Raw genomic sequence first — 70,607 nt, 5'->3', positions numbered from 1 at the left:
GTCGGGCTCAAGGAGAGAGCGCGCAAACTTTAATCCGTCGTTTCAGATTTCTCCCATGGCAAAAGGGCTGACTACGCGGTCTTTGCGTAAAGCGTAAGGGGCAAAATACAAAGGCTGGACGGTTACCACTGACGCGGGACGAACTGAGAGCGAGTGCGCGTTTTTCTTCGGTGTGAACGGCGGCGCAGCGGCGGAGCGCTTAGGAGCTGTGCGGCAGTGGCGACTCCACCGAGGTGCGGCGGCAGCCGAAAACAGACCCCATTGCGAAGGCCGTAACGAGAAAAGCGTGCGCTCTCCTCGAGACCGGCCGTGGCTCTCCACACTGGTGGTGGTGGTGGTGGTAAAACTTTATATCCCATAGTAGGGGTCCTGAAGGACACTCGACTAGGCGCCAGGTGTAGAGGGCAGCTACCACGTCGGCACAGAGAGCCCGAAGCTCTCCGCCGCCGCGCGGGCCTCCTGGACAGCCCGAAGCTAGTCGTGAAGTGAAGCACTCTAGCACTTTGTCCCAATGTTCCTTGTTCTTGGTGTAGGCGTCACTCGATGCACAGCCACACAGCATATGGCTCAAGTCTACACGTTCACTGCACTGTTCACACACATGTCCACTCATGTACTCTCCGTTGTCCGCTGTGTGCACGGCCCGCGCGGCCGCCGATGACTCGAGGGGAGGGGAAGGAGGGCTGACCAAGTGATGACGCGGAGACGCGGGCGCCTCTTCCACGCTTCTTTGCTGCCGCTCTGAGGGGGCCGGTAGGGGAAAGCCGGGGTATGCCACAAGAGAGAAAGATGCCTCGGCGAGCGAGGGGGCAAACGTGGATCCCCACAGCCTCGAGCCAAAAATTACTTTCACAGGGACCCCGCCTTCCCTCAGAGGGAGTAGTAGGTGATTCCCGACTCTTCTTAGGATTGACTGGGGCGTCCTTCTCTCGGACACAGTGGGTGGGTCTCCGTGTTGTGCCATGAAGCCATGCTGACGGAAGCGACGCGATGAATCTTTAACGACGCCGTCAAAGGGTTGCTGAAATATTTGATTGCTGTGTTGGGTTTAGTGGCGCATAAGCATCTAGGGCTATTTTGCGCCGGATTCATGTATATAAAATTGTTTTGCGTCAAATATTTATGAGACACAGGCTTGAGTGTCGGACTTCATACTTACTGCGGCCGTCCTTTGCTGTTAGGGATCAGAGGAGAACATGGACACGTTTCACCGTACGAACAACACAGTCCCCACTTCCCTCCCCACCCCACCCCAACTAGAGAGGCTTGGGAGACATTCCTCCTCAAGTGTTCGAGTGCGACGGCGCAAGCTGCCCTCGCACGCCGAGCTCGCGAGGCGGCGGGATCTTGCGGCATCCCGGACTAGGGACGCGGACCAAGATGTCAGCATTCACCAACTGCGCCGACTCACCCTCTTTGTTTACTTATGAAAGGTTTGCTCTCTCTCTCTCTGTTTTCATTCCCTTGTGTAGCGATAGTTACATTACGCTGGCATTTGGAGCCTTGAGCGTGGCGGCGCCGTGGCCACCGTGGCTAGTCACGCGGCTGGTCACGTGAGGCAGAGCAGCTGCCGGCGGCGCGGCGCGCCGGTGAAACCAAGTAGGGAAGGGAGTGGAGAGGGGATAGTGGATCCACGTCCAGGGACGAAGATGAAGAAAATACGCCCAGCGAAACGGAACGGCGAATTGACTGATTGATTGATTGATTGATTGATTGATTGATCGATTGATTGATTGATTGATTGATTGATTGATTGAAAACATTTTATTTACTGAATATTCTTAGAACACGTAGGTGGGCCACCTATTCCGGTAGTTTACTAGTTATTGATGCTGCGCTGGCCCTCCCCACTAGCCAGTGATGACGGTCAGGATGATCCCTGAGCAGAATACCCTCCCACTGCTCCTCTGAGGAGTTTGGAATGGGGTCTACTATGGGATTAAATTGGCAAGCCCACACCATGTGGTAGAGGTTAGCTACCTCTCCACTGCGGAGAGTATAGAGTAAGCTATCACTGGAGTAACTTAGCTCGCGTTTGGTATGTATTGGCTTGTAGTCTCCTAATGGTGTTCTCTTATAACTTATTGGGGGATTTATGCCGCGTTGGGTACTCCTTCCTGGCGGTTCTGTATGGCGCAAGATTGTCAGCATACACTGCTAAATCAGTTAGGTCGCAGCACACTTCATGGTCTTAAGGGGGAGACGCCCGGTGTAGAAGAGTTCGGGCATGCTCATCAGCGGCTTCGTTTCCTCCTGGTAGTTCCAGGTGGCCCGGAAACCAGATGACTGGGGCTTGGCTGGGTGGATGCTTAATTAGCAATAACAACTCGGACGTGTGAATCAATCTGTTATTGAACTTGCGGCAGGCGTTCTGGGTATCCGTGAGCACAACGGCGTCGGGGTTAGATGCTATAGCTAACGCAATAGCTGCTTCCTCTGCGTGAGTGGGGTTGGATGTTTTAATCGAGGCGCTGTTCAACATCGATCTTGAAGGCGTTGAGACCACAATAGTCATCACTCCATTCTTTGGTCCAGCGGCGTCCAGGTAAAAGGTGTTAGGTTGCTTGTCCCATTTCTTCTGCAGGGCTTCCCCTCTTGCTTTTCTCCTTTCGATGTTATATGTGGGATGCATGTTCCGCGGAATGGGGTACACGTTGACACGTCTCCTCACATCGCATGGTACCTCTTCATTTTGGTCTATCGTATAGGGCAGATTAATATGGACCTTTTCGAGCAGATCTCTGCCTGGTTTTGTGAGTGCGAGCCTATTGAGTTGTGAAAGTCATTGTGCTTCCCACATCTCTTTCCCACATACTGCCAGAGCCATGAGCTTTGCCGTTGTCATGTAGTTTGGTAGCCCCAGTGCCGTCTTGTAGGTTTTCCTGATCAGTGTCCCCAACTTTTCAATTTCCAACCTGGAGAGGTTAAGGAATGCCGCTCCGTACATTATCCGAGAGATCACGAAAGCTTGCACTAATTAGTGCAAGCTTTCGTGATCAAAGCTTTCGTGATCACCAAGCTTTCGTGAGCACCATCCCCTTAAGCGGATGGTGCTCGCGGATGGTGCTCCTTTCCCTGATTTCATGGTGCTTATTTCTGAAACTATGTATCATACGGAGGATTTGTTCGCTGGATGTTGTAAGCTTCTTCGGGATATACTGCCCTAGGATCTTGATCTCCGTGGGTTTCTTCACTGAGTGGTTGTATATATACACCGTGATGTTCTGCGCCAGGGGTGTCCTCGGGTTCTTCAGGATGCGCAACTCGGACTTTTCCGGCGCACACTCGAGGCCTCTCTCCCTGTCGTACCGGTCCACTGTGTCCGCTGCTCCTTGAAGACGCTCCTCGATCTCGGCGTCACTCCCCGAGTTGCGCCAGACAGTGATATCATCTGCATACGATGTGTATTTGATGCTCGGGATTTCGGAGAGAAGGCCTGGTATATCTTTCATAGCCAAATTGAACAATAAGGGTGACAGTAGCACCCTTTGCGGAGTTCCTCTGGGGCCTAGAATGATGGGATCTGATTTTATTCGACCAAAGTTTATAGTGGCTTGCCTGGCTGATAAGAAGTTTTTGATATAGTTGTAGGTTCTTGCGCCGCAGTTGGCGTCGGCGAGGCTTTGCAGAATATTTTTATGCAGAACGTTATCAAATGTTCCTTTAAAACCAAGTGCCAGGATGGCCCTTGTCTGTTACTTGGGAGGTGTCTCAAGGAGGTCTTTGTACAGGTACAAGAGGGCGCACTGCGTCGATAGGTGAGGGCGAAAGCCGAATTGAGTGTTAGGTAGAAGGCTGTTCTCTTCTAAGTATATACTCAGTCGCGTGTTGATGATCCTCTCTTTGAGCTTCCCCAAACACGAGGTCAGCGATATCGGTCCCAGATTATCCAGTTTAAGGGGTCTGTTCGGCTTCGGAATGAACAGAACCTCGGCCGTCTTCCAGGATATTGGTAAAGTTCCTGTAACCCAATGCTGCTCGTTGAAGCATTCCACCAGCGAGGTGATGGTGCCATCGCTCAGGTTAACTAAGAGCTTCGCTGTTATTTGATCTGGACCTGGAGCTACACTTTTTCTCATGGCCGCGATTTCTGCTTTCATTTCTTCTTTCGTGAGCGGGATATCCAGCTTGGGATTCGGCAGCCCAGAATACTCCGGTTGCTCCACGACTTGGGCCGTGCACAGATACCTGGTTTTCATCTTTTCCATCAACTCTGTGTCCGTATCCGGGGTGATGGGTACAATCTTCGTGAGCCTCTCTTTATTGGCCGACTTGCTGCTGCTGGGGTTGATTAGGACACGCCGGAGCTTCCAAGTCTTTGACACACCTAGCTTCCCCTGACTACCATCGCAGAGCGTATTCCAGTTCTGTCTGGCCAAGGATATGGCGTAGGATTCTGCCCTTTTGTTTATCTCCTCTATTTTTTTTTCTTTAACTTGCGGTTAAGCCGTTGTCTTCGCCGTCTCTTTGTCAATGAGCGTCTTGCTTCCCATAAATATAGAAGGTGTGGATCTTCTGTCGCGCAGACCTCTTTCGTAAAGGCTTTCAAAGTTTGCACTTCAACATTCACCCATTCCTCTGGGCCTGTAATAAGGTTTGCAGTAGATGCTTGGGCCTTTCTCCACCTGTCCCAGTTTGTAATTCTTGCGATGCCTATTTCGCGCTTGCACGCGTTTGTGTTTATCTCCAGAGCGAGGATGAAGTGATCGCTTCCCAGGTGCTGTTTGGTAATCTTCCATATGGCGCTGTTTATGCCCTTGGTGAACGTATCTCTACTAACACTGTTTCCTGGCCTCGTAGGGTAAGTAGGATTGGTGAGGATTGATAACCCTTCTTGCGTCACTACTTCTTCCAGTTTTTTGCCTTTTGGCGTCGCCGCCGGGTAGCCCCATGAAGGGTGCGGTGCGTTGAAGTCGCCCCCAATCACGCAGCGGGCATGGCACGCTAAGCTCAAAAATTTCTTTGAGGGGACGCAATATGGCGTGCCTGTCTTTCAGGAGGGCTGTAGACATTCAATTCATGCGTGCTTGTCGCTCCTCTTTGGAGAGGAGAACAGTAATATAGCAGTGCGCAATATTCGGCTCGAAAGGATCGTACAGTATGGCAGTGTATAATTTGTCCACTAACGTGGCATTTAACTGGTCGTGCTGATAAGTCACATAGCCTTGGAGTTTGATAGGTATTAGGTGGGGTTCTTGAATTAAGATAGCTGCCGGTGGGTCAGATTTCTGAGATAGAAGGAGATTAAGAGCCGCCTGCTTTCTCCTGTAGCCCCGGCAGTTCCACTGCCAGATCTTTACTCTAGGTTTGGCTAGTATGTTGCATCCGTTTCGGAGGGCTCGCCCACTTGCATTGTACGAGCGAATTTGGACTTATGTCTTTTATCCGCATGTTCCTTCCGAAGTGCAGAAATTGCTGTTTCCGTGTATCGTCTGTTGTTTGCAATCTGCTCTCGAATTTCTTGGAATTGGGCGTTCACGTAAAGTGGAAAGACTCGAACCTCCTCCATGAAAGATCGGAGTTCTTGGATAATATTTTGGTAGACCTCGCCTAAGGCTGGCTGGGAGCTAGGTACCTGCTGTTTTTGGTTTTGAGAAGTAGGCTGAGTTGCCGGCGCTATTGCATTAGTGTGTTGTGTTGTGTTGGGTTTTATGACACATAGGCGGCTAAGGCCATCATGCGCCAAACGCAAGGTATAGAAAATTGTCTTGTGCTGGATTTTACATGACAGAAATGAAGCGTTGGTGTGAAGAACCTAAAATGTTATTTCACACCATCTAGTGAAGGTAAAAGGCAGAATTTTTTGTAATGGCCAATGGCAAAAGCTTTAAAAAAGGTCAGGTAACCTCAGCGGCCATCCTTTGGAGAGTAAGGATGTCGAGGCCCCCAACCAATGAAATACACACCTCAGCATTCTTCTCAGGAATGAGAAAGCGGCTGAGGTGTTTCACATAAAAGTGAGGCATTCACAGTTCATTAAGACAACCAACCTCTCGTAAAAAGTTAAAAACTGAAGAAATGTCAACAATTGCATTATCACTCAGGATTAGTGCTGGGTGAAATGGAATGCACTGAATATAAAATTAACTAAAATACTTCTTTCATCGCTTTCCTATGTTTGAACATGTAAATAAGATAAGTTTAGTGTGAGCTCGTCGCCGCATCTTTCACAAATGGGTTTGGTTTCTTGTGTAAGTAAGTAGTTGTGTGTCGTGTGTGTGTCCTATGCGAAGGTGACATAAGATAACTTCAGTAGAGAGTTTTAGCAGAGCGGGTTTACTGTCCCCTCCGCTCGCAGTTCTCAGCGGAGCCCCAGCGGAGCGTCGCGCAAGAATAGTATTTTAGCGTCGCGTGTTCCCCGTCTGCTCAAGCGAGAAGTCCTGTTGCGCCTCCTAGTGATCGTAATTGGACCTACCAGGAAATGGTCATAAGCAAGACTGCCTAATTTATGAGGGAATGAAATAATAATAGTTGATTACGTTTACTGCATGTTTTTGGCAACCGCGGTGGTTTGGTTTTAGCAGCAATGTTTTCTTATTACGATAATTAGAGAAGTTTTCCATTGCGAGAGCCAAGTGAAGACCACGCAAGCAATTCCTCGGAGCGCGTTGTCGTGAGTGTGTGTGATCGTTGGGTGCGCCTGCGAGCATCGCGTTCGAATCTTCCCCGAGTTTCGTTAGTAGGTTATCCGACACCACCGGTTCGCGATGCCGAAAAGCATTCTGCAAGGCCCGTTCCTACTCTCACAGTTGAAGTGGTCCGAAATAGAGGACTTGTTATGTCTAGAAGTGTTCAGACAAAATCGCCGTGACCCGCTTTCCGTGCACGGGCTCATCAACATCGATACGATGGACAGTGGGGTCTTTCGGACTGCGTTTAGATTTGAAAAAGGCGATATACGCAGGCTGCAGAGGGCATTGCTAATTCCCGATGCGCTGACCACTCCTCAAAGGGTTACAGTGCCCGGGGATGAGGCCCTTTGCATCACCTTACGTCGGCTTGAGTATCCGAACCGCCTCCGCGACCTCGAAGGCGTTTTCTGGCGGCACAGTTCGACTTTATCGTCTGTGACAAACACCATTCTTCAGCACCTCGAAGAGAAGCTCTCCTATCTCCTGGATGATGTCAACAACCATTCTTGGCTGAACACTGACACATTGGAGAGGTTCTCGCAGGTAAGGAGCAAAACGCAGCGAAATTGCCCAAATGATACTTGCTTACACAATCACCCTACTGTTCTCAGACCATTCACGCCAAAGGAGCCCCACTGAGAAATTGTTGGCAATTTATCGACGGTACGGCGCGGCCAATTTGCCGGGCGTCGAAAGATCAAAAGATCTATTTCAGAAGGCACAAACGCGTCCATGCTCTCAAATACCAGGCAATCATGTGCCCGAATGCGATCATCTGCTAGTTAGACGGATCGTATCCAGGCAGCAAACATGACGCCGGTGAGTGTGAAAACGTCGGCGATGCGCATACAGGCATACAGTGTGTAACAAGCTGCTCCTAAGCCCGCAGCTTGGAGATCGGTTTTTCTGAGCTAATCTTGAGGTATGGTTTTTTTTATACCATTAGAGGTAACTTCGGGAAGACCGATGTGTACACAAAGTTGACGAGCCTGGTCAAAGGTCAAAGCTATTGCATATATGGAGACCCGGCGTACCCACTCAGGCCCCTCCTGATGAAGCCTCAAGGCGGTGCCCATATAACACCACAACAGATAGCTTTCAATAAAGCCATGAGCACCGTGAGACAGGCAGTTGAGTGGGGATTGGGGAAGATTGTTGGACTCTGCCTCTTGTGACTTCAAAAAGAAACAAAAGATCTACCGCCAAAATGTGCCAAGGATCTTCAAATGTAGTGCCCTCCTCGCCAACTGCCGCACAAGTTTGTACAGTGCCCCAGGTGTCACAGTACTTCGGCGTCGACCCCCCATCACTTCAAGGGCACCTAGCCCCTCGCTAATGCCACACTTCAGCATATAAATTGGGTTGTATTTGTCTGTTATACTTTTGTTTACAAGGCTCCCGCTGCTGCACTGGGCCCCTCGAGCTATAGTCGGCTACAACTCAAGGACGAAGTGGCTTTTCCCTGACAAAGGACCGCCTTCTAGCCAATGGCGTGGGCCGATTGTCATGAACCTGCTAACATCACAATGCTAGAAGGGGACTATTCCCTTTCATCTCCCACTCTGTGTATTTCCGTGCTAGCAGACTCATGAGAATCGGCCGAAGCCATTGCTTGAAGCGTGTCTTTTAAGGGGAAAAGCCGCTTCGTTCTTAAGTCGTCTCTAACTGTAGTTGTAAAAACAGGAGTGAAGAGGTCACATTGTTTTAACCAGTGTAGTTATACGTGACTACAAGCTAGAGGCCTGTGTACTGTGCGATGTCAGTACAAGTTAAAGAACCCCAGGTGGTCGAAATTTTTCGCAGCTCTTTACCATGGCGTTCATCATAGCTTCAGTTGCTTTGAAGTGTTAAACCCCACAAACCACAACCACATCACTGCCACTTGCAAGCATTAAATGAATATTCCATCAAGATTTACTGTGAATGATGGCCTGCACATATTGCAGGTGCTCTTGATAGCTGCACGAAAAATGGGCATGACCACCCACTCATTCTTCCTATTTATTATTCAAGCCCCTGAGGTACTCTTTTCATGCAAAAGTTGCTCAAGCCGGTCCAGGCGGGCACGCAGGCGACTGTGTTCCTCTGTCCGGCGGTGTACGTCAAGACGGTGCCTCTCTTCTTCAAGAGCCACTTTCCTCTCGTCGAGGGCTAGCCGCTGTCTTGCTAGCGCAAGTTCTTCTCTCCTCAGCTCATATTCGTAGTTTTCACGGCGGGCCAGGAGCTTCAAGCCCATTGCTTGTAGCCCACAGACACCTGCCGGGATAACAAAAGGAAAATCTTAGTAATGTTGTTTGAAAACACACCAGCATGAGGTCACACACCATAATTTAGAGCTCAAAAGTCCTCTGTGACTTGTAATGTACTCACCTTCTCCAACTAAAGGATTCATGTACAACTGGTAACTGTAAACACACCAAAAACCAAAAAAGGCTGCATACATACATGTGTACACCACTCCTTGGCCGAAATACTTCTGACGGGGTGTGTACAACCTTTGTCAAAGTGCTGTGTGGATGCTTATGCATAAAGTTTGGACATCAATTTTTATGTGACAAATATTCTGACTTTTTTTCAGTGTTTATTTCAGACGACAACTTTCGTTTTTCTTCAGCGAATGTTATATATTCGAGTAATGAAGTGCTGACTTTTTTTCGGTGATTTAATGTGTCAATCTTGTGTGCTCACATCTCACTTGTAGTCTATTTCGGCGTTCACTTCACACCAATTAATGCACAAATGGTAGTACTTGTAACTGTGCCTCAACTTTTGTGTACTGCTTTTGTGTGTGTGTGTGTTGACTTCTTGTGTATTGCGCGTTCCAGACGCAACACTGGTGTCCATAAAGACAGCAGCTCTATTTTCACCACCTGTGTTGTCCTGCTTACCACTTTGTGAGGACAACAAGCTCTCTGGGGAGGGTGGTGGCCGCTGCTCAGACTCGCACAAGGTCATGAGCAGCTCTGAGGCTGCTAACCTACACTCTGCAAAAAAGCACAGTGACGAAAGTAAATGTATGCGTCAAATAACAGAGATGATTAGATAATAAACTAGGATAGTAAGGAATTAAAGTATTTCACAGTTTGTAAATGTGGTACATTATGTACACATACACCTTTAGCCAGCACATTTAGACCACATCGAAATTCGTCGCGTGTTTGTATGCACTTGATAATCATTGCAGTCCTGCAAACACCTATTGTATGCCAATCAACATCACAACATGCAGAACCTTGCACTCGAGGATTCGCGTAGAAATATGCGAGAGTAAAACTACGCTTGCCATTCGTCTGACTGTCGTCGTTCTGGTTGGGCTCCGCAACAGACAAACCAAAGTCCCTGACTCCCTGGGCCAACCGCATCTCAGAAGCGACCGATATCGTTGCTGAGAGTGCTTTGCGCTTGACAGGTACCGACGCGTTGCCCTTCCTTGGCACAATTTTCGGCGTATGCGCAAATTCGGGCGCCATATCGGACACTTCCTGGAGAAGCTGCTCCAACTCATTGTAGTCTTCTTCAGTGCCGGATCTGAGAAGGAAATACGAGAAGCGCCAGCTTGGTTATGTGTTCACGCAGGTCAGATAGTAGAAGTAGTAGTAAGTGCAGTAAGAAGAGCAATGCGCACGAACCTGTCCACTACAATCAACAGGATCACTACCACTGCCGCATGCGAATAAAAGTAAACAGAGAAGGAAAAACAGATTAAAGGAAAAGCCAAAATACACGGGCACCGTAGCCGCTTCGTGCACCGAAACGACAAAGTCGGCTGCGAGAAACCTAGACAAGTAACGCACAGAATACTCCCACGCAACAAAAAATACCTCAAAACACATCAAGATTAAAACAAAACCACTTACTTTCTCAGGTTTTCTCGGTCTTGCTGCCTGAAATATCCAATGAGCAGGTCGGCTCCGTCCTGCACGGCGCGGAGAGTCACTTTGCGTTGCACGGTGGCCGCTACGTTCTTCTGAACCCCGTGCCACATAAGCGGGTTTTGGAAAGGATTTAGTGACACCACCTCCCGCAAAAGGCCCAGATCCTCGCTGATTCTAAACCTCCTTCGAGGTTTTCGCATCGACACGGGGTCCGTGCGTTCTGCGGAAGGGGCTACACATGAGTCTGAAACACTCGCGCTGGCGGCCGCCATGTTGAATGTGTGTACGTTTGGTAGAGCTAGCGCGAGCCCAGAAGGCTTTGCGCGAGGCCCGCTCGCCGCGTCGCTCCGGTCTCCGCTTGGCTCGCGCGGGAGCGGGGCCGAGGAGCCCTTCCGCTCGTGCGCTCCCGCCGGAGCGTTTCGCGCATGCGCTGTAGCGCCCCCGCTAGCTCGCTGAGCGGAGCGGGCGCACAAACCCGCTCAGCTAAAACTCTCTAGTGAAACGTTCGTGGTGTCTGCATGACTTCCATTCCCCCAAGTTGGGCTTTATGAAGTGTAGTTTGTTGTTCAGTTCATTATCCCACTCTTTCTGCCATTTGTTCTTTAATTTGTTATGTAACAAATTCATGCAGTCTTTAAAGGGTATGTTCACATTTTTCATTTCACCATTTGGAGCTTTTACTGCTGCTGAGTCTGCTCTCTCATTACCCTCTATGACGACGTGGCTCGGAACCCAGCAGAACTTTATCATATGTCCTTATGTTGTGACTTTTTCTGTGCTCTGATGTGGCCTACTAAGGTTTCAACTGCATTTCTTGACTGCAGCGCTGTGAGTAGGCTGGGGGAATCTGTGCATATGATACTCTTTTCGATGTTCTCATGTACTATTTTGTCCACTGTCATACACACTGCGTAACATTCAGCAGTAAAGATTGATACATAACTTGACAATCTTACTATTTTTTTTCTATTTCCCTTGTACTACGGCACTTCCAACGTGCATCGCTCTTTTAGAGCCATCTGTGTAAAACTCCATGTAGCTTGAATATTTCTCTTTCAACGCCAAGTATTCTTGTAGTAGGTGCTCACGTGGTGTTTGCCTTTTACGAAACTGTGTTAGCGTGAAGTCGCAAGCAGCGGGAAGACAGTACCATGGTGGCAATGGATCGTGCTTCGGGGCAATTTTTGGTAGAGCATCTAGTATTCCGAGTTTATGACATGCATCTTCAAAGCGTAGTAACAAAGGTTTGATCGATTGTGGTTTATTATTGAACATTCTTCTAGATGTGCACTTGGTAACTATGGGGCAACAAAGGTGTTTTGGTAAGGATCTTATTTTTAGTACATATGCACAGGTAAGTATTGCTCTTCTGTTTGTAAGAGATGGTTCATTTGTTTCTACATATAGACTATTTATGGGGGATGTTCTGTATGCACCAGTTGATATACGAAGACCCAGGTTGTGTACGGCATCCAGTTTTTTGAGGTATGATGGTCTTGCAGACCCATAAACAATGCACCGATAGTCCAAAGTAGACCGTAGTACGGAGCGCTAGATCTGTAAGAGCCTAAAAGGCATAACCTGTCGGATTCCCAGTGCTTCCGTGAGAGTACCTTCAGTATATTTAGAGATCGAGAAGCTTTCTTTTTTAGGGTGTTTATGTGGGGTAAGAATGTGAGCTTTCGGTCAAAAGTTATGCCTAGGAATTTATGCTCTTGTTTTACTTGTAAAAAACTTTCATTCAAGTGCAGGGTGGGATCAATCTGTATGCCTCTTTTCAGGGAGAAAAGGAAGGCTACTGTTTTTTTGTGGAAAGAACTTAAATCCATTTTGGTCTGCCTAAGTCGCTAGTTTGTTCAGTGTAAGCTGTATCTGTCTTTCGCATGTTGATAAGCTGGAAGATGTGCATGAAATTTGAAGGTCGTCTACATATACGGAATACATGGTGGTCTTTGGAATTATTCGCGATATTGAGTTCATTTTTACAATGAAGAGCGTGGTACTTAGAATACACCCCTGCGGTACGCCGTTTTCTTGGATGATTTTTTTCGAAAGCGTCAGAAAGAAAGTCTTTTAGACAGTTCAGCATCCTGCCACGGAAACCTAGATCCGCGAGGTCACGAAGAATCCCATACCTCCAGGTGGTATCATAAGCTTCTTCCAAGTAAAAAAAAATACTGCTAGACAGTGCTGTTTGTGTATGAATGCTTCACGGATTGTGTTTTCAAGTCGGACGAGATGGTCATTTGTACAGCATGCTTTTTTAAAACCACATTGATGGATATCAAGGAGCTTTCGCGATTCAAGGATGAACATTAACCTAATATTTAGCACACTTTCAAAACATTTAGCAAGACAACTCGTAAGCGCTATTGGCCTGTAACTACCAGCCGAAGTTGGCGGTTTTCCAGATTTCAGGAATGGCCCAAACATGGCGATTTTCCACGCCTCTGGCATTTTTCCGGACTGCCATATTTTATTGAAGAATTTTAGAAGAGCTTATACAGACTCTTCGGAGAGGTGAGCAAGCATTTTATTATGGATTTCGTCGGGGCCTGGTGCTGTCTCTTTGCCGGCCGAAAGTACTGTACGGATTTCTTGTAGTGTAATTAATTTATTGTAACGTTCATTTGCACTGCCACTTGTCGGCAGTCGTTGTTTTTGAGTTGTGTTCTTGTGCTTTAAAAATGATTGGGTGTAGTGTGAGGAGCTAGAAACTGTGGCGAAGTGTTCCCCTAGTTTGTCGGCCTGCTCACTAATGCTTGTTTGTGTATCTGGAGCTGTTAGGAAAGGAATTGTGAAAGGCATAAAGCTGCCATTAAGTTTGCAGACTTGCTCCCACATTTGTTTCGATGTATCTGAACTATTTATGGACGACACATAATTTTCCATGAAGTTTTCTCAGCATTACAACGTATGTACCGTGCTTTTGCTCTCGCCTTTTTAAAATTTATGAGGTTGTCGTGTGTGGGGTACCTTCGGAAAGTTCCCCAGGCTTTGTTTTGTTTCTTTTTTGCTTGTCTGCTCTCCTGTGTGTATCAGAGCTTATTATTTTGCCGTACAACTCCTGACGATTGAGGAATGGCTAGATGTGCAGCCGCAATGATACCTGTTGTAAAATTTTCATTTAATTCGTAAACGATAAGATTATCAGGAAAAAAATTTTCCAGGCAGGCCTTTTCTTGAAATAGTGGCCAGTCCGCTAAGTGCAGCTTCCAACGGCGTGGTTTTGTTGGGAATATTGGTGGTGGTGATGCACAGTTAATTACCACTGGAAAGTGATCACTTCTGTATGGGTTATCAAGAATATCCCACTTAAAATCGGTAAAAACGGGTGGAGAGCTAAAAGAGAAGTCTATGCAACTCACCTCACCTGAGGATGAAGAGCAATATGTTGGTTTGCCTGTATTGAGCAAGCTGACGTTGTTGCACAGAATAAAATATTCTAAAATCCGACCTCTAGTGTCTCTTCACTCCCCGAAAACGAGGAGTGCGCGTTAAAATCCCCGACTACCAGATATGGCTCTGGTAGCTGCCTAAAAAGCTCTTCTAGACCTTCTAGTGTAACAGTGAGATATGGTGGAAGATATATAGAGCATACGGTAATTGTTTTAAAGCTTAGGACGATGACTGCAACGGCTTCATAATTCGTCTGGAGCTTTATTTCATGGGTTGCAACGCCGCTCTGAGCTACAACAGCAACACCTCCAGAGAGCCTATTTGCTTGCTCACGGTCACGGCGAAAGACTATACTTTTTAAAAATATTTTTATGAGAAGGTCCTAAGTTGGTCTCCTGCAGACACGGTGCTACAGGAGATAGAGAATTCAGGATATCTGTTGCGCCACTATAGTTATTTAGAATTCCCCGGATGTTCCAGTGGATAAGGAACGCCATGTTGATTTTGGTGGGATTGTATTGAGACCTTAGGTCCCTCCTTGCTGAGGGCCTGTTATTAAGGTTTTTTTTTTCTTTTTTCGATCAAGAGAGTTCCGCCTCCGCAGCGGCGGAGGTGAGCTCTGACTTGTGTCCATCGCCTCACTGGAGGCGTTGGAGTTCCGCGGGGAGCCCGCGGGCAGGGAGGTTGTGGGCTGCTCCCGAACGGGGGAAGCCTTGCGGGCTGACGACTTGGTGGCCGGCGGGCCCTTTTTCGGGGGTGGCATAGCAGCTTTCGCTGCATCTGCCAGGGGCGCGGATGGCCCTGCCTCAGCCTCACTAGGCGTGAGCTGGGCAGGTGCCGAAGGCCGCTGCGGTGTGCCGCGCCCACGCACCACATCGGCGAAGTTTGTACGTGCAGTAAAAGAGAATGTGTCCTGAGTCGTTGCGTAACGCTGTCTTGCCTCTTTAAATGTAATATTTTGTTTGGTCGTTATGGTAATTATTTCCTTTTCTTTTTTCATGCAGGGCACGACCATGAATAAGCGGCGTGGTCGCAAGCGCAGTTTGCGCAGCGCGGCGCAGCATCGCAGTCGTTTTATTGATGATCATTGGAGGCACATTTGCCGCAGGTATCGCGGCCGCGGCAGCTTTGGGAGCCGTGGCGAAACCTTTGGCATTTGAAGCAGCGCCGAGGGTTAGGTATATATAGACTGACCGGGATTTTTGCATATCCTACCTCGATTGACACAGGCAAGGTGGAGAAGGCGAAGGTCAGAACCAGGTGCTTTGTCGGAATTTCCTTGTCTTCCTTACGGATTTTGATTCTGTGTACATTAGTCACATTTTGATCTGACAATCCTTCGAGCATTTCTTCTTCGGTTAGTTCCAAGAACTCATCGTCAGAAATGACATCGCGCACTGTGTTCAGAGATCTATGTGGAGTTACGGAGACAGGGATATCACCAAAAATTTCGATGCTTGCCAGCTTTGAAATCTGAATGATATCGATCAGTTCGAGCAAAAGGTCACCACTAGCTAGTTTTGTCACTTTATACTTAGGGCCCAGAGAATCTGTGAGAACTTTGGATACTAGAAACGGGGATATAAGTCGGGCTGGCTTTTTTTTTCTCGCTATGAAAGATGTGGTACTTTGGGAAGGTATTTTTCTTTTTGCTGAAAAACTGAGAGGTGACATCGATCCGCGCTCTTTTCAGAGGGCGATCATTTGAAAGGAGAGAGGTAACCATAATAAAGTGTGCTCTTCGGCCATGGTGCCAGCCACCCACCATGGAGCCCAACAAGGGGACGGGACAGGAACTTGTAAGTCCTGCCCACATCAGCTGTACACCACTGCTATAACCAAATATGGGCAACTGAGGGTAGTTACGCCACACAAAGTTAACCCTTGCCGCCTATGAAATATGTAAGAAAAAACGGGAAGAGAGTAGACAAGAGAGTTGTGAGAAAGACGATAGGAAAGTAAAAGATGGAGAGGAGAATAGGAAAAGGCGACTGCCGATTTCCCCCGGTCGGGTCAGGCCGGAAGTGCCGTTTACAGGAAGCTGCGGCCAAAGTGGTGTGTTGCCTCCGCCGAGGGGCCTTAAAGGTCCAAACGCTCTGCGTTGGCTCAACCACCAGGATCCCCCTTTCCCCGGACACGGCGATGCCACGCACGGCGATGCGCGGGTGCTCGGGTCCGGGGTGATGCACTGTTCACCATCATCCCCTTGCGGGGATGTCTCTGCGGATGCTCGGGAACCCGTGGTGTCGCTACTCACCAACGCCTGCAAGCTGCAGACGCCCCCCTGCGGGCGGTTATTGCTTTAGTAGTGGCTCGCTAAGCTCTTGGTTTCGGCGGAGCGGCGAAATACTTAATTTATAGTTCGACTGAACGAGTTCCACTCGGCCAGCTGTAGCTATCGCCTCACGCCAGGTTTAACCAGAGTTGAACCACAGCCATTTCTAGTTCCCTTCATCCCGGCCCCTTCCTACAGTAGCCAACCTGCCTCCTTTCCATTCTTCCTTCTTTCCCTTCCAGGAAAAACAACTGCAGTGTTTTTGAATGCTGCTGCAGACTGCCTACTCTTGGGAACGCAAGTGTTTGGAATGACGCAATGCGGTTCCATGTTTCTGCCAGTGGTTTCTGCTTTTGCAGCGCCCAAAAGGAAGGGAGGAAGGAAAGCCTCAGACGTTGCTGGCACATACCACTCCCACTACGGGGGAGTGGCCAAGACATAGGCGGCTAATTACTGGATACAGGAAAGTTTTGACGGGAAAAGCAGTGGCAATAATATGTAGTCTGATAGATTGGAAGAGGGAAGGAAAGGGGTCCAGTTAACTTGGAGATTGAAGACGGGACAATTGCTTAATGTGCATAATAGTACACAATGCCTGTAATGTTGCAATGTCGTACTGACTGAGAGCGGGAAAAAGAAATTAGAATGGGAGTCGCTGCGTTTCTTGAAGAAAATTTTGCACAGCAGAGCGCACACTCCTGTCGCTTCGTCCAAGCAAAGAAGCGCCAATGGAAAGAACAACCGCGGAAGACACAGGCAAGCCCAGTTGATGAAATGAAATTTGCAAAAGACGCTTCCTCAAATGAGAAAAGCGGCGGCAGAACAGCAGGAAGTGATCTATTGTCTCAGGTTCGGCACAAAAAGGGCACAGTGGGGAAGCCGCCAGGCCAGATTGTGAAGGTAGAAATTTAGAAGGGGAACCCGGCAACGCAAGCGCGTGAAAGACACCTCTAGTTTGCGTGAGCGCCAGTCTTTGGTACTACAAGGATGCAGAAGATGCTGATATTCGGGAGATGATGTAAGAGCCGAGACAGCAAATTCCTGAAATATTGTGTAGCTGCGAAACCTCATCGCACCTGTATATGCACACGATGGTAGGACAGCAACAATTGGGCCGCAGAGAGAGGCTCTTGCTAAGGAATCTGCAACCTCATTTAAGTGAAAGCCCATGTGACCTGGTACCCAAAGCAACCTTACCGAATTTAGATGGAGCGGAATCAGGAACTTAAAGAGGCGTAATGGCCGAGAGTCAGTGGGTGAGGATAAGGAAGAGCAAATGGACAGAGAGTCTGTCATACCCACGACCTAGGAAACGGTAGATTCTAATTTTCGTAAGGCTAAGATTACTGCTAATAATTCAGCCAGAAAAATTGGAGTGAAGTCAGGAAGACGGAGAGAAAAAGACCAATCTAGTGAAGGTGAAAAAATTCCCACACCTGCCTTTTCGCGATCCTGCGAGGCATCGGTAGCAATAAGAACATGAGAGGGAAAGGACCTTAGGGGGTCCTGCAATAGACCCTGAAGAAGCGGGAAGGGCTGCAGCTTTGCATTCGATGGGAAAATGTCATCGAATTCAATCTGGACAGATGAGGAGTTGTTATATATTTGGCGGACATCTGTGAAATAAATATTTATGCGATCAAGGAGAGACTGCACGTAACATATCTGCGGGGTATAAAATTGAGACCAGGCAGCACTAAAAAAGGCGGAAGGTTGACTGAGAAATATTATATTGGAAGCGTGAAGAGGTGAGTCACACAATTTTAAAAATGTTTGAACTGTTAAAAGGCGAAACCTAGCTGATAACAAAGGCATTCGCGCCTCAAGGGGCAGAACAGCATTGGCGACATATTTTGGAAGCCCCAGACAAAGGCGCAACGCCTCATGCTCCAAAAGCACAAGAGGGCGAAGTTTATAGGCAGGAGCTCCTGAGAATAAAACACACCCGAACTCCAAAATTGGGCGGACGTACATTTTATAAATCATCAGAAGCGTATGCCTTCTCATGCCTGACCTAGCACTACAAAGCCTGCGCAGGATGCCAATGGCCCGAACTCCTTTTGCAGAAACTTGCTCAATGTGTGGCCGCCAGGAGAGAGTAGAGTCGTATATTACACCGAGATACTTCACCGTCTGAACTTGAGGTATTATGTTATTTCTATAGACCAGGCAGATATTTACAGGAACAGAAACTGGAAATACTAACAATGCGCATTTCTTCACATTAAGGGACAGATGAACTCTTCCTAGCCAGTTGTCAAGAACATTGAGGTAATTTTGCAGGGTTCGATAAAGAGTGTGAATGTCACCTGCTGATGCAAAAAATGCAATATCGTCGGCGTACACATACGTTTTCACATTTTGAATGCATGGAATTCAGTTTAGAAAAATGTTAAAAAGAACAGGTGAGAGAACTGATCCTTGCGGAACACCTCTTGTCTGTGGAAATCTCGTTGAGGAAACACCATTTTGGCAGCAGTAAAATTCTCTATTTTCCAAAAAAAAAACAGAAATCTAGGCTACAAAATAGCTTGGGAAGTTGAGTTCCTGTAATCTTAGTAATAGAGTCGAGTGCTCCACGCTGTCGTATGCTTTACTGACATCCAAGGTGACAAGCGCAGCAAACTTTTTCTATTGCGAGCTAATTTAATACGACTTTCAAGGCCAGTATGAGCACACCAAATTGAACAACCCGGCCTGAAACCAATTTTACATGGATTCAATACAGCATTTTCTGAAATGAATGACATGACACGGCTGAGAAGGACCCTTTCCACCAATTTCACTAGGTTCGATGTTAACGAAATAGGGCGTATATTGTCTAAAGTTAAGCCCTCCCCTTGCTTTTTAAGCAATGGAACTATTTCAGCAAGACGCCACTCATGCGGTATCCAAGGACCTTGAACAGAATGGTTAATTAGAGCCAACAGGTCTGCAGGAGATTCATTGAACAAAATTTTGATCATAGATGAAGTGACCTTATCGGGGCCATGAGCCGCTGGGGATAAGCGCAGAACAATTTGCGACAGCTCAGGCATAGAGACCTCAGTGAAATCACTTGAGGTGCATATGAATATAGTAGGAGAAGGTAAAGGAGATGTAAAGCGAAGCTCTAGGCCACCCGCAATATCCTCTAAGGCCTTTGCGATGTCAGCAGGGGACTGAACGAGGGATTCAATGTTGGCAGCCGGAGGAATCACCTTGTTGCGCCTCATGAAATTAAACAAAGCTCGTTTACTTCCTGATTGGGAAAGGAAATCATAATGATTTGTATTATACTCCTCCTTTGCACGGGCGACAGTGCGCTTAAATGTTGCTGCAACATACTTATAATCCAGCCAATTTTTTGGGCATTGATTGATGTGAAGTTTTTTCCAAGCTGCTTTCCGTCGTCTATATGCACGCGTGTACTCAGCATTCCACCAATTGTTCGCTATTGCACCCTTGGTTCTCTTAACCAAAAATTCAGACTTTTGCCTTGCATGTTCAAGTATTGAACATAGATGTGCAGCCTTGCTTTCGGCACTTGTCGGAACGCAAGAGTCTGAAGTTATTTGGAGGGCTGATTTTAGCGTGTCTTTAAAGGAACTGTAATTAATTAACGTGCGCTGATGTCGCTCAGGAAGTGTTAATTTACACGCAAACTTGAAACTAATCGGTAGATGATCACTGTTTGTTGCACAGTCAACAGGCGCCCAAGACATAACAGAGACTCCTGGGGAGGAAAAAGTTAAATCCAAGGCAGAGCGGCATTGACTGCGAACAAACGTAGGCAATCCGGAATTGTTGCAGATCAAGCCCAATCAAATAGTCTAGAACCAAAGCTGTCCGTTTTAAACCCCCAAGTCACATGGTGCGAATTGAAGGCGCCAAGTAATAGAACCTGAGATCGGCTACTAGACTTGAGTGAGTCAAGGGGCCGAGTGTCACGCACATCAGACGGGAAATATGCATTAGCTACCGTAAAGGGCTGTTGACCTGGGACACTGAGGTCAACCGCAAGGATTTCACATTCATTGTCCGCATATTGAAAAGAAATGCATGCCCTGTGGCAAAACTTTGTAGATATGAGCACTAACAACCCTCCCCCTCGTGATGACCGGTCAAGCCGGAACGGATGGTAATCCTTGAGATGATAATTGAAATTTGAAGTTAGCCATGTTTCCTGTAAAGCAACTAAATCTGGTAGAAGCTGATTGCATAGGCAATTTAAATCTATTGAAGCTGAGAATATAGATCGACAATTCCACTGGAGTACACTTAAGAACCCTATCTTGGCGGAAGTGCCGCAGCCGCGACTGCCTTTTCTAGAATCCTGGTCTTAGCGTTTTGACTTGCGTTACTTTTCTTTGTCTTTGACTGGGGCAAGATGGACCAGCAATATTCCTAGGAGCCCCACTTCGTTTCTGGGCGCGGAGATCAGACTTCATATCCATGCAGCCCATAGAGGATGCGTCCATAACGCTGTTCGAAGGAGAGGCCTGAGAGGTCTTTTGTTGCTCACATTGTTTTTGGCCCTGTGGAGCGGAATCGATTACTACAGAAGGAGGGGTAGCTTCCGAAGCCAAAGAAGACAAGAGTGGAGCGGTGGACGTCTGCAGAAGATTGGTCATCTGAGCAGCTATGACCTGCGAAATGCACGTGGACACGGTTTCCATAATGCGATCCATTGCATTTGCGACAGCTTTCTCAACTGCCGCTTTAATAGCCTGTGACCAACTAGATTCCATTATGGGTGGGTATTTGGCGGCCACATTAGAGTAGGCTGAGGCTCTCTCCTTGACTGCGGCAAAAGCCTCTCTCCGCGTGCATCTGCGCTTGTCTATAAGATCGAGCACCTGAACTTCTTGTGCTCGTGCAGGACAGTCAGGCGAATCAGCAGGGTGAGCACCGCTACACAAACAAAATTGCTCTTGCTGTTCAGGGCATTCCTCTCTGCAATGACGTTCCCCACAGGCACAGCAGCGTAAGGCCGATTTGCAGGCTTTGCCGCAGTGGCCAAATCGCAAGCAGTTTTGACACTGAAGGGGCCGAGAGTTAAAGGCATCTACTCGAAAAACCAATGGACACACCTTAATCTCTGACGGACAAAATATTCCTGCAAATGTGGCAATGACGGACTCCGTAGGAATTTTTACTCCGTCAACCATCCTGCTGCATCGATGGACAGCAATAACTCCCGCAGGCGAGAGGTTCTCAAGCGTTTCCGCAGGGCTCAATCGAGAGTCGACCACTCGGACCAAGCCCTTGGAACATGCTAGATGAGGCGGAATGAATGCGCTCACCGAATGGCTGGCGAAGGTCGTACACTTTAGAAGATCTTCAATACAGTCTTTATCCGGCGACCGGCACAAAATACCACCCCTGCCGAACTGCCGGACATCGGTAATGGGCATAAAGTGCTTCGATGTGGACTGAAGGGCCGCCTGCACTGCCTCCGGGTTGTTCAGTCGGATAGCGCCTCCATCGGAAGGCACTAATGCGACTGGAATGCTTGAAACACCGCTGCGGAAAAAGAGATTAATTGGGAGCTGGTCTTTAGGAAGAGATGCCGACCAAGGGGAAAACCCCTGGCCAGGAGAAGAAGTAGACATTAAGCTCTCGTTCCGCACCCAACCACCCCTGAACAGGAGCAAACAGGCACAGACAAAAAGAAGGAGAAATTTAGCAAGCTAACGCAACACCGCCAGGTACTTAGCCACTGCCCCGCAGCCTGGGTAGCTGAGCCACGTCAACCCAACACCAGCGCCCAAAAGCTCGTGAACGTGTTTGGAAGAGCAGAGCACAGGGGTGTTCTTCCACTCCTGCTTTACGTGCGAGCAAAATTTTCTTGAACTTCGAGTGCGGCCAAATTCGAGAAATATTATTCTGGCGCAAAACAAATTACCTGGAGTAGGGGTTGAAGTAACCTCCTAACGTTTCGCATATATGCATCATTCACTAAAACGGCAAGGCACCCCTGCAGAGCGACACCCGCCAATCGTGAAAGCACGCAGCTTGATAATCTGCAAGGGGAAAGGAGCGCGATAATGGAGCACTACAATACAGCACAGACAACACATGCACCTCGAACACTCAACTCCAAATGGATACCATACCCATGCTGACACAGCCAGTAATGGAGGGTGCCCCATAACTAATAGTGGTGAACAGAAGTATACGTAAAATTTTCGCAGGAAATTTCGACGCTACATCCGTGATTTGTGGCTGGCACAGTACAGGAGTCTTAACTGCCCAGCGACAACACCAGGTCCCAAGGATATCCAAATCCGAGCCAAATATCCTATTAGCACTTTTCAGCAACCGTGGCACCCTACCCGGTTTTTTTTTCCGAAGTGGTCGACCGGTTATCATGAAGCGTTCGCAGTGCAAGCGCCATCGTGCATGGATGTGCCGATGCGAAAAGTGGAAATCAATCGTATGTGTAGTGTCCCCAGGGCATAAATTGTGCAGTGTGAGCGGAAATAAAACTGCATAGCTCCCTTAAGTGCAAAAATACGGAAAGTACTTTGGAGACTGGAGCTATGGATCGGGAAAAAAATGACATTCGTATAGAGTGAGCACTTCTGGGAAGAAGGTCTCATTTGGCGTTATCTCGGTGAGTTAGTCGCCATAGAGTGACTTCTTACTGCATTCCTCGGTCCGAAGTGTTGTCACAAGGTTTAGTATTTGTTCAATTAAGGATCTTAACTTTGTGCGACCACGACTGAAGGCCGGCACCATGTCATCGCTACAGATTACCGTGCGTACTCACGACATACTGTCAAAAATGCAAAAAACATCAAAGCACAAGTCGGCTAGTAAGGTTGATATGTGTTCTAAAAGTGGGGTTTGGATGTGAAGAGTTGAAGATGTTTCGAACGTGGTGCTCATGAAACATCTAAATGTAGCGGACCCCTGTGCACAGTAATGTTTTACGAAACGTTCTGTATTTTAACCTCGTTATCCGGTTCGCAAGTTTTGTAGATAGGTCAAGGAGAAACAGTAGATTAGTGCCGAACGTGGCTAATTACTGTAGTTTACGATGTTCTGTGCGCATCCGATGTAGAGTCAACAAGGCTCAACTTTTTTTCTGAATAATTTTTGTTCAGTAGATCGTCCGCGCCCGATACATATAGTCCGCGGGAGCAACGTGTGCGACCAGAGCATAAAAATATCTGTGCACGCGCAGAGGAAGTATCAACCTCGTTAATAGAACGCCATATTGGCGATATTGAAATATACTGTACTGTCTGCACTTATAGATAATGCGCAAAGCGAAATTTTTTTTTAAATTTAAACGTCCGGTATGCAGTACACAGACTGTGTACCGGACGTTACGGTACATGGAAGCCAAATTACTTAGCCGTACATGTTAAAAACTTGCAGCGCAAATTAATGCAACTGTAGAACCGCCAAGAGACGCATCGAAATTTTTACTGCGACCTCTGCTTTCCTTTGCGTCGTATGGTTTCAAGCGGTTAGTGGGTCACGTGGCCAGCATTAAAGGTGCCTCATCCCCTATACGACACACCTATGAGTTTCTTAAGCGAGCGACAGAATCGCTTCGATAGGCACAACAGGGCCGCGAGATGCCCGCTCATTCACATGCACGCGTTTGCGTGACACCTCCATCACCGCTCCTTTCTCCGCGACGACGATGCCGTCGCGCCACGTATAGGCGCTGAAAAGTGCGAATGGTAGGATCCAACTTCAGAAAATAGGAGTTAGTATCAGTGAGCCACGGTAGGTGGTTTCTTCTATTACTGACCCAGCCAATGACAGCAGTAAACGAGATCATGTTTTTATTGTTTGACTTTATTAAAGAAGCCACGTATTACAACTCTACAGCTTATTTTTTTCTTGTGAATAGCTTCTTGATTAGTTACGAATAAGTTTTAACAACGGGCTGCTTTTTTTGCCGCGGAGGAATTCTGTGCTGCGGTCCTGAATTTGGGCGGAGATTCAGTGCAGACTTAGGTTGTATCCGATTAAAACACTACGAGTACTTGCGAGAGATGTACGTGCCAAGTCCTTGCTTTAGACGTCCCGACATGTTATTCAATGGATATCCCGTTCGGGTTATATTACGGACACTAACTTTTTATATGCATTCCTTGTTTAGAGATTTCCTGACACGTTATCCGGTGAAGATCCGGTTCTGGTGATATTGCAGACATTTACCTTAATCATATCTCATTATGTTTGCATAATGTTCGCAACAAAGATGGTAAAGTGGACTCGTGTTCTTTCTAATAGAATATATCTGCAACGTGGTGCGTTCATTTTATCTTCTTGCTTGTGTCATCAAAGATGCATAAATGAATGAATAAGATCACTTAACATGCAAGAGCCACTGGCTTCAGAAGGAGGGTCTTAGATATCGAGCATATATAAGTTCATCGAAGTTATTCTTACTGTGCATGTATGCCCAATATGTTAGTGATGCATATTACTTCTGGTTTTTAGCATTTCTGTAGCCTGATCCGTTTCGCATATGCTTGTTGTTAGACATGTGCGCCGTGAGAGATGTTGCCCTTAAAATCTCAGCACCGGGCCAAGCAGCTACATTAAGTTGTAGTCATTTCTTTCTTCACTTCTAAATCACGTGAATATAAATTAGGCTTTGCCAATTCTCTTGGGCCTATAAAAAAACAAAGAAATTTACCGTCATTTGACCAGTAAACAATATGTCCTTCTTAAGACTTATGAAAATACTCGGGGTTCCATATTCTCATTTGGCCCCATACTGCCATGCGCGCCTACATCCCACCATTTAAGCACAGATCGCGCTGAACAAGCACAAAGATCAGCGAGACACGAAGCTGATGAAGCTATGCACATGGCCAAGTTGGGTGCATTTGTCAGCCACACTTCATCCTGCATGAAAAGGAACTCGAACAAGGTGTCACTTCAAATGTGTTTTCCTCTCTGCTTTCGGCAACGGATTTTCAGCGCTTTGTTTTTATTTTCCTTTCCGTGCTAAACATTCAGCTGCGAACCAGCGCTTGGGGTGAAAGTATCCTCCTTTGTTCCGTGCTGCTTGTCTCGCTCCGACCAAGTATGCTGTCAAGTTCCCAGATTGCCGTCCTCAATACCCTGGCTGGCAACGCAGGCTGGCTCAAAGGGCCGACATTGCAGCACACGTCGCTAGGTTTCCGGACTAGGCGGTCCACTGAAGTTTCCTAGCATCTTTCATGGGGGAATAAAGATTTTTCAATCAATCGATCAATCAATCAACATGCAATCAGCGAAAAACTTTTGCGAGCCTATTTCATTAATTTTAGCTCTACAAATAGGGGCTGCGATATAGCACGGTACACACTAAGAAAATCGCACACAACGATGGTTTTAATATTATTGTGTCCGCGCCGGTCCTTTAGCCTTTCAAGCGCTGTGCCTCGTATGTTGAACCACTGTCGCTGTAGGGAAGCAAGAGCCCCGGGGTGAAACTGTCCCAATGAGTGAGCAGAGTAGAGAGCGGTAGCCACGAGCGCGAGGCTGCGGGTTCCACAAGTGTGATGTTGTCACGTGTTAGCGGACAAGCCTCAGAGGTCTCGAAATCATCGCCTCGTGCTCGTAATAATAATAATTGGTTTTGGGGGGAAAGGAAATGGCGCAGTATCTGTCTCATATATCGTTGGACACCTGAACCGCGCCGTAAGGGAAGGGTAAAGGAGGGAGTGAAAGGAGAAAGGAAGAGAGAGGTGCCGTAGTTTCCACTTTTTGTGCGGTCAAGCTGTTCTAGCTTCCAGTAAAGCTCTTACATAAGCCTGTCTGGAACACGTTAATTGTTAACCCGTTTATGAGACAGGCCTACGGGATTCGCGCGGACGCGTTTGCTGCATTTCTATGGAGGCGAAATGCAAAAACAGCTGTGTGCTGTGCGATATGAGTGCACATTGAAGAGACCCTGGCGGCCCAAATTAATCCGGAGTCCTCCACAGCGGCGCCTCTTCCTTCTTTCACTGCCTCCTCCACTCCCTCCGTCACGGGGCGGTTCAGGCGTCGAGTGAGATAATTGCTGCTCCTTTCCTTTGGGCATAACTAATTGCTGTTGTTATTATTACGGCCTTCGCGGATAAAAAGTGAAGCGAATATAATTCAGTCTGTCCAGGCTGAACGCAAACAAGAATGGCGGCGGCAGTTATCGTGAAGTCGGCGAGGTAGCCGCTCGCTCCTTTCTGGCCGGACATTGCAGTGCAGTTCCCTCGTTGGCTACCAACTGGCACCGCAGGTCGCGTTGCCCTGTCCGCCAGAGGGAGCGCGCGGCCGCTGGTCTGGAAGCCGCTGGCGGCCGTGCGTCGTAGTGTCGGTGCTGTTGTCGACGCCGCCAGGGCTGGCGGCGGTTGGCGGCTGGCCCGTTGGCTCCGATGAACCCAGTGTGTCAGTGGTCTCGGCTGCATAGGTCATTTTGCGCCCCCCGGAGCCCCGCAGCGCGGACGTCCGCTCGCTGGCCCTGCGCGCGCAGTGTTACAGCGTGAGCTCTTACTAGTACGTCCCCCGCTACAGCGTCGCTTCGGTTGGTCCGCGATCACGCGAGCAGCCTCTGCGTGCAGCAGTACAAGATAACCAAACCAACCGTCGTTCTAACTTCGAACCTCGGGAGCCGTAGTCGGGCACGTTATCCGTTGGGCCATAAGTCCAGCCTCACAGAAGACTGTTAGATTGTACCAGTAACTGATACGCCTCCCGCAACAGTGCGGAACTCGGAGGTAACAGTACTGTAGTTTACGTGAGTTTCAGTCCGAAATGTGATCTGCATGTTTCGGCTTCAGCACACATCCACCGCAAAAGAGCTGCGCACCAGCGCCGAGGCTACGGTCTCGTCTGCAAACATACCCATGCAACCTCTACATGTATCCTATAAACGAACGTACCAGACGTGCATGTATGGTGCGCACCGCCTGTTAGGGCTGCTAACATATTCACACGGGGCCCGAGCGTTCTCGCTCTCATCCCCAGAAATTCGGGACGGCGCCCAGTCAGTACCGTTAAACTTAGCGGCCTATCACGTCTTGTTCCACAGCCACTTGGTCATTCTTTCTTTCTTACGTCACGGATGATATGATGACAACGCGCTCTTTATTAGTGTTCAAAGCCATGCGCCACGTGGTGGAAGCGAATGGAGCTCGAAGCGTTTGTCTTGAATTTATGGTAATGGCTGAACCAAAAAGTGCCCGTCTGCGTTGAAGTTATGAGGAAGGGCGCGCTGTCAGACTTTAGGTGGGTATACAGCTCGGCAGCATAGCGAGAAGAATGAGATTAAGAAAGGTTTGAAAGGGGCAGATATTTAAAAGAACTGACAAAGTTTGCACTAGCTCTCCCTGGATTTATGGATTTACAGATCAATTGTAGACATTCTAACTTTATTCACGATTGGTGCGTCATCATTATACCCGGTGTTTCTAGAAAGCTTTTTTTTATTAGGGTTGTTGAGCTAAAGAGAAGTTTTTGCGGAATAGTAATACCTGTGCTGGTGGACATCAAAAACAGGCGAATCATGTTCGCAAGTAAAGTGATTTACTAAATTCTAGAGTTAGCTTTTAACTATTACCGATAGGCTCCTGATGGCAATTAGAGGTGTGCAGCCGGCGGTTAATAATAGCCATAACACTTGTTAGAATTTCGAAAACGCGATTACCCTCGCCGGCGTGGCTCAACAAATTTGGTCGACTTTTTGCGCCGTTCAAAAATCACCCGCCTGTAAGGAGCGCAAAACGACGTCCATCAAATTGCGAAACTTCTCCAGCGCGGTGGCTCAGTGGTTAGGGCGCTCGACTACTGATCCGGAGTTCCCGGGTTAGAACCCGACCGCGGCGGCTGCGTTTTTATGGAGGAAAAACGCTAAGGCGCCCGTGTGCTGTGTGATGTCAGTGCACGTTAAAGATCCCCAGGTGGTCGAAATTATTCCGGAGCCCTCCACTACGGCACCTCTCTCTTCCTTTCTTCTTTCACTCCCTCCTTTACCCTTGCCTTACGGCGCGGTTCAGGTGTCCAACGATATATGAGACAGATACTGCGCCATTTCCTTTCCCCCAAAAAAACCAGTTATAATTATTATATCTCCAGCGCGGACGGGGCAGCGATTGTCACGTGGTACCAAGCGGCACAAAGCAGAACTGCTTCTTTTTCCGGATGTGTCATCGAGAGACTATACCCCCCCCCCCCCCCCCCCCCGCGGAAAAACCACCGTCATGAGACTAGAAGGAAATTGGAAATTGGTTTTTGGGGAAATGAAATGGCGCAGTTTCTGTCTCACATATCGCGCTGTAAGGGAAGGGATAAAGGAGGGAGTGAAAGAAGAAAGAAAGGGGTACCGTAGTGGAGGGCTCCGGAATAATTTCGACCATCTGGGGATCTTTAACGTGCACTGACATCGTACAGCATACAGGTGCCTTAGCGTTTCGCCTCCATCGAAACGCGGCACCGTGGTCTGGTTCGAACCCGGGTACTCCATGGGGCAAAGAATAAAGCAGATCTGCTGCGCGGTAAGGCTTCAGTTGAATAGTTCAACATGAACGTGCACAACGTCGGAGAACCGAGTGGGGTAGTTTCATTGTCCATGTCGGCCACCCTACAGAACCCGTGATGGTGGCCAATGTAGGGAGGGGAGGGGGGGCTGGGGCTACGGAAGGTTTTTAGAGTCCGAGCGGCGAGATTTACACCACAGCAGGAAAAGCGAGCACAGAGAGAAGTTGTTCGACTGGTGTTAGTGGTCGTAAACCAACTCCTGATAGTTTTGTGTCACGAAGAGGCGGACGCGGGCTACTTGGCGGTGCAGGCCAGCTTGCCCGATGGTACCTCATGTGTTCTGTGTGCTCGGGCCAGTGGTGTCGAGGCGGGAAGAACTGTTAAGGAACGCAACACATGTTAGTCCCTCAACGCCGGTCCGCTTAAGGAACACATGCTGCGTCAGTGTTGGGATGCGACGTTTAGTAAGGTTTTAGAATGCGGTCAGCTTGCGGTGGAACACCATCGGAGGATACCATAAACTTCTGACGCAAATTTTTAGTGGCCTCCTTCGAAGAGTAATCGTCGTGTAGCACAATGACGAATAAAAATATCTTGAAGAAAATCTGCAAATTTGGTGGCGCAACTTGTGGCTAACAGACGCGTTATTGAGCACCAGATAATTGGCAATGACAATCCATTTATCGCATGGACAGAATGCCAGGAAACTACCTACCATGTCGAGACTAACGCAATAAAAATAGGGGTGGATGTTAATAGCTTGAATGCTATTGAGTCACTGAATGAAAAAATTCAAGGAGACACTTAAGCTCCGTATTAAGGGTATGACACGATAGCCAATTGGGTTAATTCCAACATATGCAGAAAGTCATTCTCTACTTTGCAGTCATAAACCCCCGGGAGTCCTCATACTCCTCCTGGCACAGTGGTCAGCGGTGAAGCGATGCGCCACGTACTGCCCTGTGATGGCAGGTGCTCCGAGCGGGTGCCCAGGGTGCTCTTCCCGCGAGACTATAGTGCTTTTCAACGAGACCCGTTCACCTGTCTCCTAGTCTATAACGCCTACACAGAGCAGGAGGTTAAACTCGACCAAAATCTAGAATAATCGTACGTAATGGTCTCTGTTCTCCCGCTACGGCAAACAGATAGCCCCGCACACATCCTTAATATCTACTGCCCCTCGAAACTCAAAAACATCAGTTTTTCTAACATCTTGTGGGATACACTGGTATCCCCTCCTCGTCCCCCGCGCCAGCGGCGACCGTGACTTACACGGGCGCGCTGGCCACCAGGAATGTGGAGAGAAGGCACCCCCGCGACTCTGCTCATTTCCGCCCCAGCACTGACGTGACGTCACGGCAGCGCGCCGCCTTCTGCGGAGAGGGTAGCACGCCTAAGCTTGACGGTAACGATTTGCTGCGAGGGAGGCAATGACCGAGGGGATAAAAGGGGTGATCGCGCGGCGGGAAGGTCTCTCGCCGCCGGACCTGACCTAACTGCCCCACGGACCCCTTCCGCTGCCCGCCGGCCCCCGAACACCAACGCCGGTCGACGTCAACGACTTGGTGAGCTACTGAACATCTATTTTACGGATAGAACATTCTTCCGCAGTGTGCTTTACCTCGCGTTAGGATAATAAACTATTTCCTAGCGTGCCCTGCCGTTGCCTATTTCGTCCGGACCTGCCGTGGCTGCGACTCTGCGCCACGGGTTGGGGAAACGTGTTGCGTGCTTAAATAACGCCTGCGTGTAGCTTGCACGGAAGCTCGCCTTCCCGGCCGGCTGGACGCAGAGTGACCCCATATCTTGGCGCCCGAACGTGGGGCGAACTAGGCAATCGAGCAGTGACCTTTGTTGGAGCGAACGACTACCGTCGCCCTAACAAAGGATGGCAGCCGACAGGAGTGACTTGCAGTCTTTGTTTATGCTGTCAGAGCCAGCGGCACATAACCAGGGCTCCCTACTTGACGCGCCGTTGGAAGGGTTTGAATTTGTGAATCTTGGGCGTTCCACGCGGAATAGCCGAGTAACATCCCCTGACGCGTTGGTAGGACTTAGGCCTGGCATGGGGGGCTCCACATCGGGCGCCTCGCCGCTCCGCGGCGCGAACAATGAGGCACCTAGGCCTCATCATTCGACGCCATCAGCGGCTGCGCCCAACTCCGGGGGTGTTAGTACGCAATCATCCGAGGTGCTCTTGCAGAACGCAATGCAGGTTATGCAGAGTCTAGCGGGTATTTTGCAAAACAATTTGCAAGCCCCGGCCCAGTCACCACGTGTTAGGATAGACTTGCCTACCTACACGGGGTACCACGACATTGCGGGAGCAAATGAGTACCTCGACCGTCTGCTGCATTATCAGCAAGTGACAGGAATCGCAGACGCCGAAATGCTCGCGCGTGTTGTGCCTGTTTCTTTGACGGAGCAAGCGGCCCGCTGGTACCGACTAGCCGGCAACCGAGCGAGGACAATGGAGGAGTTTTGCGCAAGCTTCCGCGACGAATTCCTTCCCGCAAACTATGAGTGGCGTTTGAGGAGAGAGCTGGAGCTCCGAACCCAGCACCCCGACGAGTCTCTGTTAGAGTACGTCCGAGCGATGGACGAACTTTATCGCCTCGCTGACCCTCGCGCCACGAACACGGAGAAAGTTGAGCGTGTCACGAGACAAGCGCACCCGACTTTCACGGCTTACCTGAGAGGAGTCAGGTTCAGAGATTTGGATGAGCTGGCAGCTGAGGCGAAGCGCATTCAGGGAGACATCCTCTCTGCGCGAGCGTATCGGCCGCCCCCACCCGCATCGCTGTCACTTGAGCCGCGCTGCGCGTGGAATGGCAGCTCAGCGCGCAGTCCATCTAGAACTGAAGCGGCAGCACAGTTTGCTGACGAGCGTGTCCCAAGGGGTTGGGAGTTGACCGACCGCGCTTTGGACCCATTCAGCTACGCGTTGCGAACAGCACACGCTGCCGCAGAGCGGAATGAACCGAGGCGAGATCGCGAGGCCGACACGCGGCCCCCACCATCCGCGCCGCGAGTTCGAGATGACCGACCGGAACGGGGCGACCAGCGCCTAGCCCGTCGGGGCCCGGGCAACCGTTGCTACCGGTGCGACCAGCCGGGACACTTCGCCCGCGAGTGTGGCCGCCCTCCCGCCCGTGACCAAACACGGTCGGGAAACGGCCAAAGCCGCCGGTGATCGACCTTCGATTCCGCGCGGCGTGCACAGAAAACCCCGGTTTGCTAGCGCCTTTGGCATGTCGCGTAGGAAATTCTGTTGACCTGTCAGCGCCGTTCATTGAGCTAACAATAGCTCGAAAGAAATTCACCGCGTTACTAGATACAGGAGCAAGCGCTTCTTTGTTCGGTGACGAGGTGTTAAACCATCTCCGCGAGAACAAAATCCGGCTGAGAGAGTGCGATACCACTTTTCGCCTCGCGAGCGGCACAGCGCAATCAAGCGGTGCAGCTAGGATAGTGGTTCGCTGGGAAAGACGCGTGCGGCGACAACGCCTCGTTCATCTTCCCTGTTTATCAGTTCGTGTAATTCTTGGACGAGACTTCCTAGCCAAGACAAGTATTGTGATAGACATCAGCAACGGAGGCTACAGGGAGCGCACGTCCGGCGCCTTGAAGCCTTTCGCGAAAGCGCCCGCGGCGTCGCACACCATTCAGACTCCGAACGCGGCGCGAGCGGGGGGAGACCGTGACAAATCCACCGCGCCAGCCCGAGATCCAGGAGGCGAGCGGACCATCGCCGCTGAGGGAGAGGGCAGAGAGAAGGTTGCCGCGGTAGAAAGCTGCTCTGCCGCGCAGGGAAGGTCAGCGCACCCCTTGTTGTCGGAAGTGAACAGCGTGACGGAGAGGGAGAAGGCACGTTTGTCATCGCTCCTCTACGAGTACAACGCGACATTCACTGACCGCCCGGGCCTCACTACCCTAGTCAGGCACCGAATAGACACGGGTGACGCACTGCCTTGGAAGTGCAATCCTAGACCAATTAGCTTGGCCAAGAGAAAAGCACTGGACAGCGCCTTAGACGAACTTATCGACACTGGCGTTGTTGAGAGGTCTAACAGCCCTTGGGGCTTCCCGGTAGTCTTGGTTCCAAAGAAAGACGATACATATCGACTTTGCGTGGACTACCGCAAGCTGAATGAGGTTACGAGGAAAGACGCCTACCCTCTACCCACCATTTCTTCCCTAGTGTCCAACCTAGGTGGGGCGAAGTACTTCACAACGCTCGATGCTAGCCGCGGATACTTTCAGGTTGAAATGAATGAGCGGGACAAGGAGAAAACTGCTTTCACTTGTCACAGAGGCCTTTTCCAGTTCAAGAGAATGTCTTTTGGTTTGGTAGGAGCACCCGCTACTTATCAGCGCCTAATGGACCGTGTTCTGGGAGATGCGAAGTGGCAACATGCGCTCGCGTACCTAGACGACATCGTGGTGTACTCGAAAACGTTCGAGGAACACCTGCGCCACTTGAGGGACGTCCTAGAGAGGCTGAGGTCCGCGGGAATCACTTTGAACCCGAAGAAGGCACAGATCGCCGCGACCCGAATAACACTGTTGGGGTTCACGATCGACAGAGGCCGCATTCTGCCGTGCGACGATAAGCTTGAGGCTTTGCTTAAGTTTCCGTCGCCCACAGATATAGCCGGACTCAGGCGCTTCCTGGGAATGGCGAACTTTTATCGCCAGTTCATCCCAGAGTGCGCAGCGCTACAGGCGCCTTTGACAAAGCTTTTGAAGAAAGGCGAGCGCTGGAGTTGGGGTCACGAGCAAGAGGATGCACTGCGCAACCTCACCAAAGTGCTCGCTGACACGGCTGAGTTGCAGCTACCCGACCTAAACAGGGAGTTTGTGATTCAAACCGACGCAAGCGACCTGGGCTTAGGAGCAGTGTTGCTTCAGGAGCATGAAGGCTTTCTCCGTCCGGTAGCTTTCGCGAGCCGTTCGTTGACGCCGGCAGAGAGAAACTACTCGGTGACAGAGAAGGAATGTCTCGAGATAGTTTTTGCTCTGCGTAAGTTCGACTACTACGTCGATGGGGTGACATTTGTGATCGAGACGGATCACATGGCGCTCACCTGGCTGAGACGACTCAGCGAGCCGAGCGGCCGCCTAGCGCGTTGGTCCCTGTTGCTGCAGCGGTACGACTTCACCGTGCGCTACCGCAAAGGGAAAAACAACGCTGTGGCTGACGCACTCTCGCGAGCGCCTGTCCAGTGCGAGGAAGGTCACGCGACCGACCGCCCGACAGCCGGGGAGAGCGAGGGACTGACCCGAGCCGTAGCCCATGTAAGGAACGCGGACCAACCGTTGATCCAGGGCGAGGGCGTGAACCACGTGGACTACGCGAGTTCCGTGGGGGTCGTGTTCAGCAGAAAGGAGCTGCTCGAAGCTCAGCAGAAGGATCCGTTTTGTCGAAAGGTGTTCGACGGGCTCCGGGAGCCGGGCGGCAGGGCCGCCGCGCACAAGGAGACAGCTGGTTTTGCTGTCGGTGCGGAGCGCTGGGAAACAGCTGGTAGTGCTGTGAGCGCGATGGATTCGTATCTGCTGCATTCCGACGGCGTCCTGCTGAGGTATATCACCTCCGAGAACGACACAAACGAGGCGTTCAAGGTGGTGATACCGCGAGTATTGAGAGCAGCACTGTTACGCTACTTTCACGACTCGTGCATCGCTGGGCATGCAAGCGGCCCCAAGACTTACACTAAGTTGTGTCGCTTTGCTACCTGGCTTGGCATGAAAAGGGACGTAATACGCTACGCCCGCTCGTGCCACGTGTGCCAAAGTGTGAAGCCCCGAGGCGGACGACCACCCGGCCTCATGCACCCGATTAACAGCCAGACTCCCTGGCAAATCGCGGCGTGCGACATCATGGGACCGTATCCTACGACACCGAGTAGGAACAAGTTCTTGCTGGTGGCCACGGATCACTTCAGCAAGTGGGTTGAACTTTTCCCCCTTAGAAAGCTGACGGCACGAGTGATCATGGAGAAGCTGATGGACGTATTCACCAGGTTCGGTTTCCCAGAGCAGCTGATAACGGACAACGCGTCCTACTTCACTGCGAAGGTGTTCGTTGATTCGTGCGCTGCACTCGGCATTAAGCACAAGAAAACGACCACCTATCATGCTCAGTCGAACCCCACGGAACGAGTCAATCGCAACGTTAAGCACTTGCTTGTCGCGTACTCTGAGAGGCACAAAGATTGGGACTCCTATCTGCCGGAGATCGCGTTTGCTTTGCGTTCGACCGTTAACCGCTCGACTGGGTATGCGCCGTGTTCTCTCAATCTGGGTAGAGAGCTGCTAAATCCGATGGACCGGATTCTATCGGACAGCAGGAAGACGCCCGTCGCTTCGTCAGCACGAGCTGAGTACGCGACGCAGCTGCGCGCTAAGATGACGGAGGCCTTACGCAAGGCTCGCCGCAACCTGAGCACCGCTAGGGCGCAGCAGAAAGCACAGTACGACCGCTCGCACCGGGATGTTCACTACGAAGTGGGCGATCTGGTGCTTCGACGCCAGCACGTTCTCAGCGACGCTAGCAAACAGTTTGCGGCCTCGTTGGCGCCGAAATGGATCGGGCCGTTCCGCGTGCGAGAGAAACTTTCCTCGCTCGTTTACAGGCTCGAGGACTTGCGGTCGAAACCGACAGGCGGACCGGTGCACGTATGCGACCTGAAACGTTACGTGCAGCGAGATGAGTGGGTAGAGGACACAGCCCGACCCGCGCCGCAGTCGGATAACGAGATCTGCGATCAGCCGGCGAACCCCGCGTCCCGCTATAACTTGCGCCCTAGGCAGAAACAGAATCTGCCTGCGCAGCCTAGAGCGAGGGCGCGAGCCGGCAGGCAGTCTCGTTAGATGCATGAACGTACGGGCCGCTCATGCCGATCAGTTGCACGCAAGACTGACTTGCGCTAACCCTCATGACTCTCGTGAGGGTCGAACAGCTACGTAGCACGCGCTTTGGTAGTTGGTTACGTCTGGGTCGACCTTTTCCCCGACGCAGATGGAGAAGCAGGCACAACCCAAGCGCCGGCGGTCACCCCCGACGTCCGGACGAAGCCCAAAGCACCCCTCGCCGCATCGCCGTCACCCGGCGGCCACCCCACCGGGCCCCGGGCGTGCTGGCCCGAGGCACTTGGGCCCCCTCTTCGGGCAGTCGCCGTGCCGCCGCCAGGCTTCCCCCCGCCACCTTGGGTCACTCGCCGGCTCGCTCGCCACTCTGCCAGCGCCTGCTGTCCACCCCGCCAGCCCGAGGCCCGGAGCCGCCAGCAGCGCAGGCCCCGCGCCAGCCGCCCAGGGACGTGGCCACGTGGACGTACCAGGCCGGAACGGACGCGCCGGTCGGCTACGTCTCGTGGCGGCCGTGGAAGCGGCAGGAGAGGGCGAAGAGGCTCACGCCCCCGGCCAGGCTGTTTAACCTATTCCGGGGGCGCACCGTCGCCGACGCGGACCAGCGGGCCGAGGGCGTGCCCCTACCCCTGTCCCCAGGAACCCTGCTGTGCCCGTGTGGGGCCGTGATGCTGCACGAGAAAGCCCACAAGGCGGGGGACCTGCACGACCAGAGGACGCGCGGGGCCACGACCCGAGACGATCGACATCCAGCGGCGGCCACTCCCAGCGCCGCGGCCCGTCAGATGCTGGCGCGAGCGGGCCGCGAGGCCGAGTTCGCTGAGTGGCTTCTGCAGGTAGCCGCCCGCCACGCTGGCGGCCCGCCGGAGCCGAGCCTTGGCTCGGGGCCCTCGGCCGCGGTGGCTCCTCCGTCTTCGGCAGCGGCGCCTCCTGCCCCGAGTGACGAGGCCCGGGACCCGGACCCCAAGCGGCCGGCCCCTGCGCTGGCGGTTGCGGAACTGCCGGCGCCCGACATGGAAGCAGGGGCCACGCCAGCGGGGGGGCTAGAGATGGACCTGGACCTATGGTCCACTGAAATTTAGTAAAGCTTTTTGTGCCTGTTTCTGTGTTCGGGAGGCTTCTTAAGGAGGGGAGGATGTGGGATACACTGGTATCCCCTCCTCGTCCCCCGCGCCAGCGGCGACCGTGACTTACACGGGCGCGCTGGCCACCAGGAATGTGGAGAGAAGGCACCCCCGCGACTCTGCTCATTTCCGCCCCAGCACTGACGTGACGTCACGGCAGCGCGCCGCCTTCTGCGGAGAGGGTAGCACGCCTAAGCTTGACGGTAACGATTTGCTGCGAGGGAGGCAATGACCGAGGGGATAAAAGGGGTGATCGCGCGGCGGGAAGGTCTCTCGCCGCCGGACCTGACCTAACTGCCCCACGGACCTCTTCCGCTGCCCGCCGGCCCCCGAACACCAACGCCGGTCGACGTCAACGACTTGGTGAGCTACTGAACATCTATTTTACGGATAGAACATTCTTCCGCAGTGTGCTTTACCTCGCGTTAGGATAATAAACTATTTCCTAGCGTGCCCTGCCGTTGCCTATTTCGTCCGGACCTGCCGTGGCTGCGACTCTGCGCCACGGGTTGGGGAAACGTGTTGCGTGCTTAAATAACGCCTGCGTGTAGCTTGCACGGAAGCTCGCCTTCCCGGCCGGCTGGACGCAGAGTGACCCCATAATCTTTAGCGCGGCGCTAGGGATCGCGGGTCGCGACCCCCTCATGATAGTGAGCGATTTTAACGCCCCCTGTCTCACGTGGCGCTTTCGCAAGTATAAGCCGCGTGGTCGTAAGTTGGCGGAACTTATATCTACGCTGGGCATCACTCTTTTAACCGGCCCTGAACACCCGACACGTGTAGGGAATTCCGTCACTCGGGACACCTGCCCCGACCTTACCCTCACGAAACACATCCGACACGCAGAGTGGATCAACACTGAGGACACCCTCGGTGGCGACCACTGCATACTGAACACTGTCATTCACACTCGACATTTACATCGCCCCCTTGCACAAGCCAAACGTCGACATTGGAGGCCCCTACCACCCAGGGGGGAATGGTGCACGTCTGCAGTCATACACGAGGGAAAACAGGCGGCCGGTCTCTCGTTCCGAGCACCCAGCTCAACTCATGCGGAGGAGGTAGTGGTAGCTCTCGCAGCCTCCCATCCCGACTCTAATTTCCTCCACACAGATTCTCGCGGAGCCTGTCGTAACTTTGAGTTCGGTTGGATCACTCCACTTGCTCATCAAATTCTTCACCAGAGTACTCGCGACTGCGATCCAACTCATCGCTCGATCATATGGGTCTTCTGCCACCAAGGCATGCCAGGTAAAGAAGCCGCCCATGAGGCAGCCCGCACACTCACTAGCCGGGAACCAGGCGTTCCTAGGAAGGACCTTAACCCAGATCACAGCCCTCTTCTTTCTTTTAAAGATATTACTGAGCACTATCGTGTCGAACACCGGCGCTACCCGGTTCCTATGAAGGGACTGGGTAAAGCTGGCGAACGAACTCTCCTTAGGCTCTTTACAAACACCCTGCTGTGCCCGGCGGTTCTCAAGCACTTTGACTCTTCTTTTGACGGCCGCTGCTCATTCTGTGGGGAGGTGGCAGACACCTTTCACCTGATTTGAGCATGCAGGCAAATCCTTCTCTGCCCCCCATCACCCCTTCCTCTACCCGAGAGGACTGGGAGGGGGCTCTGCTCGGCTGCAAGGAACTATCGGCCCAACAGGCCCTGGTTCGGCGGACTAGCGCAGCGGTCAGGACCAACGGGGTCCCGGAATGAGGAACTCCGCCTTTGTATTGTAAGGGGCGAGACCCACTGGAGGCCTCCCCCCGAGCACCTCTCTGTATATATAGGTAAATAAATGCTTTTCACCGCCACTACCGCGAGACCAATCATTAATTTAACTGCCACTTGCCACGGTTGGCAGTTTGTTCACTATCCGGTGGGTAGGTTGTGATGATGACGCTGCAAGCTCACGTGACCTACGTGGCCCACCCGCCTCCTAGGCTGCTCTCTGGGGACCACCTGCCAGAGTGGTGCTCGTGATCTGTCGTTCACAGCGCCGATGCCGACAACACCGACATCGGATTTTTTGGACAATGGGGCCTTTAACGCTATCGCGTTAATACGGTGCGGCACAAACCGGGAAACAAAAGAGAAAGAGACGGCGGAAACAAATGTACGGGCGTACATGCGCTAAGCTTCAATGTGACCTGCAGCCCATAGAATCACTGAAGTACACGCGAACAGAGCTGTTTTGGAACAGCGAGTTGGAACTCAAGCCTTTCATATTGGACACTGCGGCGATGCAAAGCGCCATCGCGGAGAACAAGCAGTCGTAGGAATTGCAGAGCCGAGGCCTTCAGTCAGCGGCCGTAATTGGAAGTCACGGCTATGTACGTCGCCAATGTTGAGAGACTCGGAAAATACCAAGAGGCTAAGTTCAGCGTCGGCGTCATTTGATTCAGGCGTCTGCTCAGTGTAAGAAGAATAGTCCGCGTCGTGGTGCAGACACCTGGACTCGCACGTGTACACTGAACGAATATTCTTGCAGGCCCGTCGGCCCATAACGTCTTTTGGTTAAGAAAGTAAACAAAAGGCATTGCGATATGCCACTGCTGTGAAATGCCGGCCACGTAGGTAAGGGCAACCTTACCAAAATGGCCTATATACTTGCTTATAGTTCAAATGTAACTTGGTGGCAGGGAAGTGGTGGCCGGCATGAGGAACGGCGTGTTCATGTGTTCATGGGCCTTCTGTCCTTGGCCAAGAACTGCATCGGTCCCGTTTACGTTGGCATTGTCTCATCTTTCCTGAGGAGTGCTTTTAGTGGACGGTCTAGGACAGCAATGTTTAACGAAACAGCGAAGGTAGGAGCAAATACCCACAAAGCTCTGCATATCGTTCGTTTCCTGGGGAATAGGAAAGTCTTCTACGCACGGATTCCGCAAAGTTTTCATTAGTTTAGTGAGTGCTGCACGTCACTCCAAATATGCCAATGGGACACCAGCGAAACTTGCAGTGAAAGTTCTTGGCTGCATCATTGTGGACGAGTACACCATTGACAGCAGCACATGAGCATATGCACAAGAAAATCAAAACAATCTGTATAAGAACAAGATTGATAAAAATGCGTTAACACAAGAGACGGCTTTTAATGCGTTGGTATTGAAGGGTCTGTGCAAGCGGAATTGGCGATCGCCGTCACTCGCTACGCGTGAAGAGGTGCGTCCCTTGTGACATGATCACAATCAGCCCACAGGACTGTGAGCCAACTGCCCACCGTGGCAGGTGGCACTTAAATCAATGACTGGTTGCGATAGGCTACTCGGGAAGAGCAACCTGGGTCTAACAAGCGTCACCGGTGGCAGCACCTGCCATTACGCCAGGATCACGGAGGAAGACTATTTAGGAGTCTCCGCTGTCTGCGGTGACCAGAAAAGGTCACAAGCCCGCGAAGCCACTATCACACTGGCGGCACCTGGGGGCATGGAAGGAAATTACCGCTTTTTCGGTTGCCAAGGCAACCGGTCGAGCGTGTTGCTCTCGTTAGGCCGCGCGCGCCTGACTTCTATTGAGGGCACTCAGGCGCGCTTCTTTACCGCTGGTAGCCCGAAGAGCAACTGGGGCTACGCCTCAACCCTTTGAGCACCGTAAAAAATAAAACGGGTTCTTTTCCATGACCGCTATAAGATGATCTGTAGCTTCTTATTGTACGCAGGGCTTTTGTTTCACACCCGCGCGATGACCTTGATTGGATGGATATCAGCGCTGCTGGCATTCGTTGAAGGCAAAGATGCCTTCACGTTCGTTGAGTATGTGACCACGCTAAGTTCCATCTGCTGGAGGGGAACGCGGGCGTCGTACGGCGTAACGTTTATGACTACACGTGAGCAGAGAAGGAAAAAAGCGGCAACAACTCCTCACCTTGCTCACTTTCTCCCTGCAACACTTGTAACCGCTTTTGCAATTTCGAACAAAACACCTGCGTCCCATCTTAGTCTAGTAAATTCCGATGGAGGCCGCACTGCGCGTAGCAGCGCTGTTAGTATTACGGCCCTCGAACAGACACCGACAAGAACTGTTGCTGTTTGACTTAAGGGCGCAGAAATACGTCACGGTATGCCCGCTGAAGCGAACATCCGTGTCGTCTGCTTGTCGTCTGCTTTGAGCGCGCGCCGCCGGAGCCGCCTGCCAGGGCGATGCATTTTTTTTTTTCGCTGCGGCTTCTACGAGGCGCCGCATGGCGCCGCCACTGCATACCGCCCCGTACAATTGTGACTTTATCTGATCGCCTGCGCTCGCTCGCGCTGACGGGAGTTTCACCTCCTAAATAGTCTTGCTCCGTGGCTAGGAGTGGTATAGGGACTCCCAGGAATCTATGAATTTAAAGTAGAGGAAGACCAAATCCGCATAAAAGAGTATTAATCCATTATCGCTATCGCATCATACCCTTAAAGCGGAGCTTAAATGCCCCCTTCAGTGATACCGAAACAGCGAAACGGAAATGAAAATCGAAGTGCTAGCGTACCTGATTGTCACTGACCTAATCACGCTAAATCGTCCGGCATTTTTTCCCCATTGCAGCGCCAGCCCGCACGCCTCAGCAGCACGCTGTCGTCCTGCACTAGTGTGCTCAGTTCTGTGCGCTGTGTTCATGCTTTTCGTGCTCCTGCTGATGTTCTGTAGGAGGAACGTTAGGTCATATCAGCCCGCGTCCCAATCAACAATAAAGTTCTTGAGCAATACTCGGTGGATCGCTTGAATGAGTTAACTTTTTTGTTTCTGCTCATTACTTTGTTGCTAATGCCCATATATGCAGAATTGTTGATTGCCGACTTGATAGTTATAACCGCGGCGAGTCCTCATTTATACCATCGTTGTACTTGACAGAAGGAACGTTACTGCGCTAAAAGGGCACAGGATATGCGCGGCTGCTTTGTTTCTTCAGCGCAGTAATTTTTTCCCGTCACGAGCCAACATCAACTCCAAGCTGCAGCTTTACCAGGTTGCCGTGCCCAAGCAACCTCGCGACCAATCATTAACTTAACTGCCACCTGATACAGTGGGTAGTTTGCTCACAATCCGGAGGACAGGTTGCGATGATGTCGAAAGGTAACGTGACCTTTGTGGCCCACACCACGTGCAAGGGCAGGCTGCCCTCAACTCGGTGGGCACACAGACGGACCTCACAGTCAACGACAAAGTGGCCAAGCCAAAGATCTAGTGCTAACGCATTAAAGATCGTAGGAACTACTAGGCCTGTGCACATACATTTAGCACCATTCGGAGCTGGCAGGCTTGTCCGCATAGCGCCTAAATGCAGACTGCGTGCCAGTAGTAGCGCGAACATCGCGACCTCTGATATTCACCGAGATCCTAGCCGCTGGGAAGCGAGCGCGCAACGACTGCACAGAGGCGGCGCACCTGGATAGGTAGTAGATGAGCAGGAAGCCGAAAATCAGCACGAGCAGGCCGCATGCGTACACGAATGGCGCCCACTGAGAGCCCCGGTCGGTAGCGTCGCTCTGTAGTGAGAGCGAGTAGAGCGTAGACGCGTCGATGCCCAGGTACTGCTCGGGCTTCGGCGGCGGGGGCCCGGGACGCTGCTGAGCGGCGAGGAGCTCCCGCGGCTCGGTCCACTGCGAGGGGCTCTTCTTCTCCATCCTCTTTGCGCGGCGCTGCGGTGGGCTGCTTCTGTCGCACTCTCGACGAGCCGCATCGACTACGCGCAGAGGAAGAAAATGCCATTATTCGTGTGTTTCGAGGGACCCGCATTTAAACATCTTTCGGTAATTTTAATGTATATTCAATTCCCTGCTCTCGTCTCCCATTTTTTTTTCGTTCTTTATTTAATTTCTGACTTATTACCGAAAGCACAACCATTTGCTTAGCACCAGTTTACCCTCTTCCCTTGGCTCTCCTCACTGAACCCTGGTCAATCCTCGGCCACCGTGGGTATGTGCCATGTCACTGAGGCAACAACAACAACCAGCTACATCTGCAGTTTTCCTCCCGTTTTTTTTTTTGGTCTTGGTATATCTGGCAAGCGTAGCAGGGGCGGCAGGAAGTTAGGTGGGCGGATGAGATTAAGAAGTATGCAGGCACACGGTGCGCGGAGCTGGCAAATGGCAGGGTTAATTGGAGAGACATGGCAGAAGCCTTTGCCCCGCAGGCTGATGACGATGATGGTAGCTGCAATGCTAGTTTTTTGCTTGTTTAACCAAAGTCAGCTGGCCTTACAAAGTTGTCCCTGAAGCCGGCCGCGCCGATCCGAACATAAGCAGCTATATTTAACGCGATAGCATTAAAAGCCCTATCGGAGGAAAAATGAGGCCCGCTTTATCCTGAAATTCGCTCATTGGCTGGTGGGCAGTGACGTCAACAGTGATGTCATCAGACTGAAGAAATGCTAGAGAGAAGTGACGTCACCAAACCAGTCCGCCTGTCTGAAGCCTCCGTGACCGGTGACGCTGAGGAAGGACTCATTAGACCGTTTGGTTTCGTTTATTCAAGTTTACGTCCCAAAGCGACTCAGGCTATGAGGGACGCCTTAGTGAAAGGCTCCGGAAATTTCGACCACCTGGGGTTCTTTAACGTGCACTCACATCGCACGGGCCTATAGAATTTCCTCCATCGAAATCCGACCGCCGCGGCTGGTATCGAACCAGCGTCTTTCGGGCCAGCAGCCGAGCGCCATATCCACTGAGCCACCACGGCGGCAAATTACTCGGAAGAAAATGGCGCGGACAAGAGCAGGCCTGCGTGAGAAATAGACAGCCTCTTAACTATAAATGCCGAAAGGAGGCTTGCTGGAGCTGTTCCTTCTCCGCATTGCTCGGGAAGATCAACCTGGGTCACACACGCCTCACTTGTCACTTCCGGTGAAGGCATGAACAGATTCGAATTCTACTGCGTTGCCAACACACAACGTAATTCCGTACCCATATTATTTTTCATTCCTGATTTTGGTAAATTGATGCTGGGAAATCGCATGAAATATTGAAATAGGGTGATAGATCGACGCAAATTAACACGTTTAGGGTTGATTCTGCGGAGAGCAGTTCAGTGAGGTGCCAAAGTGATGTTTGTAAATTTCTCGTGCTTGTCGTAGCAGAGCTCTCTTGATTTCTCGTGTATGATTTAAGCGGGAAGACGAACGTGCAGTCCGTATATTCCAGCGCTTCGTGAGCGCCGTATCTTCTCACGTTGCCTCGGATATTGCATTCTCAGGGAGCATCCAAATAGTTTCGCACTGCGAGCCTTTATGCTCCTCGAAGAGGCTGCTATAACCAATGAGTTATTATCAATTAGATTTCTGCGGCTTCTTGTCGCTTCGGGAATACCAGCGCGTGGTAGCGACGGCACTGGGGAAGCAAGAAGACAGGTTTCCAAAGGAAAATTTATTACAAATATCTTAGCCCTCAAAATAACTGAAGTCGGCGGTGGAAATAGCGGCAAATGCGCTAAGCAATTTTTGAGTCTTGCTCCTCACGTGGCTCAAAGAATAGTAGCTGTGATTGTTTTCAATACAAGCACCACACAAGCTGGAGGTGATATGCACGCAATAAATCTCGAACTGCAATTCGTCAGTGAACTTTGTTTTCGACATTGCTCAAAAATTATGCGCAGACGCGACCCAAGGAGACAGCCGGAGCGCAGAGTGGCTAGGCTTTATTTTTGCTGTCACGTTCCTTTATGCCACCCGTAGCGGGAATGCTTGTACACTCATCAGAGAGTACTTTTCCGTTCTTTTCAGCAACCAACATTCCATTATTAGTCCCATTACGAGAATAGCCGGAGCCGTGTGTGTTCGTGTGGGCACTGACAGATGGTACAGAAAATCCCAGCGACGGCAAGAAGAGTAGGATGACGTCATGACGCGGCCGTATGACGCACACAGCAAGGCAACCACCACCACTTCAGACAATCCGACAACATTCCTACCAAAATTTTGACTCAACTGTGTGTCGTGCAGCATCCCAGGTGGCGTCATACTATTTCTCGTCGCATATAGCTTACACGATCCAGTAAGGTTCGAGGCTAGCTTGCAACATGGATTCGAACAGACGACAAATGTACGGAGCCCTCCACTACGGCACCTCTTTCTTCATTTCTTATTTCACTTCTTGCTTTAGACCTATCCTTACGGCACGGTTCAGGTGCTAGACGATATATGAGACAGATACTGTGCCATTTATTTTCCCCAAAAAGCCAATTATTATTATTATTATTATTATTATTATTAATATTATTATTAATATTATTATTATTATTATATTATTATTATTATTATTATTATTATTATTATTATTATTATTATTATTATTATTATTATTATTATTATTATTATTATTATTATTATTATTATTATTATTATTATTATTATTATTATTATTATTATTATTATTATAGAGCGTTAGCTCATACTTGTTTGTAAGGACACGTCTGTCTGCAATGAAAATCAAATTGACCAAAACGCCCCGTCTGTTCTCCGTCAGGTAGTTACACGCAGTGACCGAACGCTCCGCGAGTTCTACCTTGAACGATTAATTACTGGACGCCCCACTCCAGTTGTAGCCAACACACTGCTGTGCGCATGTGTGATTTAATTCCTCTAAAATGAACTAATCACGCGCACAACCTGAAGACATTTCTTATTGTGTAAATAGTTTGTACATATTACTTCTCCCCCTATCCTCTCTTGCTGTCCCCTCACCTCTTTCATTTCATTTCTCCACTCTGCCTGCTATCTTTTATTTCCGCTGTCTCAGCTCAGGTGCCTCAGTATCGATGGCAGATTCCGGGGCTAGCAAAAATCTTTTCCTTCCTTTTTACTATTATTTTAATAAAAAAAACCACTACCACCACCACCAAAACAGTTAAACCAGCCGCGGTGGCTCAGTGGTTAGTGAGCTCAGCTACTGATCCGCACGAGCCGCCCGTGTGCTGTGCGATGTCAGTGCACGTTAAAGATCCCCAGGTGGTCGAAAATATTCCGGAGCCGGCCACTACAGCACCTCTTTCTTCCTTTCTTCTTTCGCTCTCTCCTCTTTCCCTTTCCTTACGGCGCGGTTCAGGTGTCCAACGATATATGAGACCGATACTGCGCCATTTCCTTTCCCCAAGAACCTATTATTATTATTATTATTATTATTATTATTATTATTATTATTATTATTATTATTATTATTGTTATTATTATTATTAAAACATTTACCACGCGACCACACTATATCGCACACAACAGTGGGCGCGTAGCGCCTTAATTGGTACCTGTACTTTAGATCCGTTATAGTATATGTGCCAGAACAGTGGCTGTCGAAGTGCGAATCCCACCAGGACCAGCATTTGGAAAAAGTTTTGGAGCCATCCGTTTGACGCAGAAGGTTCGAGGTGGTGTCAAAGGAATTCACATGTTCCTGGAGATAAAACTATTACTAATTCAGATGAATCCCAAAATGTATGTGGGATTCGCACCGACGACCTTTCCGCCCTCAAATCGTGCATGCTGAGGACCTTCAGACGACCATTACGTCCGAACCGTTTGTCGCACGGTGTTCCAGATGGTGTCAAACGATTCGTCGTGTTGTGATGCGCACGTTTATGAAATTTATTAACTGATATAACGAGGAACTACACGGGATATAGTGAAGGTGGCTGTAAATCGCAATAGTATTGCAAAATCTCCGAGGTAGATTGCGTTGCTTTTGTCTTAGAAATAGGGTGCCATGGAGGATGCCCGCTCGCCTCCTCTTTCAAGGTGGGGACACCCTTAGTACTACCCCGCGCCGCCCTTTCCCCCTCGCAGAAGTTACTAGCACTCGCCATTCGCATTACATTCGAAGAGCTGGAAGAGGCACAGCTAGAGACGCAAAAGGAAAGGCTGGTGCAAACAAGAAGCGGCAGAAGAATCCTAGCAAAGTTGGGATACAACTTAGAAAGAATGCTAGAAAAGGAAGCAGACATCTCCAACAACATGAGAGCCACTATCAGTCTGCTCGCTCCCCGAAAACATGGACCCAAACCTACACCAGGCTAGCAAAAAGGCGAGAGCAAAATGCATAAAAGAGAAACTGGCGGTCAAAGAAAATACAGTATATGCGGACGCGTCCAGATATAAAGGAAGAGACGGGAGAATAGCAGCGGTAGCGCTCAACTGCGAGGGCACAGAATTTGCTAGCGCATCTCTTAAAAACGGTACGTTGATGAGGGCGAGGAACTCGCAGTTGCTCTAGCGATCGCCGAAGGAAACCGTATCGGAAAATCTTTAACCATCCTACGGACTCGAAAGAGGCGTGCAGGAACTATATGAAAGGAAGGATAGGTGAATGTGCAAGACAGGTCCTAGCACTAGTGGCTCCAAAAAAAGCCCAGGCGAGACGTGTTATTTTCTGGGTACCCGGACATGTATAAGGCAACCTCAGGGCCGATGAGACCGCCCCAGCTTACAAGAACCGAGCCTCTCATCCACTCAGCCCGGAGGGGTCCTCAGAAAACGTAATGCCCTCCTTCTCAGAAATCACCAACTACTACAGGGGGGTACGGAAAAGATATCCGGAACCGCACTCTAGCCTGAATCAGGAACAAGCGGTCATATAGAGGAGGCTCCAAACAGAAACTCTAGCTAATCTTTTCATATTAAATAAGATGTATTCAGAGCAGTACAGGGACACATGCCCCAAATGCAGAGGCATACCCACAGAGTATCACAGAACGTGGGAGTGGAGGGACAATTATAGTTTCCATAATCAGAAAGAACCATGTCGGGAGCCGTGGGAGGTAGCGCTTTCCAGCCTCTATCCAGCCTTCCAACGAAGGCTGGTACAACATTCTTTAAAAGCCGCCAGATCCAATGGGGCCCTGGAACAGGGGCTGCACCCGCTGAAGTGGGCGAGAAAGATATCGCAAGATGAAGCGACCTCTTAACTCTGAAGTGCATAGAAACTAGAGCAATAAAGTTTATCCTATCCTATCCTATATCCCTCGCAGCAGCATGTTGGGTCCCACGTGTCAGTTGCGTGCAGTGCGCTATAATAATAATAATAATAATAATAATAATAATAATAATAATAATAATAATAATAATAATAATAATAATAATAATAATAATAATAATAATAATAATGCGTCTGGTACGGTTTCAGTGCGATCGCGTGGCGACTGTAATAACTCTACTGATCTGGAAATAGACAATACATGCTTGTTTCACTCGTGGCAGTAGTGTTTTTTCAGTTTTGAGCGTATTTTATGCACCGACTACGTGATAATCGAAAAGTTATGACTGACTGCTTTGTTTCCCAGTCAACGGCTGCACTTGAAAAGAACAGCAGTTATTTGTATTCCTTGATAGTGATAATATGGAGTATGTTAGGGTCACCGGATTCCGTAGAATTATGCTGTTTTTGTTGTTTTGAACGCAAAGACTGTTCACAAGGCACCACGTTTCTCTTGTATACAAGCAGCGCGGATCATGCATGACCTGCCAAATATAATAATTTGGCGTCGTCAACATCCACTTTTTTAACGTTCTCTGAAGTGCCTTTGTCTTGTTGCTGCACTGTATGTGGAAAATTCTGCGTAATAATGTCATATTTCTCGTCCAAATATTCTGTCGCCTCACTGCTCTGAAGTGAAAAGCTGAGGACACGTTTGAAACAAAATGGCCATATTTTCTGAACTCCTTCCCTTAGTCGCTTGTGCCGTAAAAAATAATTCAGTTTGCGTTTCCTTTTGAATGGTGTTGACTACATGTAGACTGACTATGCGATGCGACGACGTCTTCCTAATTCGTAGTGACTAAGTTGCTTTATTCGAGGACAAATTTAACTTAACCGCCTATTTTTCATTTCAAAACACGAAGAAAAAAATTGGAAGTGGCTTAGCTCCGCTATGCCAGGATATACTTAGCGGGAAGTACGTTTCCCTGGCTGAGCTTGTTGTGGTCACTGTATGTTTAGTAATGAGAGACATTGGGTATACACACCTTTTGATTCATTTTGCTTGACAGAGACGAAGACTGCCCGATGATATGTGAAGTACCGTGCAGCGGTCTCAATTTTGTATATACAGTATTTAGATTTGGTAGAGTCTCTTGGTATACAAGGTCTATAGTAGTTCCCCATTGTGTAGTTCGGAAGTGTGGATCCGAAGCTGCATGAAAGTCAAACTTTTCTTTCATACACTGACTAAGAGTGTCCTGTTTCCTGTTCAAATCACCCAAAGTCACACACAACTGTGAAACCGTGCCGTAGGTTGGTATACACGTGGCAACCCAACGACATCAATCGTCTGCTTGACAAATGTTCCCGGTGCCACGATGACTCCTTAGATGCTAATGCCGCTTTCCAGAACCCGAACATAGCAGGCTTCACCACCGCGATCTAAGGGAGACGTTTGACAGCGGTGATACCTTCTTTCACGTACACACAGACTCCAGCATTCTTATTTGGTTCAAGCAAACTTCCAGGCGACAACTTCAGGATCGGAAGAGTTATCTTGTCTATACCGCCGTTTAGCATCGGCTGGAATCTTCTCTGCATGCATGTCAAACGTTGTGATACAGACGCCCACTACATCTCCGCCTTTTATACGCAAAGCAGCGCATGCGACGCGGGGATCGGATGATAGAGCGGCGTGCGGCGAGGCGGCGGGGACGAAAGCGGCGCAGCTGTGGGGTCTCTCTGGTTACAATAGTATCAGCGCATGCGCAAAACTGCTCATCCGCGTGACGTCACATTCAGCTTCAACGGTGGAGCGGGCGCGAGGCCGCGGCGACGAAGCGCGCGGTGCACCTCCTCTCCGGTCGCCATGGTAACGGCGCATGCGCACAACTGGCCTCTCCCATGTACCGCGAAATGCTCGACTGGTAGCCTAGCGTAGCTCCCGCTACAAAATCATCAAATGCGACTGATCCATAAAGAGACCTCACAAAATCAGCCCCTCATAACTACTTATTTTCAATCCCATTGTCCCTGCCAAGGTAAACTAATAGCATCCTGGATCACGCGTACCGGTGCGCACCGCGGCGTCTAGGTGCGCACCTTGCCTCGATCAACTTCACCGGTGCGCGCCTTGCCGGGTCAGTTTTTCGTTTCCCCGACTCGCACCTTCTTCCTGTCCCCTCACCGCTTTCATTTCATTTCTCCATTCTGCCTGCTATACTTTATTTCCGCTGCCCCAGCTCAGGTGCTTCAATATCGATTGCAGATGCCGGGGCTAGCAAAAATCTTTTCCTTCCTTTTTACTATTATTTTTAATAAAACCACTACCACCACCACCGCTCGCACCTGGAAATTCGACGGTTCGCAAGGGTGCAATCCCAGCAAGCATTGCGTGACGCGTGCTGCGGAGAAGCCGCTTTGCCCTTTCTCTGCTGCTCGTGTCTGCGCGCAGTCTCATGCGATGGAGCAGAGAATATGGATGATTGCCGCAATTGATGAACTAGTCGAGGGTTCGAGACGGCATACCGGCTGGTCAGGAATCATGGTGATGAGGAGTACTGGTCACTGGCCAAATTTATAAAGATGGAAAGACGTTTCGGGAGCACTACGGCTCCCTTGTTCACTATGAAGCCATCGGCGCACGGATCCGTTCATTTGTAGCACCAAGAAGCGTTTTTAATTATTTAGTAAAGATATTGACTAGAAAAAAGAACACATCAGCACGGCAGAATCTTGAGTCTCTTATCATACAGACATCGTCTAAGACACTAAACAGGAACGACGAACCTCTACATGCTATCTACGCTAAATAATTAATAATAATTGGTTTTTGGGGGAAAGGAAATGGCGCAGTATCTGTCTCATATATCGTTGGACACCTGAACCGCGCCGTAAGGGAAGGGTAAAGGAGGGAGTGAAAGAAGAAAGGAAGAGAGAGGTGCCGTAGTGGAGGGCTCCGGAATAATTTCGACCACCTGGGGATCTTTAACGTGCACTGACATCGCACAGCACACGGGCGCCTTAGCGTTTTTCCCAGTTAATCTCGTGGCCGGTTTCTTGCACATGCTTGGCGATGGCGCTAGTTGTTACTTTTTGGTTTCCGACGTCGTTCTGGTGCTTTCTAAGGCGTCTCCTCAAGTCCTTTGCATCCCCAATATATAACCATGAGCAATCGGCACACTCAATTGACTGTGCCGATTGCTGATCAATATATCCTCCGATTGCTCGGAGCGGCGCTCGGAACGGCGGAGGGGTACGCGCGCATCGAGGCACCCTGAAGGCGGCGCTGCATGCACGCCACCGCGGGGTGCGTCTTGCCCTCGATGTTGACCATCGCCGGGGCGCCACCGCTGCGGTGAGCAGACAACCGCGCTGGTTTCGGGGCGCACACGGTGCGAGGCGATCGAGGATGCAATAAGAACGAGAAGCCGGAGCAACGCAAGAAAAAATTTATTGGTTTTTGAGGAAAGGGAATGGCGAGTAATTGTCTCGCAAGCCTCGATGGACACCCGAGCAGCACGGAAAGTGAAGGGAGGAAGGTTGGAGTAAAAGAGGAAAGAGAGAAAGAGGTCCCGTAGTGGAGGACTCCGGAATCATTTCGACCACCTGGGGATCCTTAACGTGCACCGATATCGCACAGCACACGGACGCCTTTGCGTTTCGCCTCCATCGAATCCCGACCGTGGTGGCTGCGTTTAATAATAATAATAATAATAATAATAATAATAATAATAATAATAATAATAATAATAATAATAATAATAATAGTAATAATAATAATTGGATTTGGGGGAAAGGAAATGGCGCAGTATCTGTCTCATATATCGTTGGACACCTGAACCGCGCCGTAAGGGAAGGGATAAAGGAGGGAGTGAAAGAAGAAAGGAAGAAGAGGTGCCGTAGTGGAGGGCTCCGGAATAATTTCGACCACCTGGGGATCTTTAACGTGCACTGACATCGCACAGCACAAGGGCGCCTTAGAACGGGCGCCTTAGCGTTTTAAGGCGCCCGTGTGCTGTGCGATGTCAGTGCACGTTAAAGATCCCCAGGTGGTCGAAATTATTCCGGAGCCCTCCACTACGGCACCTCTTCTTCCTTCCTTCTTTCACTCCCTCTTTTATCCCTTCCCTTACGGCGCGGTTCAGGTGTCCAACGATATATGAGACAGATACTGCGCCATTTCCTTTCCCCTAAAACCAATTATTATTATTATTATTATTATTATTATTATTATTATTATTATTATTATTATTATTATTATTATTATTATTATTATTAAACGCAGCCACCACGGTCGGGATCGAATCCCTTACTCACTTCTGCAGAACACTCTGCTCCAGTTACTAAGAGACGCTTTGCTGCTGCTGCTGCTGCTGCTGCTGCTGCTGCTGCTGCTGCTGCTGCTGCTGCTGCTGCTGCTGCTGCTGCTGCTGCTGCTGCTGCTGCTGCTGCTGCTGCTGCTGCTGCTGCTGCTGCTGCTGCTGCTGCTGCTGCTGCTGCTGCTGCTGCTGCTGCTGCTGCTGCTGCTGCTGCTGCTGCTGCTGCTGCTGCTGCTGCTGCTGCTGCTGCTGCTGCTGCTGCTGCTGCTGCTGCTGCTGCTGCTGCTGCTGCTGCTGCTGCTGCTGCTGCTGCTGCTGCTGCTGCTGCTGCTGCTGCTGCTGCTGCTGCTGCTGCTGCTGCTGCTGCTGCTGCTGCTGCTGCTGCTGCTGCTGCTGCTGCTGCTGCTGCTGCTGCTGCTGCTGCTGCTGCTGCTGCTGCTGCTGCTGCTGCTGCTGCTGCTGCTGCTGCTGCTGCTGCTGCTGCTGCTGCTGCTGCTGCTGCTGCTGCTGCTGCTGCTGCTGCTGCTGCTGCTGCTGCTGCTGCTGCTGCTGCTGCTGCTGCTGCTGCTGCTGCTGCTGCTGCTGCTGCTGCTGCTGCTGCTGCTGCTGCTGCTGCTGCTGCTGCTGCTGCTGCTGCTGCTGCTGCTGCTGCTGCTGCTGCTGCTGCTGCTGCTGCTGCTGCTGCTGCTGCTGCTGCTGCTGCTGCTGCTGCTGCTGCTGCTGCTGCTGCTGCTGCTGCTGCTGCTGCTGCTGCTGCTGCTGCTGCTGCTGCTGCTGCTGCTGCTGCTGCTGCTGCTGCTGCTGCTGCTGCTGCTGCTGCTGCTGCTGCTGCTGCTGCTGCTGCTGCTGCTGCTGCTGCTGCTGCTGCTGCTGCTGCTGCTGCTGCTGCTGCTGCTGCTGCTGCTGCTGCTGCTGCTGCTGCTGCTGCTGCTGCTGCTGCTGCTGCTGCTGCTGCTGCTGCTGCTGCTGCTGCTGCTGCTGCTGCTGCTGCTGCTGCTGCTGCTGCTGCTGCTGCTGCTGCTGCTGCTGCTGCTGCTGCTGCTGCTGCTGCTGCTGCTGCTGCTGCTGCTGCTGCTGCTGCTGCTGCTGCTGCTGCTGCTGCTGCTGCTGCTGCTGCTGCTGCTGCTGCTGCTGCTGCTGCTGCTGCTGCTGCTGCTGCTGCTGCTGCTGCTGCTGCTGCTGCTGCTGCTGCTGCTGCTGCTGCTGCTGCTGCTGCTGCTGCTGCTGCTGCTGCTGCTGCTGCTGCTGCTGCTGCTGCTGCTGCTGCTGCTGCTGCTGCTGCTGCTGCTGCTGCTGCTGCTGCTGCTGCTGCTGCTGCTGCTGCTGCTGCTGCTGCTGCTGCTGCTGCTGCTGCTGCTGCTGCTGCTGCTGCTGCTGCTGCTGCTGCTGCTGCTGCTGCTGCTGCTGCTGCTGCTGCTGCTGCTGCTGCTGCTGCTGCTGCTGCTGCTGCTGCTGCTGCTGCTGCTGCTGCTGCTGCTGCTGCTGCTGCTGCTGCTGCTGCTGCTGCTGCTGCTGCTGCTGCTGCTGCTGCTGCTGCTGCTGCTGCTGCTGCTGCTGCTGCTGCTGCTGCTGCTGCTGCTGCTGCTGCTGCTGCTGCTGCTGCTGCTGCTGCTGCTGCTGCTGCTGCTGCTGCTGCTGCTGCTGCTGCTGCTGCTGCTGCTGCTGCTGCTGCTGCTGCTGCTGCTGCTGCTGCTGCTGCTGCTGCTGCTGCTGCTGCTGCTGCTGCTGCTGCTGCTGCTGCTGCTGCTGCTGCTGCTGCTGCTGCTGCTGCTGCTGCTGCTGCTGCTGCTGCTGCTGCTGCTGCTGCTGCTGCTGCTGCTGCTGCTGCTGCTGCTGCTGCTGCTGCTGCTGCTGCTGCTGCTGCTGCTGCTGCTGCTGCTGCTGCTGCTGCTGCTGCTGCTGCTGCTGCTGCTGCTGCTGCTGCTGCTGCTGCTGCTGCTGCTGCTGCTGCTGCTGCTGCTGCTGCTGCTGCTGCTGCTGCTGCTGCTGCTGCTGCTGCTGCTGCTGCTGCTGCTGCTGCTGCTGCTGCTGCTGCTGCTGCTGCTGCTGCTGCTGCTGCTGCTGCTGCTGCTGCTGCTGCTGCTGCTGCTGCTGCTGCTGCTGCTGCTGCTGCTGCTGCTGCTGCTGCTGCTGCTGCTGCTGCTGCTGCTGCTGCTGCTGCTGCTGCTGCTGCTGCTGCTGCTGCTGCTGCTGCTGCTGCTGCTGCTGCTGCTGCTGCTGCTGCTGCTGCTGCTGCTGCTGCTGCTGCTGCTGCTGCTGCTGCTGCTGCTGCTGCTGCTGCTGCTGCTGCTGCTGCTGCTGCTGCTGCTGCTGCTGCTGCTGCTGCTGCTGCTGCTGCTGCTGCTGCTGCTGCTGCTGCTGCTGCTGCTGCTGCTGCTGCTGCTGCTGCTGCTGCTGCTGCTGCTGCTGCTGCTGCTGCTGCTGCTGCTGCTGCTGCTGCTGCTGCTGCTGCTGCTGCTGCTGCTGCTGCTGCTGCTGCTGCTGCTGCTGCTGCTGCTGCTGCTGCTGCTGCTGCTGCTGCTGCTGCTGCTGCTGCTGCTGCTGCTGCTGCTGCTGCTGCTGCTGCTGCTGCTGCTGCTGCTGCTGCTGCTGCTGCTGCTGCTGCTGCTGCTGCTGCTGCTGCTGCTGCTGCTGCTGCTGCTGCTGCTGCTGCTGCTGCTGCTGCTGCTGCTGCTGCTGCTGCTGCTGCTGCTGCTGCTGCTGCTGCTGCTGCTGCTGCTGCTGCTGCTGCTGCTGCTGCTGCTGCTGCTGCTGCTGCTGCTGCTGCTGCTGCTGCTGCTGCTGCTGCTGCTGCTGCTGCTGCTGCTGCTGCTGCTGCTGCTGCTGCTGCTGCTGCTGCTGCTGCTGCTGCTGCTGCTGCTGCTGCTGCTGCTGCTGCTGCTGCTGCTGCTGCTGCTGCTGCTGCTGCTGCTGCTGCTGCTGCTGCTGCTGCTGCTGCTGCTGCTGCTGCTGCTGCTGCTGCTGCTGCTGCTGCTGCTGCTGCTGCTGCTGCTGCTGCTGCTGCTGCTGCTGCTGCTGCTGCTGCTGCTGCTGCTGCTGCTGCTGCTGCTGCTGCTGCTGCTGCTGCTGCTGCTGCTGCTGCTGCTGCTGCTGCTGCTGCTGCTGCTGCTGCTGCTGCTGCTGCTGCTGCTGCTGCTGCTGCTGCTGCTGCTGCTGCTGCTGCTGCTGCTGCTGCTGCTGCTGCTGCTGCTGCTGCTGCTGCTGCTGCTGCTGCTGCTGCTGCTGCTGCTGCTGCTGCTGCTGCTGCTGCTGCTGCTGCTGCTGCTGCTGCTGCTGCTGCTGCTGCTGCTGCTGCTGCTGCTGCTGCTGCTGCTGCTGCTGCTGCTGCTGCTGCTGCTGCTGCTGCTGCTGCTGCTGCTGCTGCTGCTGCTGCTGCTGCTGCTGCTGCTGCTGCTGCTGCTGCTGCTGCTGCTGCTGCTGCTGCTGCTGCTGCTGCTGCTGCTGCTGCTGCTGCTGCTGCTGCTGCTGCTGCTGCTGCTGCTGCTGCTGCTGCTGCTGCTGCTGCTGCTGCTGCTGCTGCTGCTGCTGCTGCTGCTGCTGCTGCTGCTGCTGCTGCTGCTGCTGCTGCTGCTGCTGCTGCTGCTGCTGCTGCTGCTGCTGCTGCTGCTGCTGCTGCTGCTGCTGCTGCTGCTGCTGCTGCTGCTGCTGCTGCTGCTGCTGCTGCTGCTGCTGCTGCTGCTGCTGCTGCTGCTGCTGCTGCTGCTGCTGCTGCTGCTGCTGCTGCTGCTGCTGCTGCTGCTGCTGCTGCTGCTGCTGCTGCTGCTGCTGCTGCTGCTGCTGCTGCTGCTGCTGCTGCTGCTGCTGCTGCTGCTGCTGCTGCTGCTGCTGCTGCTGCTGCTGCTGCTGCTGCTGCTGCTGCTGCTGCTGCTGCTGCTGCTGCTGCTGCTGCTGCTGCTGCTGCTGCTGCTGCTGCTGCTGCTGCTGCTGCTGCTGCTGCTGCTGCTGCTGCTGCTGCTGCTGCTGCTGCTGCTGCTGCTGCTGCTGCTGCTGCTGCTGCTGCTGCTGCTGCTGCTGCTGCTGCTGCTGCTGCTGCTGCTGCTGCTGCTGCTGCTGCTGCTGCTGCTGCTGCTGCTGCTGCTGCTGCTGCTGCTGCTGCTGCTGCTGCTGCTGCTGCTGCTGCTGCTGCTGCTGCTGCTGCTGCTGCTGCTGCTGCTGCTGCTGCTGCTGCTGCTGCTGCTGCTGCTGCTGCTGCTGCTGCTGCTGCTGCTGCTGCTGCTGCTGCTGCTGCTGCTGCTGCTGCTGCTGCTGCTGCTGCTGCTGCTGCTGCTGCTGCTGCTGCTGCTGCTGCTGCTGCTGCTGCTGCTGCTGCTGCTGCTGCTGCTGCTGCTGCTGCTGCTGCTGCTGCTGCTGCTGCTGCTGCTGCTGCTGCTGCTGCTGCTGCTGCTGCTGCTGCTGCTGCTGCTGCTGCTGCTGCTGCTGCTGCTGCTGCTGCTGCTGCTGCTGCTGCTGCTGCTGCTGCTGCTGCTGCTGCTGCTGCTGCTGCTGCTGCTGCTGCTGCTGCTGCTGCTGCTGCTGCTGCTGCTGCTGCTGCTGCTGCTGCTGCTGCTGCTGCTGCTGCTGCTGCTGCTGCTGCTGCTGCTGCTGCTGCTGCTGCTGCTGCTGCTGCTGCTGCTGCTGCTGCTGCTGCTGCTGCTGCTGCTGCTGCTGCTGCTGCTGCTGCTGCTGCTGCTGCTGCTGCTGCTGCTGCTGCTGCTGCTGCTGCTGCTGCTGCTGCTGCTGCTGCTGCTGCTGCTGCTGCTGCTGCTGCTGCTGCTGCTGCTGCTGCTGCTGCTGCTGCTGCTGCTGCTGCTGCTGCTGCTGCTGCTGCTGCTGCTGCTGCTGCTGCTGCTGCTGCTGCTGCTGCTGCTGCTGCTGCTGCTGCTGCTGCTGCTGCTGCTGCTGCTGCTGCTGCTGCTGCTGCTGCTGCTGCTGCTGCTGCTGCTGCTGCTGCTGCTGCTGCTGCTGCTGCTGCTGCTGCTGCTGCTGCTGCTGCTGCTGCTGCTGCTGCTGCTGCTGCTGCTGCTGCTGCTGCTGCTGCTGCTGCTGCTGCTGCTGCTGCTGCTGCTGCTGCTGCTGCTGCTGCTGCTGCTGCTGCTGCTGCTGCTGCTGCTGCTGCTGCTGCTGCTGCTGCTGCTGCTGCTGCTGCTGCTGCTGCTGCTGCTGCTGCTGCTGCTGCTGCTGCTGCTGCTGCTGCTGCTGCTGCTGCTGCTGCTGCTGCTGCTGCTGCTGCTGCTGCTGCTGCTGCTGCTGCTGCTGCTGCTGCTGCTGCTGCTGCTGCTGCTGCTGCTGCTGCTGCTGCTGCTGCTGCTGCTGCTGCTGCTGCTGCTGCTGCTGCTGCTGCTGCTGCTGCTGCTGCTGCTGCTGCTGCTGCTGCTGCTGCTGCTGCTGCTGCTGCTGCTGCTGCTGCTGCTGCTGCTGCTGCTGCTGCTGCTGCTGCTGCTGCTGCTGCTGCTGCTGCTGCTGCTGCTGCTGCTGCTGCTGCTGCTGCTGCTGCTGCTGCTGCTGCTGCTGCTGCTGCTGCTGCTGCTGCTGCTGCTGCTGCTGCTGCTGCTGCTGCTGCTGCTGCTGCTGCTGCTGCTGCTGCTGCTGCTGCTGCTGCTGCTGCTGCTGCTGCTGCTGCTGCTGCTGCTGCTGCTGCTGCTGCTGCTGCTGCTGCTGCTGCTGCTGCTGCTGCTGCTGCTGCTGCTGCTGCTGCTGCTGCTGCTGCTGCTGCTGCTGCTGCTGCTGCTGCTGCTGCTGCTGCTGCTGCTGCTGCTGCTGCTGCTGCTGCTGCTGCTGCTGCTGCTGCTGCTGCTGCTGCTGCTGCTGCTGCTGCTGCTGCTGCTGCTGCTGCTGCTGCTGCTGCTGCTGCTGCTGCTGCTGCTGCTGCTGCTGCTGCTGCTGCTGCTGCTGCTGCTGCTGCTGCTGCTGCTGCTGCTGCTGCTGCTGCTGCTGCTGCTGCTGCTGCTGCTGCTGCTGCTGCTGCTGCTGCTGCTGCTGCTGCTGCTGCTGCTGCTGCTGCTGCTGCTGCTGCTGCTGCTGCTGCTGCTGCTGCTGCTGCTGCTGCTGCTGCTGCTGCTGCTGCTGCTGCTGCTGCTGCTGCTGCTGCTGCTGCTGCTGCTGCTGCTGCTGCTGCTGCTGCTGCTGCTGCTGCTGCTGCTGCTGCTGCTGCTGCTGCTGCTGCTGCTGCTGCTGCTGCTGCTGCTGCTGCTGCTGCTGCTGCTGCTGCTGCTGCTGCTGCTGCTGCTGCTGCTGCTGCTGCTGCTGCTGCTGCTGCTGCTGCTGCTGCTGCTGCTGCTGCTGCTGCTGCTGCTGCTGCTGCTGCTGCTGCTGCTGCTGCTGCTGCTGCTGCTGCTGCTGCTGCTGCTGCTGCTGCTGCTGCTGCTGCTGCTGCTGCTGCTGCTGCTGCTGCTGCTGCTGCTGCTGCTGCTGCTGCTGCTGCTGCTGCTGCTGCTGCTGCTGCTGCTGCTGCTGCTGCTGCTGCTGCTGCTGCTGCTGCTGCTGCTGCTGCTGCTGCTGCTGCTGCTGCTGCTGCTGCTGCTGCTGCTGCTGCTGCTGCTGCTGCTGCTGCTGCTGCTGCTGCTGCTGCTGCTGCTGCTGCTGCTGCTGCTGCTGCTGCTGCTGCTGCTGCTGCTGCTGCTGCTGCTGCTGCTGCTGCTGCTGCTGCTGCTGCTGCTGCTGCTGCTGCTGCTGCTGCTGCTGCTGCTGCTGCTGCTGCTGCTGCTGCTGCTGCTGCTGCTGCTGCTGCTGCTGCTGCTGCTGCTGCTGCTGCTGCTGCTGCTGCTGCTGCTGCTGCTGCTGCTGCTGCTGCTGCTGCTGCTGCTGCTGCTGTCATCGAAAGAGGAAAAAAATGTATCATACAGGATACAGTAGCCCAAAAACATGGGTGATGATTTTTACTGACGTGGCTGCGTGACTGAAATTAAACGAGCCTTTTTCCCCAGTTGTGGTTTCTTTAAAAGCGATATGAAAGGGGACTATTACTGGGGAAAAAAAGCCGTCTTTCGTTCGCGTCACGCAGCCGCGGCTTCTTTGCTCACTGACGCACAGAAGATAGGTCTGGCGCCATGATATTAGTAGTGAGCGGGCGCAAAAAAAGTAGCGGGAGGGGAGGGGTAACAATGGCTTCTTGGCATTAGGATAAAACAAATAAAAAATTGGCTGTGGTATACCTCTGGTTAACCGTAGTCGAATTGCGAAAGCTTCGTTTCCTCGGCACGTCATCTACGCAGCGTCTCATGCCGACGCTCTCAGAACTCAGACCGGTCTCTTCTGCACTTTTCTCTTGAGCGCGTTGTCTCTTCCTCGCTTCGTTCTGTCATTGTGTCGTCTCTTTCGCACTCTCCATAACGACTACAAAAATGCTCCTGCTGCTGCTGCCGCCGCCGCTGCCGGCTGCGGCGATAGGCAGAGAGGGAAGTGCACGGGCCTGCCTACTGGCTCAAGCCAGTAGGCAGTATATATATATATATATATATATAGTCACGTAGTGGTGACGGCAGTCGAAGCAGCGATGAAGACGGCCGAAAGAGTCTTCTAAAAGAACTGTTTCTTGGGCTGACTTACACCCAAAATGGACTGAATCACTCGGCGGCGGCGAAGCGACAAGCGTGCTCCGCTGTCGTCGAACAGAATGCCGGCCGCTGTCGGCCGTGCTCAATTTAAAGCTGATAGCGAACTTTCGAGATAAAGAGCGCGAAGTTACTAGAACATTCCGGAAAACGTAGAATCAGCTCTGCCTGGCAGCGATCAATCGAGATAAATCTAGTCGCGTCTTGCGTAGCAAACAAAGCGATAAAGTGATGTGGCGGCAGATTTGAAAAACGAACACTGCAAATATTCGCGGCATTACTCCCCTCTCCAAGAAGCATCGACCCGATGCATTAAAGCAAATAATGCGACTAGTAAGGAAAAAAAACGGATCTTGCGAAAATAGAGCATGGAAATGCAGCTGCCTTTAGCGCGCATAATACGGCTTCAGACGAACTACATGGACAACTTCTGGTCGTACGCGGCGTCGCTGGGATGCAGTCATTGCGTCAGGGATGACTTCACAATCCAGTTCACCCAGCCGACGAAGAACATTGTACGGGACGAAATAGCGGCGCAAAAGCTTTTCACTCAATCCACGGCGGCGAATGGGCGTCCACACCCAGACTTGGTCTCCTGGCTTGTATTCCGCATTGCGTCTTCTTAGGTTGTAGCGTCTGGCGTCGGACCGCGGCTGATCTTTGATCCGTAATCGGGCGAGCCTTCGGGCTTCTTCTGTGCGTTGAAGGTAGGCGACAACGTCGACGTCATCTTCTGTAACGTTGGGCAGCATGGCGTCTAGCGTGGTGTGGCCTCCCTGCCATGGACGAGCCTAAAAGGCGTCATCTGGGTGGTGTCCTGAACTGCGGTGTTGTAGGCGAAGACGACGTAAGGCAGGATGACATCCCAGGTTTCGTGTTCGGCATCGGCATACATAGCGAGCATATCGGCGATGGTTTTGTTCAGGCGCTCGGTCAGTCCGTTGGTCTGGGGATGGTATGCAGTAGTCCTCAGGTGACTGGTTTAGCTGTAGCGCAGGATGCCTTGCGTTAGTTCCGCCGTGAATGCTGTTCCTCTGTCCATGGTGAGCACATCGGGGGCGCCGTGTCGAAGAACGCACTCCACGAAAAGTTTGGCGACTTCTACTGCTGTTCCGTTCGGTAGGGCTTTCGCCTCGGTGTAGCGGGTCAGGTAGTAGTCGGTCGCTATGATGATCCACTTATTTCCAGATGTTGACGTTGGAAAAGGGCCAAGCAAGTCCATGTCAATCTGCTGAAAGGGCCTTGAGGGGGGTTCATTGGTGTTCAGAAATCCTGCTGGTCGTGTGGGAGGGGTCTTTCGTCGCTGACAATCTCGGCAGGTTTTCACATAATCTGCGACATCGGCAGACAGCCGGGCTTGCGTCCGGACTTGTAAACGATGGTGACGTCAAACTCCTGGAGACGCAGACTCCATCGAGCGAGTCGGCCAGAGGGGTCCTTCAAATTGTCAAGCCAGCAGAGCGCGTGGTGGTCGCTGACCACCTTGAACGGCCGTCCGTAGAGGTAGGGGCGGAATTTTGTCATAGCCCAGATGATGGCAAGGCACTCCTTCTCAGTTGTCGAATAGTTAGCCTCGGCCTTGGAAAGGGAACGGCTAGCGTATGCGATGACTTTCTCCAGCCTGTCGCTTTTTTGACCGAGGACGGCGCCTAGTCCCACGCTGCTTGCGTCGGTATGAACTTCAGTATCGGCGTTTTCATCAAAATGCGCAAGGATCGGTGGGGACTGTAATCGACGCTGAAGTTCCTTGAAGGCTTCTGCTTGCGGCGCTTCCCATTTAAACGGCACGTCTGCCTTCGTCAGTTGGGTCAGGGGCTCGGCGATGCGCGAAAAGTTTTTCACAAATCGTCGGTAGTATGCGCACAGTCCGAGAAATCTGCGCACTGCTTTCTTATCGGCCGGCAGTGGAAACTGTTCAATAGCAGCTGTTTTCTGCGGGTCTGGGCGTACTCCCTCCTTGCTAACGATGTGGCCTAGAAACAGCAGCTCTTCGTAAGCAAAGTGGCATTTCTCTGCTTTCAATGTTAGGCCAGATGACTTGATTGCGTCTAGTACTGTTCGAAGTATTTTGAGGTGCTCTTCAATGTTCGAGGCGAAGACAACGACGTCATCTAAATATACCAGACAAATTTGCCACTTCAGGCCTGCCAGCACTGTATCCATTACTCGCTGAAACGTCGCTGGTGCGGAACAGAGACCAAATGGCATCACCTTGAACTCAAACAGCCCATCCGGAGTTATGAATGCTGTCTTCTCGCGATCTCTTTCGTCGACCTCAATTTGCCAGTAGCCGCTCTTGAGGTCCATCGATGAGAAATATTTGGCGTTGCAGAGGCGGTCCAGTGTGTCGTCGATGCGGGGGGGGGGGTAGACGTCCTTCTTTGTTATGTTGTTCAAGCGGCGGTAATCCACGTAGAATCGAAGTTAGCCGTCCTTCTTTCTCACTAGAATGAGCGGTGCCGCCCATGGGCTGTTTGAAGGCTGGATGACGTCGTCGCGAAGCATTTCTTCGACTTGGTCCCAGATGGCCTGTCGTTCTTGCGGTGACACACGGTAGGGGCTTTGACGGAGAGGTCGGACGTGTTGATCCGTTATAATGCGATGCTTGGCAATTGGCGTTTGTCGCACCTTCGGCGATGTCGAAAAGCACTCACTGTAGCTTTGAAGCAGATTGCGGATCTGGTCTTGCCTGTTCCGGTGCAGGGCTGGGTTGATGTCGAAAGTGGGCGAGTTCTCTTGGTCAGGCGAATCCTCTGCGGAGGAGTCGGAGAGGGCGAAGGAGTCTCGTACGTCAGATATCTCGTCGAAGAAAGCAATCGGCGTTCCTCTGTTAATGTGCCGGTATTCTTCGCTGAAGTTAGTCAGCAGTACTTCGGCCTGGCCATTGCGCAAACGTGCGATGCCTCTTGCGATGCTGATTCCTCGGTCTAGGACCAACTGCATGTTGCCCTCGATGATGGCTTCAGCGTTAATGGCTTTCGTGGCGCCTACGGTCAGGATAACGCGTGATCGGGGTGGGACGCTCACTTCTTCCTCCAGGACACTCGGGGCAACGTGATTTTCCCGAGTTTTCATCGAAGCGATGGCCTCGTCCGTCGAAAGCGTGATCAGCTTGGATCGCAGGTCGATGATCGCCTGATGCTCATTAAGGAAATCCATACCCAAGATCACTTCGCGGGAGCATTGCGGTAGCACAACAAAGGTCGCAGGATAGGTATGTCCTTTGACAGTCACTCGCGCTGTGCATCGTCCTGATGGCGTAATGAGGTGGCCCCCTGCGGTGCGAATTTGTGGGCCGTCCCAAGCCGTTGTGAATTTTCTCAGCTGCGCAGCGAATGTTCCATTCATCACCGAGTAATCGGCTGCTGTGTCGACTAGATCTGTAAATTTCCGGCCGTCGATAGTCACTTCTAAACCAGAGGTGCTGGCTCTTGCATTTCACGTCGCTCTTGGCGTCGGGTCACGGCTTCGTCGCGTATGCGAGTCGCGGGTGGGGCGTGTGGTCGAAGCTCTTCTGGTTGGCGGCGTCGTTTTCAAGGCAGCCTGCGTCGTGGTCGGGGTTCTCATTGTGTGCGGCGTCGGTGCAGCGAGTGCCGGTTCTTCATGCGGCGTCGCGGGTGCAGCGTCTTCATGGGGCGTGGTCGGTGGAGGATCTTCGGCGTTTCGCTCTTGAGCAACCTCACCTCCAGAGGTTGCTGCCTTCAGTTTCCCCTACGGGGGCTGAGACCTTCCTCGTACCGCGGCTGCGTAGCTGCGGCGTGGCGACGCAAAGCGCGAGGTTGACGGCGATGGTAAGCGCGAAACGCGGTTCGGCGTGTACTCTTCTCGACGCAGGTACTCGTCGATTTCCTGCGGACGTTGCCCGAAGCGTGGTCGTGGGGCGTTAACGGCAAATCGTCGAAGACCGATACGTCGGTACGGGCAGTGACGAAGAATATGGCCGGCCTCACCGCAATGTAAGCACAACGGCCGGTCTTCGGAAGTCCTCCAGGCGTCGCATTTCCTGGGGCTTGAGCGTCGGTCATAGGCTGGGTGGGCGGGGGCTGGGAGGCGGCCTTGTGGAACAAGTGGCTCATCAAGTGGCTCATCTCGGGGAGGACGTGGGGGTTGTCGTTGGGGCTGGGCAGTCCTTACTGCAGCGGCGTAGGTCATGGCCAGGGGTTCTGTGGCCGTCGGGGTGCCAAGTGCCTATTGCACTTCTTCCCGTACTACGTCCATGAGGGTCGCTGCTTGTGGCTGTGGGGAGGATGGCAGTAATCGGCGTAGCTCCTCTTGGACGATTTCGCGGATAACTTCCCTCAAGCTGTCGCTGGTAGTGGCCGACGTGTCCGAACGGATTGCACAGGCAGAGGAAGGACGATTGTACTGCCGAGCTCGGACGTCGAGGGTCTTCTCAATCGTGCAGGCTTCTTGCATGAATTCCTCGACTGTTTTTGGCGGCTGGCGGAGGAGGCTTGCAAAGAGTTGTTCTCTTACGCCGCGCATTAAAAACTGATCTTTCTTTTCCTTGGTCATCCCGAGGTCGGTGCGGCGAAATAGGCGCTTCATCTCCTCGACGTAACCGCGGACGGGCTCATTCGGAAGCTGGATCCTGGACTCGAGGAGTCGTTCGGCTCTTTCTTTCCTCACGACACTGGTGAATACCTTAAATAGTTCTCTCTTCAATAGCTCCCATGTAGTAAGGGACGACTCGTAGTTTTCGTACCACGTGCGTGCGGAGCCATCCAATGATAAGAGCACGTTTCCAATTTTTGCCGCATCATCCCACTTGTTGAATGACGCCACGCGCTCAAATTGATCCAACCATTCTTCAGGGTCTTCGCCTAGGGATTCATTGAAAGTTGGCGGCACCCGCGGCTGCTGCAGTATGATCGGTGTCGACATCTTCGGCGAGGTTGCGGTGCTCGTAGCCGCGTCTTTTCGCTGTCTTGTGCGGTCCGGCAGTTTCGCGAACTCAGGCTCCTCTCCCTGGAGACGTCGGCTGGCTCGCTGAGCTGCTGGCTCGTCCTCGTGTGCGAAGCGCTCAGGGCTGGCTTCACGACTTGAAGGGGGCGTCCGGAACATGGAAGGCTACCCCGCACCTCCACCGGATGTCACGTTGTGGTGACGGCAGTTAAAGCAGCGATGAAGACGGACGAAAGGGTCTTCTGAAAGAACTGTTTATTGGGCTGACTTGCACCCAAAATGGACTGAATCACTCGGCGGCGGCGAAGCGACAAGCGTGCTCGGCGGTCGTCGAACAGAATGCCCGCCGCTGTCGGCCGTTCTCAATTTAAAGCTGATAGCGAACTTTCGAGATAAAGAACGCAAAGTTACTAGAACATTCCGGAACAACGTAGAATCAGCTCTGCCTGGCTGCGATCAATCGAGATAAATCTAGTCGCGTCTTGCGTAGCAAACAAAGCGATAAAGTGATGTGGCGGCAGATTTGAAAAACGAACACACTGCAAATATTCGCGGCAATATATATATATATATATATATATATATATATATATATATATATATATATATATATATATATATATATATATATATATATATATATATATGCAACGCTTCGGTCGAGGCGAAACACAATGACGCCCGTGTGCTGTGCGATGTCCGTGCACGTTAAAAATCCCCAGGTGGTCGAAATTATTCCCTAACCCTCTCTATACTACGCACCCCTTTCTTCCTTTCTTCTTTCACTCCGTCCTTTATCACTTCCCTTATAGCGCGGTTCTGGTGTCGGCCGATATGCGAGACGGGTACGGCGCCATTTCCTTTCCCCAAAATAATAATAATAATAATTGGTTTTTGGGGAAAGGAAAATGGTGCAGTATCTGTCTCATATATCGTTGGACACCTGAACTGCGCCGTAAGGGAAGGGATAAAGGAGGGAGTGAAAGAGGAAAGGAAGAAGAGGTGCCGTAGTGGAGGGCTCAGGAATAATTTCGACCACCTGGGGATCTTTAACGTGCACTGACATCGCACAGCACACGGGCGCCTTAGCGTTTTTCCTCCATAAAAACGCAGCCGCCGCGGTCGGGTTCGAACCCGGGAACTCCGGATCAGTAGTCGAGCGCCCTAACCACTGAGCCACCGCGCTGGAGCGGCTCTCCTCAAAAGCCAAACGTCGCGATTCGATCATATGGTCTTTTTCTTTCACCAGCATATCATGCCTCATCCTCTTTTCAAGAAACTCGTAATTTGTATTGTTATTGTCTTGCTTCCTTTTCCTCGCAGAGGACAATTCACAACACCAGTTAAGCATGCAAATTGCATCACAGGAACTTCATGCACATGACCTAACATTTACAAAGGCAGGTGAAACCACTGGGATTATGCAGCCAGTACACGAGTAACCCGTCGCATGTGAGGCTGATGTGAAACGGAATGCCTCACGAGTCAGCACCACTCTCGCGGAAAGGTCTGAAGAATGTGAACCAAATGCAGCAAAGAGTACAGCTCATTTGCTGATATCACTGTTACTTTAAAACGATCCAAAGGCTATTCAGGTCATAGTGGTCATGCCTGCTTTCCCCAGTGCCCTTCACCTTCACGTCCCAAGTGTACTGGTGTTATCGCTTCTGAACAAAGAAGCATTCACGTTGTTACCCTTCAATGTAATGTATGTGATTAAACAAACTGCGCTTTCTCTTCCTGCCCCGCCGCGGTGGCTCAGTGGTTAGGGCGCTCGACTACTGATCCGGAGCTCCCGGGTTGGAACCCGACCGCGGCGGCTGCGTTTTTATGGAGGAAAAACGCTAAGGCGCCCGTGTGCTGTGCGATGTCAGTGCACGTTAAAGATCCCCAGGTGGTCGAAATTATTCCGGAGCCCTCCACTACGGCACCTCTCTCTTCCTTCTTTCACTCCCTCCTTTACCCTTCTCTTACGGCGCGGTTCAGGTGTCCAACGATATATGAGACAGATACTGCGCCATTTCCTTTCCCCCCAAAACCAATTATTATATTATCAGTAGTCGAGCGCCCTAATCACTCAGCCACCGCGGCGGGTTTCCCCAAAAACCAAATTTCATTTTCACTCACATTACGCAGTACATGAGCACCTTTTGCGTTCGCCTCCACTGAAATGCGGCCGCAGTGGAAATCTTCGAACACGCAGGCATTGCTACTGCTACTGCTACTGCTGATAGGAAGAAAATTAAAGTGCACGGGCCTGCCTACTGGCTCAAACCGAGGCACGCTCGCTGCCGCGTGCTGAAAGTTGGAGAGTTAAATGATAGGAGAGCACGATAGAAAAGGCGCGCACCAATATGGCCCGGGCCGATCCCGGAGGCAAGTGCAATACCGGGCCGACCCGTGCCGGAGTGCTTCAAGCCAAGCACACCGCCATATTCCAAAAATAATTTTGATATCTTGGGTCCAAGGACCCGCAGCAGATATTAAATCAGGTAGGTACCAGATATCATGAGCGGGTAATCCGGCTCAATAGCCGTACGCTCTATCCACTGAGCTGTCGCGGTGGGTTGATAGTGCAGGGGCTTCAAGGCTTGGGGTCAGAAGCCGCGTTTCGCCAAGACATCGCACTAACAGCTACCGCTCTAAAGGACTGAGGCTTCAACATCCACAGGTGCCAACATTTTTATTACGATCGCGCCTTTCGCTCCGAACCATCACTTTGAGGCGAATTTTGGCGTGGTACAGAAACTATGGGTGCGCACGCGTAGTCTCCATGGGAGAGCGAAGGCGCCTTAATTGTCGTTGTCGGGAGTGCTCCAGGCGCAGGTGTTCGTCCCGGTCGCTCTTGTGCGCGAACAGCTTCAGCGTATGCCGCTCATGAAGTGACCGGCGTTCCCGTGGAACTGCTCGATCGCGGTGGCAGAGCCTAGGCTGGCGACCTCTGGATCGCACTCCGTTTACAGCCGCTCCCCGATGTGAGTGCCAAGGTGTAAGGCCATGATGGTCTGGCTCTTGCACGGTTGCTGGCACATGCGACATAGCGGGGCGTAGCGGCGATGGGCGTCGTTGCGAGTACGCTTCGTGGGTTGCGAGCCTGGTGAGAAGTTGGAAGTTGACTCTGCAAACCCCAGCACTCGTGGATGGTCCACTCCCCAGGCGGCAGCACGCACTGGAACCGCCTGCTCTGCTTGGTCATGTTCAGTTGCTGCACGGGGAAGGAACGGGGTTGGTGGGTCAGTACGCCATATATGTTCGAACTCTTATCGTGGCCACTCAAACCGCTCACCGGCGATGTTTGGTTATGCCGACATCTATATGCGTACCATTTCTTTTTCTCATGTCACATGGTCCCACGATCAAGTGCTGCATATTCCGACTACTAGGCTGACAGCCGTCACTGTAACAGCCCTTTGGAACCGAGCCAAGTGCGAAGAGCGGTCGCCCTTGATGAATCACGGATTACATCTATATTAACTGGTAAAAGCCGAAGAATTACGATGCGTAAATTAAGAAATGAGTCAGCTGCATATGTAACAGCAACGGCTTATACGCCACCGTTAGCAGCGGCATGACGACCAATCAACGCCGGTAGTGGACGCTGCTCGAGCACAGCGAAGCGTGGTCGGCTAGGACGTCCTGTTGTGAGGGGATGTGCGCTTATTCTCAACCACCACTTTTCAGTTTTGTGGATAAAGGCCGCTTGGCCGTGTGGCTTCGCATCTGAGTTCAAACTACGACAGCGGGAAGCGCGTATGGACCCTGAGAAAAACGTCGTGGACGACCAGCCGAGGCTGCGAGCTGTGCCGGCGCACGGCTTCATCGTTTCTGCAGTGCACATGAGTGAAAAAGAGTTTTCCTCCTTCTCTGTTAATGCGATGCACGCATGATATGCTAATCAGGCTGAAAATGCATGAAAATGTAGCGTTCACGCCAATGTGTCTGCGCTTTGTTCAGCTGCTATGTCTGAACAATGAAAGCTGTTCTACTCGTTGTTCAGACAACTAGCACCTGTTCCTCGTGCGGAGCGACTACACACTATCGGCGTTTCAAGTGGAAATGGCACGACTGCTTTCGAACATCGTCGCCCGGAGCTGATACACGCAGGGAGACCAGGAGGCGCCTACGCGTCGAGTATAACTGCCTGCGGCTGTGAGAAGATAGTAGGAGCTTACCTCTACAAGGGACCAGTCAGAGTCGAAGTTGTCAGCAGCCTGCCTGTGCCTGGCCTCAGTCTCTGCGAGGGAAGCATGCCTGACAGGCAGGAGCGAGGCGATGAAGTGCGGGTCAGTGTCACCGGTCTTCTTGCAACGTTCGAGACCCGGCACTGGTGCGACGCCGATGAAGGTAGAACAGGCAACGTGGCAGCGGTCAGCGAGAATGGTAGGACGGACAAGCGGCATCGAGTAACCCTACGAGTGGAGGCACGAGCACGACACGAGAGCACGGCGGCGAAGGTGATGAACACGTGAACGGTCGGACGTAATTCGCGAGCGGTAGAGAGCGAGACGAAATGCCACATAGGCGAGGAGAAGACAGAGCTAAAAAAGGAGACAATTATAAAACGCCCTTAACAGTCGATTTTGAGGTCAACAAGAGCTATGCGTTCGTTATGCTGCCAGCAAGGGGAAGAAACATTCGTGCCGTGCGATTATGGAACAGTGGAGAAGTATCAAATTTCGCCTGTCATGAAAATTTGTTTCGAGGAAAGGCAATGGCGCAGTGACTGTCTCACATACCTCGGTGGCCACCCGAACCGCGCCGAAGGGAAGAGATAAAAGAGAAAGTGAAATAAGAAAGGAAGAAAGAGGTGCTGTAGTGGAGGGCTCCTGAATAATTTCGACATCGTTCTTTCTTCCTTCTTTCACTCCCTCCTCTACCCATTCCCTTATGTTGCAGCCCGGGTGTCCACCGAGATATGTGAGACAGTTACTGCGCCTTTTCCTTCCTCAGAAGCCAATTGTCATGAATTTTGACACCCGCCGTGGTGGCTCAGTGGTTAGAGCGCTCGGCTACTGGTTCGAAGTTCCTGGTTCGAACCCGATCGCGGCGGCTGCGTTTTTATGGAGGCAATACGCTAAGGCGCCCGTGTGCTGTGCGATGTCAGTGCACGTTAAAGATCCCCGGGTGGTCGAAATTATTCCAGAGCCCTCCACTGCGGCACCTCTTTCTTCCTTTCTTCTTTCACTCCCTCCTTTAGCGCTTCCCTTGCGGCGCGGTTCTGGTGCCCAACGATATACGAGACAGATGCTGCGCCATTTTCTTTCCCCCGAAATCAATTATTATTATTATTATTACTATTATTATTATTATTATTATTATTATTATTATTATTATTATTATTATTATTATTATTATTATTATTATTATTATTATTAATTTCGACCACCTGGAGATCTTTAAAGGGTCCCAGAAAGGGGGTATCAATAAAGGTGTTATATGTCTCTGATGTGAACAGACGATGGTTCATAATTATCCTCCACCAAGAATTATTTTAATGCGTTTTGTGGTTGAGTTATATGCAGACAAAATTTGAACTTCCGCGTCTTCGCGCCTTTCCCTCTCCTCTCGCACGCCAAAATGACAGCGGGTGCAGGGACCGCGGCCGCGGTAGCGCGTGATGTCTGAATGAATTTGGCGCTGTGAACCAATGATAACCCCCGGCTGTTGACGTCATGTGCAAGACGTGACGTCGTCTGCCAGGTTTTCGTGCGAAAGTCCGGCACCGCGCGTCGCCGCGAGGTGCGAAAACGGGAATTTTTTAAAATGTATTGTAAATTTCCCGCTCTCTTCTGAGGTCTCGTATGCGGCAGGAACACTCGGTGGCCTGTACTCTACATACTGCAAGCATTTTAAAGCCGAGCTCAAACACCCCTTTCTGTGGACCTTTAACGTGCAATGAGCACTATCGCACAGCACACGGGCGCCTTTTGCGTTTCCCCTCAATCACCCCGCCATGATCTTTTGCTGCTGTTGCATCGCCAGCTATGATGCCTGTCGACGCGAGGAAGTTTCTGTGCTTATCCAGCAATGACTTTTCTCGGTGACCTCCCGGTTTATCGTACAGTGTGTACAAGGATGAGTTTCATTGAAAAAGCAAAAACAGCAGAAAACGAAGGCGAACTAGGTAGCTGTTGTAGAGGTCGCTAAAGGACCTCCCACATCTAGTCTGTAGGGCAGCGTCTTCTATGTGTACCCTGTATGTGATCGTGCTAGTGTGCAAATCACTAGGTCTTGGTGCAAATAAAGTCACTTGTCCGTCATTGGTGAGAGTGATTCGTCTCCTTGTAGCCTCCTAACATCGAGCTCACTAGGTGTAAATGGACCACGACACCTGTGTTGTGTATGAACCAA

At 52.0% G+C, this 70,607-nt stretch overlaps 2 protein-coding genes across 2 annotated transcripts; both read right to left on the bottom strand.

Moving 5' to 3' along the window:
* Nucleotides 1-26,201: 26,201 nt before the first annotated feature.
* On the bottom strand, nt 26,202-42,226 carry LOC144098122 (uncharacterized). The gene is made up of 2 exons (XM_077630664.1): nt 41,988-42,226; nt 26,202-26,619 (listed from the first exon to the last, which is right to left on the bottom strand). The coding sequence occupies exons 1-2, from the start codon at nt 42,224-42,226 to the stop codon at nt 26,379-26,381; spliced, it is 480 nt and encodes a 159-aa protein (XP_077486790.1). The 3' UTR covers nt 26,202-26,378.
* A 24,770-nt stretch (nt 42,227-66,996) lies between these two features.
* On the bottom strand, nt 66,997-68,843 carry LOC144097495 (uncharacterized). The gene is made up of 2 exons (XM_077630208.1): nt 68,429-68,843; nt 66,997-67,461 (listed from the first exon to the last, which is right to left on the bottom strand). The coding sequence occupies exons 1-2, from the start codon at nt 68,654-68,656 to the stop codon at nt 67,183-67,185; spliced, it is 507 nt and encodes a 168-aa protein (XP_077486334.1). The 5' UTR covers nt 68,657-68,843; the 3' UTR covers nt 66,997-67,182.
* Nucleotides 68,844-70,607: the final 1,764 nt, after the last annotated feature.

This window comes from Amblyomma americanum, chromosome 7 (genome assembly GCF_052857255.1).
Source record: "Amblyomma americanum isolate KBUSLIRL-KWMA chromosome 7, ASM5285725v1, whole genome shotgun sequence".
Classification (NCBI taxonomy): Eukaryota; Metazoa; Arthropoda; class Arachnida; order Ixodida; family Ixodidae; genus Amblyomma; species Amblyomma americanum.
The sequence above is the reverse complement of the archived record's forward strand: the minus strand, read 5'-3'. Positions and strand labels throughout refer to the sequence as shown.

Excerpts from the sequence above, each read along its gene's own strand:
- LOC144098122 (XM_077630664.1), bottom strand. The coding sequence starts at position 42,226 with ATGGAGAAGAAGAGCCCCTCGCAGTGGACCGAGCCGCGGGAGCTCCTC. Across the intron at positions 26,620-41,987 it reads CTCATCTACTACCTATCCAG|GGCCAGCGAGCGGACGTCCG; the intron begins GTGCGCCGCCTC and ends CTGCGCGCGCAG.
- LOC144097495 (XM_077630208.1), bottom strand. The coding sequence starts at position 68,656 with ATGCCGCTTGTCCGTCCTACCATTCTCGCTGACCGCTGCCACGTTGCC. Across the intron at positions 67,462-68,428 it reads CTGACTGGTCCCTTGTAGAG|CAACTGAACATGACCAAGCA; the intron begins GTAAGCTCCTAC and ends TTCCCCGTGCAG.